Source organism: Dreissena polymorpha, chromosome 14 (assembly GCF_020536995.1).
Source record: "Dreissena polymorpha isolate Duluth1 chromosome 14, UMN_Dpol_1.0, whole genome shotgun sequence".
NCBI lineage: Eukaryota > Metazoa > Mollusca > Bivalvia > Myida > Dreissenidae > Dreissena > Dreissena polymorpha.
In genome coordinates this window covers 55,580,721-55,652,809 of record NC_068368.1, presented here as the reverse complement: position 1 = coordinate 55,652,809, position 72,089 = coordinate 55,580,721, and the positions used below count along the sequence as shown (strand labels likewise).

The 72,089-nt window shown below is 35.0% G+C and overlaps 3 protein-coding genes across 10 annotated transcripts in view; 2 read left to right on the top strand and 1 right to left on the bottom strand.

The window, feature by feature from the left end:
* LOC127857873 (cysteine-rich motor neuron 1 protein-like) overlaps nt 1-5,418 on the top strand; it is a 33,775-nt gene extending 28,357 nt beyond the window's left edge. For 4 of the 6 annotated variants that reach the window (XM_052394587.1, XM_052394588.1, XM_052394586.1 and 1 more), the window contains 4 exons: nt 1,342-1,464; nt 1,859-1,999; nt 3,403-3,447; nt 4,995-5,418. In XM_052394587.1, the coding sequence (XP_052250547.1) occupies nt 1,342-1,464; nt 1,859-1,999; nt 3,403-3,447; nt 4,995-5,131 (446 nt within the window). In that variant the 3' untranslated portion in view covers nt 5,132-5,418. The remainder of the gene's footprint in view (nt 1-1,341; nt 1,465-1,858; nt 2,000-3,402; nt 3,448-4,994) is intronic. The other 2 variants (XM_052394589.1, XM_052394585.1) reach the window with 1 other exon arrangement.
* Nucleotides 5,419-22,992: 17,574 nt separating this feature from the next.
* Nucleotides 22,993-37,668, bottom strand: LOC127857953 (UDP-galactose transporter senju-like). 2 transcript variants are annotated; one of them, XM_052394734.1, is made up of 6 exons: nt 37,496-37,668; nt 33,986-34,103; nt 33,725-33,771; nt 32,263-32,402; nt 29,650-29,838; nt 22,993-27,676 (listed from the first exon to the last, which is right to left on the bottom strand). In XM_052394734.1, the coding sequence occupies exons 1-6, from the start codon at nt 37,578-37,580 to the stop codon at nt 27,176-27,178; spliced, it is 1,080 nt and encodes a 359-aa protein (XP_052250694.1). In that variant the 5' UTR covers nt 37,581-37,668; the 3' UTR covers nt 22,993-27,175. The 2 variants fall into 2 exon arrangements, with proteins under 2 accessions (XP_052250694.1, XP_052250695.1); XM_052394735.1 differs by lacking the exon at nt 37,496-37,668 and adding an exon at nt 37,391-37,415.
* Nucleotides 37,669-39,427: 1,759 nt separating this feature from the next.
* On the top strand, nt 39,428-46,542 carry LOC127858823 (uncharacterized). 2 transcript variants are annotated; one of them, XM_052396113.1, is made up of 5 exons: nt 39,428-39,520; nt 41,440-41,619; nt 42,844-43,394; nt 44,499-44,532; nt 46,088-46,537. In XM_052396113.1, the coding sequence occupies exons 3-5, from the start codon at nt 42,853-42,855 to the stop codon at nt 46,235-46,237; spliced, it is 726 nt and encodes a 241-aa protein (XP_052252073.1). In that variant the 5' UTR covers nt 39,428-39,520; nt 41,440-41,619; nt 42,844-42,852; the 3' UTR covers nt 46,238-46,537. The 2 variants fall into 2 exon arrangements, with proteins under 2 accessions (XP_052252073.1, XP_052252074.1); XM_052396114.1 differs by lacking the exon at nt 39,428-39,520 and having other exon boundaries at nt 41,247-41,619; nt 44,502-44,532; nt 46,088-46,542.
* Nucleotides 46,543-72,089: the final 25,547 nt, after the last annotated feature.

The following is a 72,089-nucleotide window of genomic DNA, read 5'->3' as shown; positions in this document are numbered from 1 at the left end:
GAAGGATGGGAGAGTCCCCAGGCATTAATGGGTTAACTGTACCGTAATTACTCTATGTTTTCGGACACTTAAAAATAATATATTTTTTTTCGTGTCCGAAAACTTAGATACGAAAAATATTTACAAAATACAGGTGTCCGAAAACTTAGAGTCGAAAATTAAAGTGTCCGAAAATAGCGTCAATTGTATCAACGACTACCGGTAATAGCACGCGCTTGTAAAATACCATGCCGTATAGTATAAATTACAGTTAACTATGTTTGCACTGCATTTTGAATAATGTTAAATGCTTAATTTATTTGACAGAAAGTTTCTACATGGTTGTACTTTGACCAACGAGTTCAAAGATAAGCATATGATGTACCGATACTCGCTAGTACGAACATGTAATTAATGCAATAAAAATGCAAATTAAGAATTCTGTGTTTGTTCATTTCCGATAGTTGTTACACCTTCCATTGTTCGTAAAACTTGCAATAGGGTGCATCACACTTTGAAGCGTTTAGCATTTGTCATAGTTATTTTACTGAGAAGGGGTAGTACATTTCGGTAGATAAAAGAAGCAAATTAATAATTATGTGTTTGTTCATTTCCGATAGTTAGTGTTACACCTTATTTGTTCGTAAAACTTGCAATAGGGTGCATCACACTTTGAAGCGTTTAGTTTTTGTCATAATTATTTTACTGAGAAGGGGTAGTACCATTCCGGTAGATAATTGAACTTCTAATTAGCACTACCCCTGGTAATTGTCATAACGCTTATGCTATCGGGCCAAACCATTGTCTAATACATGTTTACAAGGTTATTTTCCCAATAACGCAAATGTAATGGTCCTTTGCCCCTGCCATGGTTTATGATGTTAATCTGGTTGTAAAACCCCATGATCGAAGTGTCATTAGATATCGAAAACAGGACCGAAATTTGGTGAAATAGCGCTGAAAATATACTGTCCGAAAACTTATAGACATTAATTATGGACTAAAACTCGTGTGTCCGAAAATTAAGAGTCACGAAAAATAATTATTTTTGCTAAAAAAGGGGTGTCCGAAAACTTAGAGTGTCCGAAATAATAGAGTAATTACGGTATGTCTTTATAGAGATAACTATAATGCTGTATCATATCGAAAAGAAAAGCGCCTTTTTTATGATATTTAAATTATGTTCACAGTATTTAGGACGATCATACAACTTGTAAATTGGCTAGTCGATATAAACAGACTCCCAGAGACTTTGATCATTTTTGCTGTAACCGCTCCCAGCAACCCTTTGGATAATAAAGCTGAGAGTTGAGCAACTAGTGTATAGGCCTGGCTAAGCATATATTTCCTTCTACATTTCAGGGATTGGTCACAGCGTACCCAGTGAATCTGGCGTCCTTGTTATACACAAGCCTGGTCTTCTGCACAGCAGTCAACTTGTAAGCACACATAGCAGCAGCAACAGCAACGAAAACGGCCCAGAGGGTGTGTATACGCTGTAATTACGGTTTATGTACGACACGTTTTAAAAGGACAGTAGTTTTCAATAGCATGGCACCTATAATCACGCTCACTAAGGTAATACACACAAAAAAACAACAGAAAAGAATACAATCATCAACACCGTAAACATAATGCACTTCACAGTTGCACTACACTACACAAACATCTGCCAACAAATTAAATCAGGACTTTTTGAATGAATAATCCCTATTGATAATGCCAATAAAACCTCATCATACCCTGAAAAATTACTGTGAGTTATAGTTACAGGTTGGTTAAAGAACGAAGATAGAAAAATCTACAACATCTACAATTGTGAACACTTGAAATATATCTCGCTGTATATCTAAAAAATACCTTCGTATATTACCGCCAGCAGCGACCCAAGCCGCCAATGTACAGAGCGTAATGGACGCCTGTCCGGACACTGTGAAGTGCATGTCCGAGTGTGTTGGAGAGTACAAACTGACTCCTCTACCCGGGCAGACATGTCCGCAATGCTCGTGTACCCAAACAGGTAGTGTTGATGTGGTTGAAGATCTGTGCACGCCCATATTATTCTGTATTGTGATTTTAATGTATCGTTGTATGATAATATCTAATACTAGTATCTGTAGACTACATGTGTATGCCCTCCGCTATTCACTGAGTGATAACATGTACTCAGCAGTATGCCTTTCACTGATAACATGTTGTATGATAAGCTCTTCCAGTGCTGGAACCGAATTTTGAAGGCCTTTGCAAACAATTTGGATCCAGATGAGACGCCACATAACGTGGCGTCTCATCAGGATCCAAACTGTTTGCTATTTTGATAGTTTTCTTTGGAAAAAAAAATGAAGAAAATGCTAATTTTAGAAATTCAGCAGACGACATTTTAGCAGGCGACAAATTTCCCAGCATGCAAAGGGTTAGATTATACGTGCACTGTCCAGTATGCCTTTCCCTTATAACATGTTTTATGAGTAGATTATACGTACACCGAGGAGTTTTCCAATCATTAATTCATTAACAGTGCATGCGTATATGTGATTGTGTAACCTATGTTTGAATAGTTCAAAACATAAAAAAATAACTTAATACAATAATTTGAATGACAAATATGATTTATAAGACACGTTTGCGTTGTTCCGGGTACGTTTAAAAACGCGACCAAAACATAAAACACGCACGCTGCTCACTGCATTTTAGAAATTCAGCAGACGACATTTTAGCAGGCGTCAAATTTCCCAGCATGCAAAGGGTTAGATTATACGTGCACTGTCCAGTATGCCTTTCCCTTATAACATGTTTTATGAGTAGATTATACGTACACCGAGGAGTTTTCCAATCATTAATTAATTAACAGTGCATGCGTATATGTGATTGTGTAACCTATGTTTGAATAGTTCAAAACATAAAAAATTAACTTAATACAATAATTTGAATGACAAATATGATTTATAAGACACGTTTGCGTTGTTCCGGGTACGTTTGAAAACGAGACCAAAACATAAAACACGCACGCTGCTCACTTCGTTATCTTATGAACATTACAATATAACATGTTATTTGGGCCATGGTAATCTTAGTAGATCAGCAAGTTCCTCCAGAATTCGTAAAATGAACCATACAAGTGTCTTCAACACAGCTTACAAGCGTCTGTAAAGTTCTGTAACCGCACCATGGCGATAGTAGGTTCCAAAGTAAAGATCGGGAGGTCACGGGTTCGATCCCCACTGTGGGAGCGTTCTTTAGATCTCCCCCATAGACACCAATGAAACGGACTCGAGAGCGTTTCATATAAGCTTAGGCTTGTTACGCAATCGAGCTTAAATAAATAGGTTTAAAAAAAAAGAAAAAAAAAGTAAAGGTGTTTAAGAAAAAAAGTTTTGTTTCCAATGAGAAAAAATTATGTCAATTCGCTTCTCTTCCTTTTAGCTCACTCCTGCATTGGACCATCCTGTTCTGCGCCCAGCTCCCACAGTAAGTGACCGTAGTTGGGAAAAACAGAGTTTGGATTAATGTATTTTCGTAATGTGTCATCCCAGATAGCCGTGCAGTCCGCACAGGGTTATCAGGGACGACACTTTCCGCTTTTATGTTTTGTTTTTCGTTTAAAGGAAGTGTATTTTTAACGAAAAAATAGCTAAGGTGGAAGTTTTGTCCTCGACGACACTTACGCAGATGCATTAAGACATTTTTTTCAAAAATAGGCCCATTTAGTAATACCTATAGTGCATATTTTGTTTCAATGTTTTAACTAAGAATGAAAGGAGCAATCTAGATTTGTTGGTATTACACAGCCATATAATAATAATATCGGAATGTATGTTATATTATAACGACCAGTATGGATCCCAAGATTAAACGGATACTTGTGATCTCTGAAAGCTTAAATAACAGGCTTTGTTTGTACCATACATCCTTACTTGGTTTGTTTTTGTTTAACGGGATCAATGAAAGCAACAAAGTAATTGACGGAGATTATAAGATTTGTTTTAAGCGCTTCAAATACGCAATTCATAGTAAATAACTGTGATATTGTAATTTATTTCGCGATTCCAATACGTTACTCATAGTAAATTACTGTGGTATTCTCATTTGTTTGATGCGATTCTAATATGTAAGCCAAATAAATTTACTGGGATTTTGTAATTGGTTTTACGCCACCCATAGTAAATAACTTGGTATTGTAGTTTCGAGCGATTCCAATACGTAACCCATAATAATTTACCCGGATATTGTAATTTGTATTACCCGATTCCAAGTGTTGTATTGCCGACTGCATGTGTGCTTAAATAATACAGTGCAATTTATAACATATTCGTGGTACACAAACCTTTGATACTATCATAAACACTAGAGACCAAACGAAACTGCAAGCTAGGCAAGTTATTGGCTTTTTGGTTCTTGGACTGCCACTTGTATGAACGGAACGTTTCCACATGATTAACAGCTGTGATGTTGTTAACTCAGCTACAGAGCACGATGAGCGCAGGGTTTGGTTAGGGCGAGGGGAGGAGTGGGGCGAGTGTTCTGGACAGTCACCGATCACGTTGTCGTTAACAATTTCAAAAGTCCAATATTTTTTAAATACTTTGTGAAATGAAATTGAGCGAAAAATTGGTAGGATTTTTCCTAAAGTGGTTCTTTTTCAATATGCTTCAAATTATATTGAAGCCTCTTGAACTCTCATTCCTTATGTAAATATACGTTTTCAAAATCACTTTGCTGTCAGAAACCACTGGAGTTTTGGGGGTATTATTTTACAAGATGGGTGTACGACTTTTCCTCTACCAAAATACTTAAAAATCAATTTGTTTAAACATGACCCGCGGGACCCTTTTCAACACATGGTACTATTGAAAAATTTAAAATTACATAAACCTATCAAGGCTTTCCTAATTATAAGCAGTGTCTGTTTTTTTTTAATATGACAAATGACACAGTCATTTGGCTAAATCTTGTTGATAATTTGATATGTATATGAGTCATATCTGATGATTATGTTAGCTAGTCTACTTTTTCAGACCAAATGACAATTGAAAGTACACCATCTCCGGGCCAGTGCGTCGCTATCTTGCATTGTGTTATGACGTGTACAGGTGGATATGACGTAGGCGAATATGGAAAAGATGGCTGTCCTTCATGTACTTGTATTGATTAAATGGGGGAAAACTCTTTCCAGCATTAAAGTCAGGACGTATTTTATTAATGTTAGCTACGAGGCTTTAATGCATTTTTGATAGTCCGTTTCGAAAAAAAAGTGTGTGTTTGACTTCATGAAATGTATTGATTTTAAATGTAAATAAATTGCTTTATATATACTATGAAGTAAAATATCGCCCAGTAAAACTCATATTTGAATATAATTGAAATATTGTTCGAAACAAAAACACGTTTTTAGTATTACATATGTATAATAAATGCCGCAAAGTATAAATATTGAAATTTTGAATTGTTGTTGTAACTTTTATTTGTGTCGTAACATAGAAACAAATCGTAAAAGCAAAACAGTTTTCGATCCGTAGTCAGAACAACATGATATTAATTAATGTATGTCTTTCAATCGCTTACTATAGCACCAAATATATTTGTAATATGTTTGCTTTACTCTTAGACCTAGCAGCTACAATTAGGCTAATTTTGAAATTATCAACACAAATTATGCAAAAGATGGGAAAATACACGAGGCCAATAGAGCGCAAAAATGGTTTCGCTAAAACTATTTTATAATCAACGCGCTGAAGGCACTTCAGTTGTTCGCTCTTTGAACGTACTTAAAGGGATCTTTTCACGCTTTGGTAAATTGACAAAATTGAAAAAAGTTGTTTCAGATTCGCAAATTTTCGTTTTAGTTATGATATTTGTGAGGAAACAGTAATACTGAACATTTACCATGGTCTAATATAGCCATTATATGCATCTTTTGACGATTTTAAAACCTAAAAATTATAAAGCGTTGCAACGCGAAACGATTGAATAATTTGGAGAGTTCTGTTTTTGTCGTTAAATTTTGTGAAACTACGAAGATTGCTTATATAAGGTTTAAAATACTTCATGTATATGTACTCGGCGGAATAGCTCAGTAGGCTAAAGCGTTTTTACTTCAGGACTCTGGCAGGACTCCATGGGTCACTGGTTCGAAACCTGGTCCGGGCAATATTCTTTTCCTTTTTTTAATTTTATTCTTGATTTTATACTGGAGCTTTTACAATCCAATGTTTACATTTATCGATATAAAGCATTTAATGAATAAGTTAAAAAATGCCAACATCTGTGAAAAGGCCCCTTTAATATTACTTACAGCCACAGTGCATTAAGTTCGACTTTTTAACATAGGCTAATCGACCGGCAAAACACCCATGTAATTGACATTTAATTAACTACAGTGGTGAGATTTTGAAAAAAAAAACAAATCAAGGAGGAAAATGCCATTGATTAACCATATCCGTACATTTTATACAGGGTTCACACAAACTCCATTTATGATTACCAAGATGAAACAAAATTCAACGTATATCTAAATTGGCGCTAAAGAAAAGTCAGTGAGTCTAACAACGAATGAACCACAACAAAATTCTAATGATACATGTACAATAATAAATGTATTGGTATCAACATGCCTTTTTTTTAATTCGCAATCAAAGCACATTAAAATTTTGATATTATTCGCCTGAAATTAAATACTTCATTTAATGTATTTCCATTTCATTGTTTATTCATTTTCATGTACTGACATTAACGTGTAACTCCTCTACTCTCCCACCCGTCACACGTATTTTTATGAACGTACCATGCATCCACTGCAATGTTTAAGTCGTAAATTAACTCTTTTTGAAGTTTAAATGTGCCAATACTTTCTCATCGTATGCATTTATTCCGGTTTACATTTTTTATAATAAAATACTACACGTACTTAATTGCACGTCTATATTTAGTTATAGCACCTGGTCTGTAGCAACACGCACGTTTTTCATGCGAGGAACTTGACAGACAATAGTAACTATGGCGCACTCTGATAAAAACAAGCGGTTTTTTAGATGCGTATACGTAGGGACTTTAATCAGCAAATATAAACATATGGCTATAGAAAATCGAAATATACATGTACTGAAATTAAATTGCTAGCGCGTAGATTCTGTAAAGGTTGTTGTTTTCACAACTTACTCGCCATAAGGATTCAATTGCTCACAATTTGCTTTTAACTGTTCATAAGTAATTACAGTTAAAAGGTGTGAGGATGATGCCCGATATTGTCTTTAATGTACTGTATTAATTACCGTTTTATATTACGTAAATGGTATAACTGTAATAATTTTTTTTAACAATCTGAGTGTTAACGCCTTTTTTAATGACCGACGTCAATACAAAATAATAGTCGCCAGATAACCCCGCCCTCATAAGCATTCTCGGAACCGATTGGACGGCGAACATTACAATTTTGCGACCAGAAAGTAACTAGATAACAACAATACAACTAACACCACCACCATCAGCATCACAATCATCACAACCGTCACCAAATGGGTACCATCACAATCACCACCACTTGTATCACCACCACCACCACAATCCCCGCCAACACCACCATTTCCATCACCACCTCTACAACAATAATCACCACCATCACCAGCACCACTACCATCCAAACAATCACCACAACCATCAACACAACCATCAAAATATCCATCAGAACTACCATTACGACCACCACCACCACCACAATGACCATCATCAACATCACTATAACTAACACTTCCACCATCAGCATCACAATAATCACAACCGTCATCAAAGCACCACCATCACCATCAATATCACCAACACCATCACCTCCACCATTGTAATCACCTACACCGTCACTAACCCACCACCATCACCACGAATATCACCATCGCCAATATCATCACCAATATCACCACCATCACCACCTCACAACCACTGCTACCATCAAAACGACCACAATCATTACCACCACCAACACCACCATCTACGTCACCAATACCATCACCACCACCAAAACCACCACCGTCACCACCACCATCAATACAACAACCACCATCACCATCATCACCAAAACAACCACCACCATCACTACCATTAAAACGATCACAATCATCACCATCATCACAACCACCATCGATACCACCATCACAACAACCATAACCACTACCATCCCCACCACCATAATCGCCACCATCACTACCACAATGACCATCATCAACATCACTATAGCTAACACCACCACAATCAGCATCACAACCGTCACCAAATCATCACAACCACCACCACAATCACCATTAAACCGCCATCACGACCACCACCATCACCACAAATATCACCATCACAACCATCATTGCCACCATCATCACCTCCATCATCACCACTATCTGCATTATCACCATAATTACCACCACCACTTTCACGAGGAACATCTTCACCAATACCACCACCACCACCAATATCACCATCACCATAACCATCATCACCACCATCAACAAACTCACTATCACCACCACCATTACCACCACTTTCACCATTATCACCATCATAATCTCAATCACCACCACCACCACGATTTCAATCACAATCAATACCACCACCCAGTCATCAACAACATAATAAACACCACCATCACCACCAACATTACCAACACCATCATCGCCATCGCCACCACCACCGCCACTAAAATCACAAGCACCACCACCACAAGCACCACCACCACCAGCATCACCAACAACACCATCACGATTGTCACCACCATCACCACCAACCCAACGTCCATCACCATCACCACCATCACCACTTTTACCATCACCATCACCAATACCACAACTACAAAGGCCATCACCACCGTATCCCCAGCACCATCGCATTCAACACCACCATCACCATCCGACAAGCTCTATCACCACCACCATCACTTCCACAACCACAATCACCAACACAACCATCACCACCATCACCACTACCATAAATGTCATCACCATCCCCACCACCATCACAACCAACACCACCATCACCATCACCGTAAACACCACCATCACCATCACAAGTACCACCAACACCACCATAACAACCATCATTTCCATCACCATCATCGTCGTCATCGCCCACACCATCACCACCACCATTCCAATCTCCATCACCACCATCACAACCAGTATCACCCAAAAAACTTCCAGCACCACCACCAACACCATCACGACCATCACAACCTATATGTCCATCAACTCCACCCGTCAACACAACTAATTCCATCCTCACCACCACCACCACCACCAGACCCATCCCAACAATCAGCAACAACATCACAAATAACCACCACCATCACCAGCACCGTAACCACCACCGTCACAAGAACCACCACCAAAAACACCATTACCATCATCACCACCACTATAACCCCTCACCACTTTCATCACCATCACCACATCCATCGCCCCCTTTACCACCATCACAAGCATTACCATCATTATCACGACCACAATCAATTTTACCATCACTACCATCACCACCACCATTATCATCACGAACACTATCATCATCATCACCACCACCACCACAATCACCATTACCACCATCACCACCGCTATCACCGTCACCACCAACATCACAATCATCATCACCACCACCCTCGTTATCACAAAAACCATCATAACCATCATCACCACCGTAACCACCACCATCACCTTCACCATCACCACCATCATCACCAACATCACCCCCACTACCATTAACATCATTAGCACCATAATCCCCACCACCACCATTACCACAACCGTAACCGCTATCACCACCACCATCACAACGATCCCCACCACCGTCACAACTATTACCACAACCATCACCACCACCATCATAAACAGTATCAACACCATCATCACCGCCAACATCACATTCACCACCATCATTAACGCCATCACAACACCATAATCACAACCATCACAACCATCACCACCACTACAATAACCACAATCACCATTTCCACAACCACTATCACCAACATCATCATCTTGCAAATCATCATTTTTTTCCTTGTTAATATAACAAAATGTATTTGTTTTTAAAAGTAATTATACATGGCCAAATTAGGCATGTGTGTTAGTATTTAACGGGTTTCATATACAATATTTTATATTAAAAATAGTATTTTTAGGAAAAGGTTCTGGTTATTTCAAAATTAACAATTCAGTTCTTTAGACACCGAATATCAAATCAGAATAAAAAAAATGTATAGATGACATAACATCCTCAAACGAAAATTGCAATCCAAATACAATGTCGGAGCTGATAAAAAGTAATATTTGCAATGAAACAATAAGCTATTGTTCATCAAAAAATAAAACAACAAAAAAGAACGTAGAAATATTAATTTCATAAATCAAACATTTAGAAGAGGGTTTAATGAAAACTAACTCTTCTGACTTGACTGATGAAATCAAAACAAAAAAAGAAGAATTAGAACAACTTTATGAAAAAAAGTTAATGGATATATTTTAAGATCGAAAGCTATAAAAATAGAAGGAAATGAAAAGAATTCTAAATATTTTGCCAACTTATAAAAAAGGAAGGCTGAGAAAAAAACGATTCATAAATTAATTGTTAATGAAAAACTATTAAAAGAAAAAGATAAAATACTAGAAGCAGAAGCAGCTTATAATGAATCACTTTATAAAAAAACAAATGAACGAGACGACAATTCTGATTTCTTTCAGGTGCCAATAACTAAACTCAGTGAAGAACATAAATCTCAATGTGAAGGAAAATTAAATGATTATGAGTGTGGATGTGCTTTATTAGAAATGGCTAACAATGAAAGTCCAGGCTCTGACGGACTGACTGTTGAATTCTATAAAATATTTTGGTCCACCTTGAAAGAACACTACATTAAATCAATAAATTACTCTTTTGAACATGGTGAACTTACTGCCTTACAAAATCAAGGTATTATAAATCTTATTCCTAAATCAGATAAAAACCTTGATTATATTTCAAATTGACGACCAATAAGTTTGTTGAATATAGATTACAAAATCGCAACTAAAGCAAGTGCAAACCTTATAAAAAAGGTTCTACCACTTATAATAAGTTTTGATTAAACAGGTTTAATGAAAAACAGATATATTGGTGAAAACGTTAGGTTAATTTTCGATGTTATTAAATATCTAGAAAATCATAATAAACCTGGACTTCTATTTTTTGCAGACTTTGAGAAGGCATTCGATAGTTTGAACCATCTCTTTGTAATAAAATGTCTTAATTACCTAAATTTCGGGCCACACATAGTTCAGTGGATTAAGGTATTTTATAATGATATAATTAGTGTCATTATTAATAATGGCCTTATTTCTATGAATTTTAAAATAGAAAAAGGTGTTCGTCAAGGTTGTCCTCTGTCTTCGTCGCTCTTTATTATAGGTTTAGAATTACTGTCAAACTACATAAATAAAAACAATAATATTAAAGGGATAAAGATACATGGGGCCGAAATAAAACAGACCTTCTTTGCAGATGATGCAACTTTTTTTAATGATTGTTCGCCTAATTCATTTGAAATATTAGTTCAAAATCTTTAAAATTTCAGAAAAATATCCGGACTAAACATCAACGCATCAAAATCTACAGTCATGAGAATCGGATCACTAAAAAACTCAAACATCAAATACAGCACAGAAAACAAATTTATTTCGACATCTGATAGGGCAAAAACGTTAGGTATAACATTTTATAATCAACATAAATTAAACATAGACAACAATTTAATGCCAAAAATTAAAGAATTTGAATGGTGTTTAAAACAATGGCAACATAGGAAACTCACTCTTATGGGGAAGGTCACAGTAATAAAAACGTTTGCGCTACCAAAAAATAATTTACCCCTTTTCTGTTCTCCCTAACCCAACTAAAAAATAAATAGAAGGATTAAAAACAGCAATATTTGAATTCATATGGGACAATAAGCCAGACAAAATTAAAAAGAAACGTCTTACACAAAATTATGAAAATGGTGGCATTAAACTTACAGATATTGATTGTTTTCTAAATGCCATTAAAGCGAGCTGGGTAAAACGATATCTGGATAAAAATAATAAAGGTAAATGGAAAACTCTATTGGAAAAAAACAAAAACAATTCGGTAACTGTCTTATATTTGAAAGCAATCTAGATGATTCTATAATACAAAATGTAAGTAAAAATAATGTGTTCTTAAAAGATGTACTTACATCCTGGCAAAGTATAAAGAACCAATATATTGTTTCAAAAAGTTCTCCCATATGTAAACATGTAATATGGAATAATAAATGTATAAAGGTAAATAACAATTCTTTCTTTTTTACAAACTGGTATAACAATGGTATAAAAACTATCGGTCAGTTGTACAGCTATCGAAAAGATACTTATTATACATTTGATGAATTAAAATATTTATACAACATTGACTCTCATGAATTTTTTAACTTTTACTCACTAATATCTGCTATACCAAAAGAATATAAATCAATGTTGTATACGCAAGGAATTAATGAATTAACTATATCAGAGAAAACTGTTGTTGATATTATAGAAAACTCAAAACAGGTAAACAAAACTCTCTACAATATACAGTTACAATCACAAAGTAATGTCGACAACAGTATAGAAAGGAAATGGAATTCATGCCTTAATTTAAATGAAAACCTAAACTAGAGAACAATATACACTTCGATTTAAGTCAACAATAGATACTTACTTACGTAACTTTCAATTCAGATTCTTATCAAGAATCATTCTAACAAATAAGTTTCTTATGAAATGTAAACTAACAAATAGCAGCCTGTGTGATTTTTGTCAAGAAAGCGTTGAAACAATCGATCATTTGTTTTGGGAATGTTCATATAGCCAAATTCTTTGGACAGAACTGCAAACGTTCCTTGAACGAGTGAAAATTAACATTGAAATAAATAAAACATCTGCTTTCCTTGGAAATACGGAAATAAAATTACACACTGAAGTTCTCAATTTTATTATGGTTTTGATGAAAGTATTCATATTCAATATGAAAACAAAGAAATGTATTCCAAAATTTAACATATTCTTAATTTATCTGAAGTTAAGGATACAGACAGAAGAAGAAATTGCCCTTTTAAAAAACAAAATTGAAACACACAAACAAAATGGATCCACATCAACAATATTTTTTAAATTGAGCTTAATATTCATATACAGTTTTTATATAACAATGCCCATAAAAATTACTTCAATATCGTTGTCTTATTTGTTCGCCTTTTTGTTTTGTTCTTGAAGCATGAAAGAAATTACTACTGTTATATTTATCCATAATACAAACTGTTAAATATGTCATAGAATACATGTTGAGTGTGTGCGAGTGTGCGAGGTGTGTGCGCGCGCGTGCGTGCTTGCGTGCGTGCGTGCGTGTGTGTGTGTGTGTGTGTGTGTGTGTGTGTGTGCGTGCGTGCGTGCGTACGTGCGTGTGTGTGTGTAATTGTGTGTGCTTTATGATCATATGTGAGAAAGGAAGTATACTTATCACAAGAGAAATGTTAAATTCTACTTCTATGTTCTTATCTTTTTTAATTGTGTTATTTACTGTCATATGCTATTTTTTCTTGTCTGTATATGTGTGCAAGTTTATGTATGTGTTTTTTTAATATGTGTGTGCATGTGTGAGGTGAAGAGAGTTGGTACTTTATGAAAATGTAAAACCACTCATGTTTGTACATTTCTACTTTGTATAATTGATGACTTCATAAGAGTGCATTAATAAATGAGGAAAAAAATAGTATTCAGTCGCTCCAATTTCTTTAATATGCAATGATGTTCAGCCTCCACGGAATGGCTGAATTGAGGAATCTTCATGGCATCCGTAAACGTTGCGCCATACTTCTACTGCAGTGGAACCGGATCGTCTCATCTGACACGAACTGGAAACTGACCTAAAATAAATTAAACGCTACTTTATTGAAAAACAATTAGCGCCTTTTCTCCTTCTCCATATCTAACCCCCGCCGAATAAACACATTGAAAAGCAGATCAATGTATTAAAACCGCTAATAAATGCAAAAACTAGAAACGCGTGCATTTTACGCGCAAAATCATTTCAGTGCCCCAGATAAGCTGCGTACCTGCGTCTTTCACCCTATTAAAATGTTAAAAAACGCAAAGAAATACAATATCATGCGTATTGAAAACGCAACCGTTTTGACTTTTACGCAAATTCGTCAAATTTGATGCGTACAATACAATAGCTTCAATCGAAAATGCTTTGCTCAATTTCGGTATTTTCTCTTTGGAATTATTATGATAATGCGGCGACGCTTTCATTCAGCAAGCGCCTCGATGATGGAGCAGGAAAACAGTCAAAGTTATCCAAACACTCTGCGGACTATATTTCATTGTTAAACAAGCAAATTCGTTGAATTTATATCCCCAACCAATATGCTTCTGGACACAAAAGTGTTATATTTGACACTCAAAGCATTTTTTTCAAGATACAAAGGGCCATAACTCCGTAATTAACAGATGGTGTACAATGCCATTTGGCGTGCATCATCCTCTTATCCATATGTATACTCATACTAAGTTTAAATGAAATCCGCCAAAGCACTTCCAAGATATGGCCCCGGACACAAAAAAAGCATTTTTTCAATATACAAAGGGCCATAACTCCGTTATTAACAAATGGTGTACAATGCCATTTGGCGTGCAGTATCCTCTTATCCATATACATACTCATATCAAGTTTCAATGAAATCCGCCAAAGCACTTCCAAGATATGGCTTCGGACACAAAAGTGCCGGACGGACGGAAAGACGGACAGAAGGACGGACGGAAAGACGGACAGACGGACAACGCCAAAACAATATCCCTCCGCCTATGGCGGGGGATAATAAACAGTCTGACGATGCGAAATAAAAAGTCTAAGAGAGGTCGAAAGACGTCCGCGATTGTTGCGCAAAAATATCAGTCGATTGCAAACGTTTTTGAACCAAGAAAGCAAAAGCCAATAAGTGCCGAATCATAAGTGTTATTTTTTTTTGTTAAGTTTAAAGTTTAGAATCTATATTATGGACAGTTTCAAGGATTAGAGATGTTATGAAACATCAGTTTATTAAAGTTAATGATGATAGTTTACAGTTTTATTGAATCAATAAAAGTGTGCAGCTTCAACAGAAGTAAAGCGGCAATCATTTTAAAGTATTCATTTTTATATCTCAGTTCACCCTATTTCAAGAATGAATTCACCCTATTTTTCAAAATCAATGGGTGAAACCCCTATTTCCCAAATAATTATCTGGGGCACTGTCATTTATGTCTTTTCTCTATTTAATCCATGAACAATACCAACAATATATTTCCCACTTCCACAACGTGTCAGTGTGAACGAAGTTTAACCATTACCAAAGTAAATATGTTTTCTAATTAATATAAAACGAGATATATGATTTAATTAATTACTTAAGATAAATGCCAACTAAAAGATCATTGGAAAACATGATACTGCATTTGCGGTCAATATTAAAGCATAAGGTCCTGTATTTCATTACGCATTTGATGACTTGTTTACGGTAGATTTTTTTTAAAGATTTTGTCAATGCAATATTAGGATAAATCTTTTATTTTAAACACGTTTTTTTCATAATGATGCACATGTATAAATGACATATATACATATCACATGCAGCTTTATATCGAATCCTCTCATCTTAGAAAAAGGTAGGATTTAAAGTTCTCCCAACATTATTTGTGGTCTTAAAGTGTTTTGATTATTTACATGCTTCAGGCGATGAAAAGGTTACGTCAAGTGTACAGCTAAACAAAACCATACATGAGTAACAAATACAAGAAGAAAACATATAAATACAATAAACACGTATTAGCATATATAGAACAATTTGGATACGTCCATTTGCAACAAAATGTCAGAGTTTACGTCATACTGCAGCACTGAAAAAAGAGATAAGATGATGCAAGACCTTACTCACTGCCTTTGGTAAACAGTATTGCTGTTGGAAAACGGAACGAAAACGCTATCGATTAGACTTGATTTTCTGAGCTAAGGCGTTTTAATACTGTTAACGCTGACTCGTACTCGCTTTCGCACCATCGACCCACGTCAGTGTGGTGTTTACGCTTGCGGGCAAAAAAGTGTGTCCCTCGCTGTAAACTGAGGAGCCTTGTCCATGTTTGAGCGTCAACGATGTTAAAACGTCCTAGCTCTATAAATCAAGTCGAATAAACAGTGTTGTCTGTCTGAATACTAACAGCAGTAATGCTTACAAAAGGAAGTAAACAACAATCGTACATCACAATTATCTCTTTAAGCATACCTGTCTGACGACTAACGTCATCTTTGACTTTTAAAAATGATATCACTTATCTTTGTATTCACAGCAATGGCAGAGATGACGGCCCATACTTTAGTCTGTTATAGGTGACCTTCATCGGTTGACCATGGTGTATCGGAGCCCATGAAGGGTTCCTGCCCTTAGCCCAATACCCGGACAGCTGTTGAACAAACATATGTTAGAGATACCAAAACGACGTATATTGGATACAGACGAAAATTACGTCGCCGATATTTTTGCCCAAATATATTGATTACATTGTAAAGTGTTCCAAATGACCATGTGTTATATATTGTTTTCCAAATTAGTTGCGGATAAATAACATAAACACGTTTTAGCATATATAATTAAGTTACAATACGTCCATTTGCAACAAAAAGTAAGATTTTTTGTTATACTGCTGCACTGAAAAAAATAGATGATACAATACCTTACTTAATTATGGCCTTTAGTAAACAATATTGCTGTTGGAAAACAGAACGAACGCGCTATCGATTAGACTTGATTTTCAGAGCTAAGGCGTTTTAACACTGTTTACGCTGACTCGGACTCGCTTTCGCACCATCGACCCACGTCAGTGTGTTTACGCTTACGTATTTTGACGCATGTGTAGTCCCATAGAAAATTAAATAAAATTAAAGACCTTTGGTTTTAACTAATTTATTACGACATAGTAACATATTCACAAGTTACATGATATTGACATAGGATTGGGCTGAAAGGCGAACTTTATTGGTGACCTCTCCCGATAAATAATATATTTACGCATGACATTATGTCATGACGTCGTAGTAAATTGACAATACAAAATGCAAAATGCAACTTACAAGTCCATAAAACATAATACAGAATGCAACATATATACATGTGTACAAGTCCACTAACATTGATGAAAAGAAACATAAGCAATTTTTACAGGGAAAAAGAAATAGAAACTGAGGGGGGGGGGGGAAACATAAATAGAACAATAGTATTGATTTCGAGGTAGTAAGAGGTAATGTAGACATTTATGGAGAAGAAGAGTGGCAGAGAGAAGAAAGTGGATGGCGGCTAGAATCTCTTGGTTGATTTTATGAAGCGCTGAACATGGTTAAATATGATACAATTTTCATCGACAAAAAGCGAAGGATTGCAAAACAGAAACACATATAATGATGGGGAGCATATCTGCGATACACTATTTATAAGCTGAGCTCGTTCTACACTGAACTTAGCCCAATGAAAGAAAAGGGGTTGCAGTCTTCAATTTCGTCAGAAGAAATGCAGTTAGGCGAGTCAATAATGTTTTTGCTAAAAAGATGGGCAGCAAGAGGACTACCATTGGTGCGAAGACGTGTATGTAAAATTTGAAGATTTCGCGGCCCATGGTAAAAATGTTTTGAACTACTGGAATATTCAGTGTTAGTATTTAACATATTTTTTAATGCGGCAATGGATTGGGCATTTTGAATATGACTTGGCTATTATTTTTTTAAGGAATTAAAACTGGCAATGGTTGATGGTACAAATGTGTTCTTACAGAATGATGTTTGGAAGTTGACGTTTTGAATTTCGCTACTATTTCTTAAAGAGTACGGGACAGACTGACCTACTGTGAGCGGGACAAGGTTAGCAAGGTAATCAGGAACATGCAAATTTTTCATTTTGTAAAACATAATGAGTTTGTGTTTATTTTGCCTAGATTCTAAACATTCTCAACCGATTTCTGATTGAAGTATTTCAATAGATATTAATTTTATTGTGCCAGTAGAAATTCTTGCTGCTTTGCGTTGAATTTTTTCGAGCTCATATTTTTCGGCCTGTGTGCAATTATCGAATAGGATGTCACCGTATTCGAGAATTGGGCGAATAAACGAGATGTAAATAGTTTCAAGGGATTGTCTATCTAGTTTAAATTTTAGTTTTCTCATTACGTTTATTCGTTTCCAACACTTTTCTTTTATATAATTAATGTGGTTTGACCAATTTAAATTTTCTGTCAGAATTACACATAAGTGTGTGTGGGAAGAAACCTTAATTAAAGACCTTAATTAAAGAATTAAAGACCTTTCTTAGTACATTAAAATTTAAAGGCTTCGTTTCAACCCTTAGATACTGATGAGCAGCAAACAGCATAAAACCTTAACATACTGTGAGTTACTCTCTGGTTTTATGCGATTTGCACATATGCATTTTTATTTACCCCTGAGTAGGAAAGGGTAAATCGGTTGTAGGTTTTATACGGTTAAAACATCGTCCGATTTCGAATAAGATCGTGTTTGCATCTAGCGAATAAGATCGTGTTGGCATCTAGTTCCAGGAAAGTCACTGAGCAATGTTCAGTTATCATCTAGGTATCGGGCAAAGCCTGTGCAGACATCGGACGGCCACGTGTACAGAAATCAGAATTTAAATGCGGCGGCATAGACTCGATTCTTCTTTCAGCGAATTCACTTTGCAATAATCTACAATCCTGCATGAGAAAGATCCTCTAGGTTAAAATCAAATCACAGGAGAGCCATCCAGACCTAGTTTGGTTCCCGCCGGTCTGAACTCTCCTTGTTTTCGAGGTAAGTCATCACCAACCGTTCAATGCCCACTTAAATTTGATCGAGCAAAAGATATATACGTATAAAGCATAGCGGTTGTTCGAATAAACTACCAATGCTTATATAAAACGAGATGTGTGTGCACTGTTATCCCCATATTTATGTTATAAAGATAACTTAGACAAAATAACAACAACATGTCTCTTTTTTTTGACGTCCTGAAGCATAAAAAATATTATGAAAATGGTATAATGAGAACCAGTTAATATAAAATAAAATTTGCAATCGCCATCATATTAAATGAATAGTGTTGGAATATCGAATACCTATCCTACTATAAATATGATTATATGATGAAAATTCCCTTTACGAAACTTGTTTGGACACCATATACAATTCATAATATACAATAAGACAATTGATTAAAATAAATAATACCCGGCGGTAAATCTGCGAGCAGTAGTTTTTACACACGAAATAAGTAGTAAAGAAAGAACTGTTTACCCTTACTTTGTTGTTGATGTATTACGTGTTACCCTAGTATAGTTCACACGGTGTCAACCAGTCCCTTACCTTAACATCGGTATTAAACACTCGTGCGCCTTTTCGGCATAGCTGTTTTACCCAGCTTTTCACCTTAAACGACCTCTACATAACGCCAGCAGGCACGAATTAATACATTCGAATATTTTGAAGGCTGATTCGAGAGAAATCCTCTGAAATTTAGCTGCATCACTGTGTCTGTGCGCAGCGTAACGGATGTAACAATGTTCATTGAACGGAATTCGGGACTACTCTCTGCATGTTCAAATAACACATAGACACAAATTGTTGCCCTGTTACAATTACGCATAAAAATCAATCTCGCAAAATTTCAGGGTCTGTACTCAGTCACTAAATCGTCAGGGAAAGACATAATAGACTATCGATTAACAAAGTTTTTCTTTAAAGATTAGAAAAAACAAACATTATCCGAAATAGTATAATGTCACGTCAAAAGATATCATTTAATTATCTTACCACAAATGTCTGCGTACTCGGTCAGCACGTCTGGAACTCGTTCCTGAACGCCTGAATATGCTACTCTGGTTTGCAAGTTTGCTGTATTTGCATTTTTGAAATCAATTTTATTTCAAAATACATTGTGCTAAAATATGCCATTTACAACTCGCAATGAGATTTGAAAAGACTTGTGTCAAGCGAAAATCGGTCTCATGCCGTAAGCGCCAATCAAAGCTATAGCTCACCCTGCCTGCGCATCTCTCAGTCTGGTCAGGAGATACATAATGAGACCATAAAACAATAAATGATTTTATACCGGACAGCACCGCCTCTGACTAGACTACACAAATGCACAGGTTGGGCTTGAGTTCCGCTGGCCGAAAAGCCATAAGACCCATATTCGCATGACGCGGCTTTAAATGTGTGATTTGAATGTTTAGAAAGAAAACTGCGTGTTAAACATTAACATACGATATACTTTGATGGTGTAGAAATAAACTCATAATAAGCCATATGAGGACACATATGATGTGAACTCCCGTTATAAAATTTGTGTCTACTAACACTAATGTGTGGTTTAACTATTATAACACACATTTCATGCGGTGAATATGCGACTTACAAGTCAAAACACACACACACAATAATTAAACTTTTGTTTTCAATTTAATTATTTTGAAACACAATTTCAAACTTTATTTCAAAGTCAGCATTTTCGCAACTCATGTTCAACGTGTTATAAATTGAGAACTGTGAATATAAACAAGCTTAACCTTATACTATTGTATTGTTATCCCCCGTGCAATTGAGAATACATGTGATATTGCCGTTACCTGTTGAGAACAAAAGAACGTTTACCAGACATATCAAATTTAACCCCGCTGTAGCAGCAAGCACTAGGTTACGAAACGGACGCGTGATAGTGTATTGCACTCTCGATATGACACTATACTTTTTTATCAGCAGTAGTTTTATTATGAATGACCTGTGCTGAGCAAAAATACCACGTGATTAAGACGCAGCAGATAGTGGACTATTTAAATCATTCATAAACATTCACTTTCGCGACACGTATATTTCTAGCATATTAATTGATTCTTTTCTATATACGCTCCGTTCAAAAATATTCCATTTAACACGGTATTCACATTATGTTTCCATTTTTTTAATGAATATAGTTGAAGAACTCAAACCTCTGGCATAAATTATACAACCCATTTACGGCGCGAATGCGGCAGTTATCAGGTTTATCATAGTTATGAAAACTGGCTTGAAAGGTATTAACCTTAGTTGTTCGCAAGCGAACAACTAAAAACTGCCACGCTCCCCTGGCGGCCGTGTTTTTCAACGGAACGGGACCATTGTCAATCTCGGCCGAGATGTTATTAGAAGAAATGTTCCTAGCAAATGTTAACGAGAATATTCATTCAGAGTAAAATAATATGCAAAATTCTGCTATTTTAAATTGCATGTCAGAGTTATGGAACTTGGTCAGTGAACTCACTCCACAATGACCCCAAATAATGGTTCAATTGAATACCTGTAGTAGAAGCAGTGATACGGAGATGTTTCACATTGACCTTTGCAAAAACGTGCAGTAAAAAAGGGGCATAATTTTTCTTAAGTGCAGGTCACAGCTTTGGAACTTGGTCAGGGACGCTCAATTGGTCATTGTCAGCTCGTGTACTTATTAAATGTACCTTGCGAACGCTTAAGCATACTTAAAAGTACCCTGGATACAGAAAATATATTAGAACGTACCCGCGAATTCCGACCCTCAATATGTCACTGGCTGCTATATTTTTCAAATTATTTATGTTCCTTTCTTGTCAATATTTTGTAAAATGACCTATATATAATCGAAACTCCTACTCGAAAAGCATGTTGAGGAAGGTTTTGATCAAATAAAATTTTGTTTCGTATTCAGTATCCCGTTTTACGACATCGGATTTTGGGCAAGAATAAAACTCGGGTACAGCTGACTTTTCCGTATACGTTTTGGTATGTTGTCCGTACCCGGTATACTTAATAGTACACGGGGTACATCTAAGTGGTACCCGAGCAAACAATGACTAATCGAGCTTCAGTAACCTCACACGAAGACCTCAAACACATGCGTAGAGTTTTCTAAATAGGTAAGGTAAAAGTGACATTCAGATGTTAATAGTTGAAATAAAAAAATGCATTATAAATGATGCAGTTTTAAGGCTGAAGAATCTGTTTTATGACAACATTTTAACTTTGAACTAAAAGTGTGACCTGGACCTGAAATGGGTGTTACATATTAATTTTACTTTATATTGTGTGCAATCAGTTGTTGGTAAAGTTATAAAATTGCATGATTGTAAGTTACAAGTGTGGTTTTAGCCCCCTGAGTGAGAGAGATGCTACCTGTACACGTTCCGCGCCATCTGCTGTTTGAAGTAATTTGAGATATTATTTTAAACAAGAGCTGTCACCATAGGATGACTTATGCCCCCTTTAAACGCTTGATAGAAGTTATGATCTTTTATTGAAAACTAAACGTGGACCCTAAGTTCAAGGTCACAGGGGTCAATGTGTGCGTATGGAAAGGCCTTGTCCATATACACATGCATGACAAATATGAAATTGCTATCTGAAGCGCCATAGGAGTTATGAGCATTTTTCGAAACCTAAACGCAAAGTGTGACGGACAGACGGACGGACAGTCCGATCACCATATACCCTCCTTTGGAGGCATAAAAAGCATGATGAGTAACAAAGTTAATTTTCAAACAAGATGTTGTATGGGTAAATTTGAAATTTTATCTCTAAAAGAAACATTGGCCTTTGAGGTAGAAAGACTCAAGATAGTTAACATTTGTATTAAGTTGTTTGAAAATTGAAAGACGAATTACCAAGTAGTGGTCAGGATATTCTTAGTCCAGAGACATGCACTAACACCTGCACCCTCCTACTCTTGACCATTGTGACCTATGACCTTCTTAGTCCAGAGACATGCACTAACACCTGCACCCTCCTACTCTTGACCATTGTGACCTATGACATTCTTAGTCCAGAGACATGCACTAACACCTGCACCCTCCTACTCTTGACCATTGTGACCTATGACCTTCTAAGTTTGCTTTGACAGGCTTTCTGAAAGCAGACTCGACACTGAAAATATTCCATGTATAATGCAGTTTAATTTCGTTTTATTTCTAAATACAAAGTGTAAAAAGGAAATGCACAAATGATATTGAAAACAAAGGCATGCTCATGACACCACAGTACAGTTTGTCAATCGGTAACAAGGAAGAAGTAAAACAATGAATCAATAATGAGAAAAAAAATAATGTAATTGGCAGAAGCAAAATTTGCATACAAAATATATCATACGTGTACTGGATAGCAACACACATACATGACATGTGACAACGTTAATCAACAATACTGGATTATCAGACCGAATATTATAACATGACAACAGAAATGCATATGCTATTATTTACTTAATAACATGTCTGAATATTTTTCGAGAAAAATGATTGTGCAAGACAAATACTTTTATACACTCAGTGTTATCACAAAAGTAAACTTTAATAGTGAAAAATATGATACACAGACAGTACAGTCGAGTGACATACAAAAGCTGAAAAGACTGGAGATTGGCAACCTATGCGGACACACATAGATAGATTCAACATGGATTTACCAACAAAACTATTAAGACGAAATAAAATAGGTTAATAGAAATGTGTAATGTTTATGCATCCCAAGATAAACTGTCAAAGCAATGTGTCCTCGATAAAATGTCTCAATATATGAACACTTGTTAATTTAATGAACATAATGGTCAAACCTTTTAACTTGAACAAGACAATCCACATGTCCTAATTTACTTTCTACAATGTAGTGTTATTTGGTAAAGATGAGTCACAAGTAAAAGGTAACAAACTTGTTAAACTATTCATGTACTATTTTATCTCTCATCATTGTCCTAAATGAAAATCCCATACATGTATATCCACCCCTGTACACTTATATTATATCATTTAATGGTAGATACAAATGCATGCTCCGTTTAGGGCAATATTTACCCTGTGTCTGAAACAGCAAATAGAATTTATACCCGGTAAGATTCGCCTATTCGCTGATAATCGTTAAATGTTACAAAACTGAGTTTTAAACTCAATCACCATGGCATAGGTGCTTGATTTGAACAATAAACTAAGTTGTCAACTATGACTAGATTAGTTTTTGAAAAACTTGTACAGCAGATATTTGTTTGTTGAAATAACATCAACATGTAATAAATGTACATCTTTCAGGGTACAATACATTAAATATAGCCTGGCTTGAAGAGTAATGTGAACAAATGGTAAGAACAACTCTTCCCATGGTGAAATAATGTACTTTTTTTTTTACGAGCAATATTTGACAGTACATGTACAAATAATAACAAGAAACCATCGGAGACGGGTGATGCTCCCCAAAGGTTTTTTTGTCACAATATTGCACAGTAGTTTTGGGGACAAGAATTCAATTAATGGAAAATTTCAAAGGGCCATAACTCTGTGAAAAATCATCCGACCAGAACCGGCTGATAATATGAACATCTCCTCTTTATAGTGAAGCTTCCCATAAAGTTTCATTGAATTCCGGTCATTAGTTGCTGAGAAATAGCCCGGACAAGAATTGCACTATATGTACATTTAATGGAAAATTTCAAAGGGCCTTAACTCTGTGAAAAATAATCCGACCAGAACAGACTGATATTTTGCACATCACCTCTTGGTAGTGAAGCTTCCCATAAAGTTTCATTGAGTTCCGGTCATTAGTGGCTGAGAAATAGCCCTGACAAAAATTGTGCACAGACGGACAGGCACACGCACGGACAGACGAAGCGGCGACTATATGCTCCCCTCCAAAATGTTTGGGAGAGCATAAAAAGACAGCAACAAGAATAAGTTCTTTGTACATCTAAAAATATGCTTTTTTGGTAAAATACTGAAGTGACACTCATTTCAGTGAACAAACAATATAAATAACATACACAAACATAATAAAACATACAAACTCATGAGCAAAAAAACTACAAAAAATTAAATTAAATGAAACTAAAGTAGTTGTAGATGTAAGTCTTTTTGTTGGGGAAAAAATGAGTATCAAGCATGAGAAAAAACAAATAACATACACATACATAATAAAACACACAAACTCATGAGGAAAAAAAAACAGCAGAAAATTTAATTAGATTAAACTAAAGCAGTTGTAGATGTTAGTCTATGATATTGTTGGTGAAAAAATGAATATCAAGCTTGAGACCATAATGACTGCTAGCAAAAACACATTCTTAACGACAAAGCTGCTGTCTGTTTATTTAAGACTGTCAACAAAAATTGAAATAAGTCTTTAATTTAAAGATTGTTTTAAAATGTATTAAAATCTTATCCATTATATGGTTTTAAATATCAGAGTGATGTCCAAAACGGGAACACTTACAAGATTGAGGATTAAAGGGTAAAATTAACAAATATACAATCAAATAGATGGGGTAAAACTAATGTATTTTCCTTTATTTTCCCTCATTGCAAGAAGCCCAAGAATATGTACATGTAGGTTGTTTTCCTATAATCTTATTTGTAAATTTTAAATACTGCAAAACAGATATCGTGTCCGTCTAGCGATCAGGATGTGACAGGTTTGATCGCCATGTGGGAGCTTTCTTTAGATTTCCACAATAGACGCCAAGTACTGGTTTTTGTGCCAGGAAACAGACTCAAGAGCGTTTCAAATAAGTCTGAGGTTTTCTATGCATTAATCCAGCTAAAATAAATAGGTTTAAACTTAATACAGCAAAACATATACCGGGAGTTTCCCCCCCCCCCCCCCATCCCCTGGACTTCATGATTGTATTGTGGAACTGCCTTAAAGCAAAGAAAAAAAGACAGTTAATACTGTAGAAAAAATATGTGATTTTAAAAAAAGTACAATCAGTGTATTGTATAACACATTTGGATTTGGACATTTACTGGTATACAACTAAACAAAAGAACACACAACAATTTTACAACTGTCACTATTTCATCAGATGATATAAAACAGTTTTGTTCTACAGTTATTTAAAAATAGTATATAAATAAAAAAATAAAAAGTGTGCAAAACACAACGTTATAAAAAAATCTTAACACTAAACTACTACTGAACATGGCATTTAAAAAAAATCATATAACAGTTGCTTTCATATCAAAACGTAAAACATAAACACACACAATTATAGTATTCAAAATAAAAATGTTGTGCTATAGATCTTAGGGAAAAACTGATAATAAATATGAAATTGTTTCTAAAGCATGTGATCTATGTGACCCTCCATCCAATCAACCATAGCCACCAAAATTTTTGCCTGAGGAAAAAAACATTCAAAAATTTGCATATTCCCCCATAGTGCCCTCTATCCACCGCATAAGTACTCTTTTTGGTATTGAAGTATCAAGTTTTTAAAAAGTTTTCAATTATTTCAGTAACCGTAGTAATCAGATTATGTGCCCACAAAAAAGAATTAACATGCATATTATAAGATGCATAATTATTCCCTATACTACCCTCTATATAGATTACATATCAAAGTTTTATTTACCAAGCTAAAGTAGTTATCATAGGATCCAGATCGTGACTGACTGACCCGTTGTATACCTTAATATACTAAATAGATATACAAATGAAACTTTAACACATGCATTAATGTTCAAAAATAAATGTTTACCTGCAAACATTACCATTTCAAATGTGTTACGGAACTGCTAACAAAGTAATACTATAGGAATACACATTACTAGCAAATTAATCATCAGGTTTAATGTTGAAAGGCAAAACGAGGCTATTTTCAATGAAATTGTAGTGACTAAGCTAAAGCAGAATGGCAGGAGGGACCCCCTTCCATGTTTATGCCCCACCTTATTAAATGTGTAGCACCTGTTCAATGTTCATGTCTCACACTTCTGTGGCCTTTTACATATGTCAATGATATACTTACACAGCCAACTTGTTTTATTGGCTTTTGCCGATTTCATAGATTAACAAAGTAAACTTGATATTAGCATGCCATAATTCTCAATAAAGAATATACGTCATAGAATATGTACTGAGTGGATGACTTAGTATAAGTGCTTTGATGGAAACAGTGCATGAAGTCACATACAATGTTCAAAGTTTATCATCAATTGATTGTCCATCACCACCCCTCCTTTCCTTATTCAGCCCCTCTCCCCCCCCCCCGCTGACATTTATTAGTTTTGCTTAATCCCTAGCAAAAGGCTTAGTCTAGCAAAAATATGTAATGCTTATCAATGAAACTTCTCAGATATCAGACAGACTGGACAGGTTTTACTTTGCCATCACTCTTTTCCCCGTCTTGGTGAGCATGACCTACCTCATTCTTGGTTTGATTTACAACAGGGTGCTGGGCATACAAGAAAGTGGCCGCAGAAACAATAAGGATGGCTATAATGGTGTACACATCAATCGGTATGCCAAAAATCATCCAACATAGGACTGCAGTGAACATCAGTTCTAAGGCACTCGCAAAGGTCTTCAAAATTGAATTCAGCGAGCGCAAGAACAGGCTTACTACAATTCCTATGGCTGCATTGTTTACGATAATGCATATAACGTTCACTTGAAATATGGATGAAAGACTAGAAGAAGTAAACGCGTCGGAAAGATGTCCCTGGAAGCCAAGAATGATGACGTTGCAGACGATGGAGTCGACGTACATGAACACGTTCTGCATCATAATGTGGATGTCCGCGCCTCGGCCTTTTAGGAGATACTCGTTGTATACACCAGCGAAGCAGGAGCAAAAGACCTGAGGTGGAACAAAGTGATAGGAGTTCTATTAATTCGTATAATCATACATAACAATAATAGTACTTTGTGAATGAGATAAACTGCAAAATGTTCGTATGAAATACAAACAAATTGAAATTAATTGAACAAATCAAGAAGATTTTAGTGATTATGTATTAGAAACAGGAATTGTGCTCTAGATTACTTGTTAGATTGGTGCTATCCTCAAACCAGATCTCTTGATTAACACAAGTAGGTATGTTCTAAATCCAATAGGGATGAGATTTTGAAAAAAAAAGACAAAAGTCACAAGCTTGAATTGCATTGTCTTGGAAATTTCCAAAAGAACAATTTCAAAATGCAATTATATTTATGCACCACATGAAGTTTTTAAATTTGAGTAATTTTCTACACATGCAATATGAATCTAAACTATGACACAACACAGAAAAGGGACAAAATTGTCACAAAACCAGGTTTTCAATAAAAAAATGTCTGATAAAGGGAGACAACTGCAACTCCAAATGTGCATTGCTCCTGATTGTTCATCACAATTACCCCCCTTGTTTCAAAATCAATCTGTTTTTTCAACCCAGTGACCTAGTTTTTGACCCCGCATGACCCATATTCGATCTTGACCTAGATATTGTCTAGATACAACTTCTGACCAAATTTCGTAAAGATCGGATGGAAACTATTTGAATTAGAGAGCGGGCAAGCTTGTTCCGCCCACCAGCCAGCCCCATTTTCCAATCTAATAACCGGTTCCTTTATAAGTCTCAATTGTCAATGATACACATTTTGTCAAAAGAACATGTGCAAAATAGCCAAAAGTCATTAACAGGGTGCAGGATCACATGACTTTGTTGGGTTCCCTATTAAACATTGATGGTTGAAACACACCGGTAAGTGGAGCTTTTTTCAAATAATTTTTTAAAACAAATTTTCTTAGGAATTTCAACTAGTGCATAAAAGTCAGAATTTTATGCTGCTTATGGCAATGTAAAAAACATAGGATTTACATATTTGATAAGCCAGTGTTCTTGTTCAAATATTCGTTTTTTACTACACGAATATGCTGCACGCAACGTAAAATTTTGTCACCGATTTCAGACGTATTTAAGAATTTATTCTCATGCCTTAAGATATCGGCACAAACTTTTATGCCTGAAAGATTTTTGCAAATGTATTTCAATAACTTGTGATATTTGAAAAATAAAGCTCCTAACGGTATGTTTCTGTCCAGCCCGTGTGTAACCCCATGAAAACCTCGTTTATTCTGCACCCTGATTAAGCCCTGATATATCAATAAGATTTGGCTCCAGCTTGACATGCTGGAGATGTTGTAGTGATGAGGTTTCACAATCAATACAATCAGTGTTTTTAAGTTCATACGTAAAATTGCAGGATTTACAGTGAATTTGCACTGAATGGCAATGATTTCAGCAAATTTAGCGATGAAATTTTGACTGGGTAACCTTATAATCACGATGACTGATGGCACACAATTAAAATAGCTCAATCTGATCTAGTGCCACAAGCAAAATGACTTTGTACTTTAAAGGGACCTTTTCACAGATTTTGGCCAGTATTAAAGTTTGTCATTGAATGTTTTATATAGATACATGTAAACTTGGATATAAAGCTCCAGTAAAAAAAGGATAAAATTAAAGAAAGAAAAAGAGTTACCCTAACTGGGCTCAAACCACTGACCCCTGGAGTAAGAGTCTATCGCTTAGACCACTCAGACATCCGTGCTCACACAATGAGTGATGCATTTTATACTTTATATAAGTAATCCTCGTAGTATCACAAAATATATCAACAACAACAGAACTCTCCAAATTTTTCAATCATATCGCGTTTCAACACTTTATAAGTTTCTGGTTTTTAAATCATCAAAAGATGCATATAATGGATATTTTAGAGCATGGTATATGTTCAGTATTACTGTTTCCTCACAAATATCATAAGTTATTTTTAGTTCCATACCTGCACCATAATCAGAAACAGATGGAAATCAAAGAAAGATTTGGTGACCAATTCCTCAGCTGGCTTGGCACTGGTGTTGGTGGTTGCCGTGGATACCATAGTTCTCCCATACTCCTTCACCACGCAGCCAAAGGTGAGAAAGATAAGGGACACCCATTGTATGCGACTGAGCTGTTTGCTGAAGACGATCTGGAAGATTGGAATTTAACAAAAATATAATATATATTACATTTTGGTCTAAACACAATAAAGATCTAATATTAACTGGGATTGCAATAATGGCTAAGCCATTATTGGTTTTCTTTCTTGAAGAGCACATTTGATGTAAATGGGTGGCACATTTTGTCATTTGTCTATTTTTCAATGTTGTACAAATAGAAGCAAATGTTGATTTTTCCCCATATATGATAGGAAATGCCAATTGGGAAACACAATTTGCTCACCCCATATACTAGTAATATTGTATATAAATGCCAGTTGTTTTAAATAAAATTTAAATAATGAACTGCAAGTATTTCATTAAAAACAAATACTGTTACAATGTGTTTCAAAATTTAAGATGAACTTGGAATTATGTATTGCTACAAGAGTGATGTTCAAATGCAGGACATATTGACATCATTAACACACAATTAGATTAAATGATCTGTCAATATCTGGAATTTAAGACGCTGTATCTCAGCCAATAAGATTGTTCCCTTCAGACAACATACATGTATGTCATTTGTCTTGAGTTACAATTTAGAAATATGAATATCAATGTTTTGAGTTATATCTTCCTTAAATACATAAGTAGTTTTCTTTTGTATGTAGATTCAAGTTTCCTACATATAGATAATAAATTGAGAAAACATGGAAAATGAGTTTTATAAGTCCACCTTTTTTAAATCATGAAAGCAAAGCTGAACAGATGAGACAGGGAATTAGTACTGGTCATTCTCAATTTCAAATTTAAAGGATTTCATTTTGATAAGAGCAAAATTAATTATAATTGAGCCACTCTATGAGAAAACATGACTTAACACAAGTGCGTAGAGGGTCGTCTCTAGTGTTTTTCCCAGGAGGGCAAAGTGGCATGGCGCATTACTTTCAAAAAGGGCATTTTAGCGCGCAGTTTAGGCAAAAAAGGGCAAAAACGTTCCCTGAATACCTGAATTACGGGGCAACATGTAATCGCATCTAAAGCAGTTGTGGAAAAATAACATATAAACAAGCACATTTAATGGTAATTGATGTATTTAACTTACTATGATTTATATTAATATATTTACCTTGCAATGTACATTTAAGTTCCATGCTGTTTCAATAAACTGTACAGCACGACAAACATAATAAAGCAATATATGCATATGAATCTGATTATACACAGATCCACTAACATATAAATGAAACCATGTTTGTCTTATCCCGTTTTGATATTCTAACAATAATCTTGCCAGATGTTTAAAATAACATTGCGAGTAAATTGATCGATAACAATATGCAAGCACTCGTTTCCGTGACATACATCCACCAAGTAGATTACAAATAAATAATTAATGTTGTTGCTATCTAAAACATTTTTATGCATCGTTAATTATCACAGACATTTCATTAATTCCTTCTTAATGTATAATCTCCATCGTGAATTGGATCGTTTACGACGTTATTTGCCATTTTTGCCGAGTGGCAATATAATTCTGTACAGTCCGCCATGTTGTTCAAATGTCAAAAGATGTAAGCGACAGGTGCGCATAGCAGCGTTAAATCGTATATGCGATTCGCATTTTGTTAAATTGGTATACGTCTCAGTAATTATTTCAATAATAAGATCTCATTATCTTAAAGACGAAAGCGATAAAGAATAAATTTGTTTGTGTTTTTAAATGTAATTATGCGTAAAAATATATGTTTTGATATAACTGAATAATGCATGCAATGCACAATTGCCACAAGAATAACATCGAGTTTTTCATCATAAGTCTCCAAAGTAACGATTTTATCGTGGAGGAGTACACATTGTCGACTGAAAAGTGCGCTTGGTATAACATAGCCTCTGGCATTATCGATTAATTATGACACGGGGTTATTCACGCATGACTAATTCACAGCTTTGGAGCAGTCTACCTATAAATCGAGCACTGTAATAGATTAAATCTGCTCAAATATAGTCGATTAGACGTTGACGTCTCTCGAGTAAATCAAGCACAGTCGGAGCGTCACAGACAATCAAGGACGCTGATTTTGCGGACCAAGTTAGATCCTAAGAAGATAAAGATGTTATCGATAAGGGCGCGTGGCGAAATTTGCCTTTGAAAAGAAGGGCGCGTGACGAAATTTGCCTTTGAAAAGGGCAGCGTGGCAATCTGGGAGGGCGGGGTGGCTTTTCGCCACGCTGAAATGGCCTGGGAAAAACACTAGTCCCAGAAAAGAATGTGCAGTCAGCAATGGCAAATCAGGGACAGCACTTTCAGCCTAATTGAATATTTTCTGTAAAGCAATTCACTTTTTAACAAAAATGCATGCTTAGCGCGCTGTTTTTTCCCTGATTAGCCTGTGCAGACTTTATGCACAGCTCAATTTAAGTTCTAACATTTCTAGTTGGTTGCCCAACTATAACTACTGAAGCATTACCTGGAACACGACCCCGGTAACGACAACCCGGAGCTGCAGTAAGAGATAGTATGTGGTTGGGTCGTAGTTCGCAAGGTTCTCAAACTGCAGGTTGTTATACAGGCAGTAGAGACCGGCTGGTACAAAGTAGTAGAGCAAAGCTGCAATATTTTAACAACCAACATAATAAACTTGGTTTAGAAAGAGGAATGAATATTTGTGGCAGGAACCACGTATATCGAAATTTTAACTTGCTTAATAAAAGGAAAGAACAAGGAATATGACACAAACAACTACTAAGTGTAAAAAAAAGTGCTTTCAAACCTGAAAAATGTTAAGACGATATCATATTGAGATTTTCCTCAACTATGCCCACATACTACTTCAATCTTTTGAGAGTTACCTCAGCCATTGAGCTAGAATGGTCTTGTGCTCCGCCACATGGTGATTATTGGTGGCAAGTTATCTTAATATCTTAAAATTGCATGAACTATGATCAAATTCAATTAACACAATGTTAAATGTTTATAGGTCCCCGTGATGTAATGGTTATGGTGTCCACCTAGTGACCCGGAGATCTAGAGTTCAATCCCCACTGTCGGAGCATTCTTTAAATCTCCCCGAAAGACACTAAGTACTGGTTCTAGGTCCAGGAAACAGACTCGAGAGCATTTCAATAAGCCTGAGGCTTTGGATGCAATTGAGCAAAAATAAATAGGTTTAAACTAACACAATGTTCAATTGTATATTAAATTGTATATTGTCCAAGTTTGACCATTTATCTTCAAGCGTGACCATGGCATTGGAGCTATGGACACATCTTAGGGGTGTGAAAGCAGTCTCCACATGTATCATTTTGTGCCCAAAAATATACATTTTTTAGTTTAATGATAAATGATGCAGTTACAGTCCTGACAGGAGTAATCATGAACAAATTAGACATTTGACCACTTAGAAGTGTGATTTGACCTTTGAGATGTGTACAAAGGTGTTTGGGAACTTGGGAAGACATAAATCTCTTCAATTGTAGTCATTCATTTAAAAAGATGAAGTTGGAGTTTGGAAAAGATTGGGCAGATGCACAATGAACCACCATTGTCACACTGAGCTGTCACAACAAAATTTGTGCTCACTAAAACTTCATGAAACAATTCTAATCCTGAGAACTACATGCACGTATTTGAGTTATGATTAATAGCTTCCTGAACTTTACTAAGGCACACATGGGTAAAAGATCTGACTCATGCTACAGTGGGTCTTATGTCATATGCTGCCAGTGTAGCTCCACACCAGTCTGCCCAGTCATGCTGGCTGGTCTGGAGCTACCCTGGCTGCTTCAAAGTTATGCAAGGTTTTGTTTTCTCATTAGCACACTTGATGGGGTCACAGTGGCTCCTGACCAGACTGGGTGAATAGCAGTTTGTTTAACTTGTGTGTATGTGTTCTTAACAAGCATTTTTCAAAGAAAAAAGTACCAACTTACTGCTTTTGTTTGCCTTAAATTCTTCAATAAATGCAGACACAGGCTTCCTGTAAAAAGAATAAAAAACATAACAAAAATCAACATGAAATATGACCCTTTAACTTAAAGATACCTTACATGGCTCCTAGGTTAAAATACTCTTTACTTTTTAATGGATGGAAGTAAATTAAGGCCTATTATAAGAAATATTGCAGCTGAAAAGCAGAAAGTGAAAGATTCAAAGAATGACACATTTGAAGTGATCTAGTTTATTGTTCATACTCTTTCAGGTAAACGGCAACTGCGATCACAAGTTTCAGGCATTCAGTCAGCAGCACAACGGTCACTGTATTGTAGCTGTAGGTTTTGCTTCCATTTTTCGACAGAGTAACCAAGATCCCTTAAGATAATAAATAAAGGAAATGTATTGGTCAGAATACAAGATTTACACAAATTGATTTTATTTCATAACTGTTTAAAACATGAGGCAGCAAATTTTTTTCCTGTTTATAAAGTTCCCGAAAAAGGCCCCTTACCCAATCGTAAAAACCTATAGATTTCCAAATTTCTGTCATAAAATAACTCAATTGGAAATCTCCCCTCAAAATTTTTTTTGTTAAATAAAATGAAACATTTAGTTAGTTTCCCTGTGCACCACTATGTCTTGAACCTAACTTAACTATACATTGATAACTTGACAATACTAAGTTAAAAAATTTAAAGTATTTGTGATCAAAAACAAAATACACCAATTTTCCAATGAGCAAACTTCCCGACCCGAATTTTCCAAATTTCAGCGTTAAATTTAATAAAAATGCTATGTAAATTGTTTCCCCATCGGTTATTACAGTTGCCAATGTATTTTACTATTGGCATATTGCTTTGTAATAATCATAGCATCAATCTAGATGATAATTTTCCCATCAAAAACTAGAAAACATGTCAATGATCATGACAATTATTGTAACAGCAAATGAATCAAAACTCCTAAGAATTGCAAAACATGACCTGTTGTGCATTTAGAGAAGTGGACTCGTTAAGAGGCTACACTTGTTTTGTATCCCTAAGTGGTCAGATGCACTGTCTCTCTCTATATTTGTCTTGTTCTAAGAAAACTGGGCATAATGCATGTGCGTAAAGTGTCGTCCCAGTCCGAACAGGCTAATCAGGGACGACACTGTACGCTTAAACTAGATTTTCAGTAAAAAGGGACTTCCTTTAAATGAAAAATACCATTAAAGCGTAAAGTGTTGTCCCTGATAAGCCTGTGCGGACTGCACAGGCTAATATGGGACGACACTTTACGCACATGCATTTTGCCCAATTTTCACAGAAAAAGACTCCACAGGAGAAATTCTATCAATATAGCTAATCTAATGGCTAAATAAACAAATTTTATACCCCTATATAGTATAAAGACTACAGGAATGCAACGCAGCAGACCCTGGACCCGCCCATTTTCCAGTAAACAAGGGAAATTACTGGAAAAACAGGGTACCCTACATCGACCCATGGTATAATAATCAAAAGGCCGGTGAAAGAAACTACGAACACTGCTTACCGTGAACTACCTTCCTCTTAATTCACAATTTTTCAACACTTTCCGTTCATCGTCGGATCCATTGCGTGTTGTTGTTGTTTTTAGGCTAGATTGCACTCTACCGGTACGCAGTTGTTTACCACCATCGACAAAGCTGGGGTTTGGGGGCGGTAGCTCCCGATACTAAGGAAATATATAGAATAAAAAGGATTTTTAGGTGTTGCGTTAGGTGTTAGGTATTGGGCGCTTAGCAACGATACAATTTTACGCTTTTCCATTCTTTTTTACGTACCGGTAACGTGCAATCGTCCCGTTTTTTATTCCCATTGTAATATTTATACATATATCACAGTGTGTCGTCATACATGTTTAGGGGGTGGTCTATTTTTATTATTTAGCCATTACATTAACTTTATGAATAGAATTTCAAACTCCTGCATCAATATACATGTACTGTTTAGTGGCTATAAACGCTTTGTTAGACAGGATATACTCTATATGTTGATGATGCATTATGTACACGAATACGAGTACTAGTATGTTCGCAAAGTATTTGTGTGTATAGTAATCATTAAAGCTGTGGTGATATTTACTAAGGGTGTTCGTTATTATTTACTTAAAAATAACTATATCATTTCCCAGTCACTAATCATCAAATTCGTGACATATCATAGGGTAAGTTAATACAGTCAAGTTAGATGTGCCAAGCCGGAGTGGTCTATGAAGACATCCATGTGACTAGTGGCGGAAGGTCGGTGGTTCTAGTAGACTACCAAGGTCGCAGCCAGTCCGAGTCCAAAAGTTGGGCCATTTATATGGTATGCCAAATGTGAAAATCAGGCACCCATATAAGAAAATGAGGCCTCTCTTGTCTAAAAAGGAAGCTATTCATATTCTTGGAAGCGCTAAAAAAGGTGGCTATTCTCGCCCCCCCCCTCCTCCCCGGAATTGAGTCATAGAGTGTGATCCAATTATGGCATATCTTTGTGTTTCACACAGAAGTGGTCAGTTTTACACCTAACTTGACATAAAACACTTAGAAAACATACCATATCGCTATGCTCAGATGACTGGCCATGATAAAATACCACTCGCTAGGAAATTTTCCAATTTTCAAATTTCCCGCTTCATGATCATTGGGTTACGTGTCTTTTGTTTACGTCAATACATCAACAACAATATCTTCAAATAAAATAAACATTTTAATTAACTGACAAATAAAAACAACACATTCTATTAATTTATAGGAATATTTATTATAATATATAAAATTAAGAATATATTTCTTGTTGTTTTTGTTATCGAAGTGAAAGTACATGGCAGATTCGCAGTGAATAAAAAACGGGACGATTGCATGTTACCGGTACGTAAAAAAGAATGGAAAAGCGTATAATTGTATCGTTGCTAAGCGCCCAATACCTAACACCTAACACAATACCAAATAATCCTTTTTATCCTATATATTTCCTTAGTATCGGGAGCTACCGCCCCCAAACCCCCGCTTTGTTGATAGTTGTAAACGACTGCGTACCGGTAGAGTGCAATCTAGCCTAAAAAACAACAACACGCAATGGATCCGACCATGAGCGGAAAGTGTTGAATAATTGTGAATTATGAGAAAGGTAGTTCACGGTAAACAGTGTTCCTAGTTTATTTCACCGGTCTTTTGATTATTATACCATGAGTCGATGTAGGGTACCCTGTTTTTCCAGTAATTTCCCTTGTTTACTGGAAAATGGGCAGGCCCGGGGTCTGCTGCGTTGCATTCCTGTAGTCTTTATACTATATTGGGGTATATTTTTTTTATTTAGCCATTAGATTAGCTATATTGATAGAATTTCAAACTCCTGTGAAGACACATATAGTTCATTTCCTCTCCTGTAATATCAATCACAAATATGCATCTTATGGTTATTTCCTATATCCTGCGTGTGTCCACATAAATTTGGTGCATTTATCTGCCAAATAAGTTGAACAATGAAGTTCTAAGGAGGTTTATTATGGTACTGGGCTTTTGTCAATATTTCGTCGCAAAAACCCTATTTTGAGTGTCGAGTTGCATTTTCTTATGAGTTGCTTGATATATCTTTTTAAATACAATTATGGGAGAATATTTTTTAAATCTTAATTAAGCTGTTGTTACCTACCCATACATGCTCAAAGCATTCAACAACAACTAGGGGCGTGATTATTAAGTTGGACATTGATGACACTTTGACAGATCGCGAAAATATGTGACACACGATACCGACCTTGATTAATAAAAAGTCCCATGTACGAAATGAAATAAACAAAACTCAGTTTTGTTGGAAATAAATCCTTAGAACACCAGGCCATTTTTTGTGGATGTTTGATTTCAAAAACGAAGAAATTAAAGCATTTGTTTGGAGTGAGAACGTTACAGAGATTAATGGTAACATACAGCTGTCGTTGTCGGCAAGGCGAAACGCCACTAAGTTTTTGTTTAATCACATGTTTGTTTTAACTAGATGAACTGATTTCAATTAATTGAAACAATTTTACTTATTTGAAACTATTTGACTTGTACTTTGTTATGTAGCAAAAGATAGACATACACAACTTAGCTGTGAAAATTGGCTTTTTAAAACCTTACTGCGTGTGCACAGGTGGTTAGCGTGTGGCTATATTATTAATTAGTGAAAACATCATTTTGAATGATAAATAATCATATTATAACGAAAAATTAACTTTTCTGAAAAAAAATATTTCACTATCAAATATATATATAACAAGGTATGCAACTCAAAATCAGCCCAAAACGGGGTGCATCGCTTTGAACAGCAATATCTCCATCAATTTTGCAGCGATTTTCACGATTTCGGTCTTATTCAACGCAGAAATGAATTTCCTTTCTGGAAATGTATATGTCTTGCAATATTTTTACAAATGCTGGTTCAACTTTTAAGAAATAACACGATACACAACACGCATGACCCAGTTGACAGTGATCATGCTGTCTTTAAGACTGAAATCTTCACGGAGTAAAGGGCAACTTCCCTATAAAGTTCATGTAGTTCGATACCATAATTCAATAAAACGTATGAAAAAACATTATTACCGTTCTTGTCGTTACATTCTGCATCAAGACTAACTGTCCAGCGCCGTTTGAAACCTTTGTTTACATACATTTCAACTAACTGACATTTTAAACATACGAGTGATTTCATTGGTCCAATGCGGAGGTGTGTCTTTACAACTGGAGATTTCATTCATAAAGAATACATGATCACTGTCAACTGGGTCATGCGTGTTGTGTATCGTGTTATTTCTTAAAAGTTGACCCAGCATTTGTAAAAATATTGCAAGACATATACATTTCCAGAAAGGAAATTCATTTCTGCGTTGAATAAGACCAAGATCGTGAAAATCGCTGCAAAATTGATGAAGATATGGCTGTTCAAAGCGATGCACCCCGTTTTGGGCTGATTTTGAGTTGCATACCTTGTTATATATATATTTGATAGTGAAATATTTTTTTTCAGAAAAGTTAATTTTTCGTTATTATATGATTATTTATCATTCAAAATGATGTTTTCACTAATTAATAGCATAGCCACACGCTAACCACCTGTGTGCGTGTGCGGCTTCTAACTTCATTGCACGCGATGAAACAAAGGGTTATAAACGTCCTTTGATGATCTAAATGTAAAAATTGTAAGACGCTTTGTTTCTAAAATTCCTTGATAAAGACGAGATTTTCTTGACAATCGCCTTGGTTTCATTTCATCGTGCCTTAGAAAGTTACGGCTTTTGCGGTGTAGAGATAAGATAAGATAAGATTTATTTTGAGTCGGCAAGAGTTAAACAACAAACATAAGCTCAGACAGCTTGTACAACCTATACAATCGATAGAACTACGTGAACAGGTTTTTCCTTTTTTCTTTTTAATTTGAAATGTTATAAGGTTATTTTTATGTACGCATTTATTTTTATTGAATACATTTGGGCCATGTCTGAGGTTTGGAGCTCCTAACCCGATTACCCGCCCCCCCCCTCGCACTCCCGCACCTTAACCCGGTTACCCCCCCCCCCCCTCCCACTCCTAAACCCGGTTACCCCCCCCCCCCTCCCACTCCTGCAACAGTTTTTCGCAATTGATCGTTCCAACGCTGATAACCCAGTTTTGTAAATGTATATGCGTTTGTTGTGTGTGAGTGAATATTCTCTAGTGCATTTAGTGTTACTTTTGACAATCGGCTCCTGCAATAATTCAAGGACCGCATCGTATATAGGGATTCCTCTTCTGCTGACGAAGGGTAATTAACTTTCACTTTATTTCTATTAGCTTCGGATTGATATGCGAAATTTGTAATTCGATCCACATCAAATCTTTGCATATTTCAAACACTTTACTTCAATTCATTGTACAAATAACCTTGGGCTAACATATTGAGCAAACTATGACCGATCATTTTTACATTGCAATATTGAAGCATATACATGTACAACTTATATTGTGTTGTACGTATAATGTTCTATCTATTCGTATTGTTTAGTTATTGAATGGGACGTATGTTATTGTCTCACAGATGGAAACTTCTCTTAAGACATCCAACCGTACTCAAGACTGATCAAGGGCAAAGGGTTACTGTTTGTGAGTGAGATAGCACAATGATCCTGTGTTCAATATTTGTACATGCCAAACTAGTATACAATTTTAAAATTCGTGTTTGGTTCCGGACAGTCCATATTGTTCTTAGGCAAGCCGAAGTTATGTCATTTTTAATCAAAGCGCTGAAGGTACTGACTTTGTTCGCTGTTGTATAATCTTAGACGCAACTCAGTTGTCAAAATTATGTTATAGCTTTTTATATCGCAAGTTTGAAATGACCACAACCAATTGAAATTTATAAACAGTGTGTCTTAAAGCACAGGTCGAGATGGGTTCTTTCCAAATCATTGATACAGCTAATCAGTGTGCACAGGCTAATCTTATTTGACATGCATTAAGCCCCGTTTTCCCTGAAAGCAGCCAATATGTACAGATTTCAATGATAAACACTAGACTGGCCAACGTTTGTCTTACAAGCTGTTAAATACTTTTGAATACATACACACTATGTAGTGTATCAGTGGGAACTATAAACAGGCAGATGCGGTGGTTAGAGCAGACGCTTTTAGCATTCGTCGTCTGCTTAATTTTACTGCAGTTATCCACACAGGCAGTCACGGGTTACGGTTCCTAGCGTAGTTAAGCCCATACTGATTTGCAAAATTGCCTCTACATTATTTGTGAGCTAACGCTTACAAATAAAAACAGTGCTCGATTGTCTCATTTAATTGTCTCCTTCATCCATCGACTGATTCTCAGAATACAAATAAAATAAACTATTTTACACATCTACACGCATCTGATGAAACATTAAGAACTACAATATTTCCATCAATCTGTCTAAAGCCAGCGAAGCACATGTTTTCACTCGGGTGTTGTGCATCAAATTTTAATGAATTTCCTAGAAGCTTAATTTTAGAGAATTTTATTTACATGCATGATTCCTATATCAGTGATTATGTCAACATTTTATACCAAAGTGTCGTGAATATCCCCACAAGCTAGTTTTTATTTAAAGCTGAAAATATGAACTTACGCGATTTGATTAATTAAACTTAAATAACATATTGTATTTTTAGTGGAGGTTTCGTTATTTTGTCATTTCGCTGCGTCATGTTAAGTGTTAGTTATTTTTGGAATCTGTGAAGAAATGTAGAATATTGTCAATCGACAATATGTGAACAAGTGCCTTTAACAACTTGCATATATTATAATGATAATGTAAACTTTAAAGTACAAGAATATTTAATGTCATGCACGGGGCATGTCTTATGCTATTTATGTGCGAAAGGGAGTTATATACTTTGCAATATTTGATGCAGAGGAAATTTTTTGATTTAATTGCTTTGCCGCAGACTGATAAGCGCATTCGATTCCGTAAGCTGCTGTGAAGAAGGATGTCTAAAAATACAACACATCGATATTGTTATTTTGTATGAATTAAGACAATAATATATTGTGTAGAAATATAAACACTGTCGATGCCTTATTAAATAGTAGCATAATATCTTTAATCATAAATAATCAGCACGGTGATAATGTTTATAAGCAATGTAACTACACGATAAGGGATAGCATAAGAGTTCGCCTGCATTGAATGATGCTGTACTGAAGTGTTTTCAGTAAATCTCCTCCCACTTTGGATTGATCTCAGATGGCTTAGAAGAAACGAAGTAAGGGTAACTTCGCAAATGCTGCATAATAAATGATGCTGCGTTCCATGGAATATACTTTGGAGGAAGACGCTAACTTAGTGTGTTTTAAACTAGATTATTGATTGCATTTGATGCCACATCGTTCAAGGTAACATTTATATATCGTCTAAATATTGTAACCTGTGTTTACATGTAAACATATTTTGTTTACTGTACTTGTATTTAGCTGTTAAATAATATATCTTTACACACACACACGCACGCACGCACGCACGCACGCACGCACGCACGCACGCACGCACGCACGCACGCACGCACGCACGCACGCACGCACGCACGCACACACACACAACACACACACACACACACACACACACACACACACACACACACACACACACACACACACACACACACACACACACACACACACACACACACACACACACACACACACACACACACACACACACACACACACACACACACACACACACACACACACACACACACACACACACACACACACACACACACACACACACACACACACACACACACACACACACACACACACACACACACACACACACACACACACACACACATATATATATTCCACTTGGAATGAATTGTTTATCATTATTTCGAAAAACAAGATCGACGGAGATTACTTGTTTCTTGATCATATACAAAATGCATGGTGACTTATCTCCGATTTGGTACGCACATACTAATACTACTCGCACGAATATATTATAAGCTTATTGCATGTTTATGTCGGAGTAATTGGTAAATAAATGTGGGATTTTATCTACGCCGTGTAGTCTGGTTTGAAGTATGGGGAATGTTTCAGATGGTGAATCATCTGCTATTGGTAAACAGCTGGTTTTTCATTAAAGCGCGTGCAAAAGACTTGCGTTAAAATCCGTTTACAGTTTACCTTTCAATTTAGCAATTTATATTTTCGAAAAAAGGGTAAATAGGTGGGCCAAAGTGTTTATGGATGTTTAATGACACATATATCTATTCAATTAGTCTATACAAATGTATCTATAATATGCGATAACTATAAGAGCCAATTAAATTTATGAATCATAATTCTAAACAATCTGTTTAACCAACGAAAAAAACAACAACAACAGTTTTCCCAATTATTTATTCATTTTTTTTAAGTTGACAAAAACGAATAGATGTAATTAGATGGAACTGAGCACACATATTTGAAAATCTTACAAATTTGACATAATAATGACACGAATTTGACCGAAAAAGGAAACCAAAAGGAAGACATAACTGTTCTTATTAAGAGTCATATACGTGAAGAACAGATATCGAGAAACGTTAATTATGTTTCGATACCTTTTTTCAGGGAATCACAATGGCGATGCTAACCAATCTAATGACATGTATGTCATATTTTACGTCCAATGACATCTTCAACCAAACACGAATGAGGTGTGATAACATGGTGGCAGTAACAAATTGGTTTAAAAGCCACGTGCCATGTCCGCCCTTTTTCATGCCTTTAACGGAAATAAAGGCACATGTATCCCGTTTAGACCTGCCTATTGATGTTCAAAATTATATGTTGACTGTTTGGCTCACCGGAGTCGCATGGACATCTCAAGATCTTTCAACGTCAACTCAATCGAACCACACGTCTTTTGCAAACACCACGCCTCTAGCATCATCCCCATTTGCGACATCGCCTGCACTTAATAGGACAGACATAAAATGCAACAGTTCTTCCACAATTGGTTATGAAATGTCCACAGAAGAAACTGTTACGATGGTCAATACTTCGTTTCAAAATCCAGAAGACACGATGTACGTCGATAGTCTGGACAATCAGGCAGGAACGATAGCGGGCGTATTGTTTGGCATCCTGTGCCTTGTGATAATTGTGCTAGCTTATAAAATGTAAGTATTCCTGGTTCAGTCAATATATTTGAGATATATTGCATTTCTATTTTTATTGATAAAAATATTAATATAAGGTTTCTAACCATGGTGTATCGTTGTACAACGTTCGAGTAAAAGTGTTGCTCAGAGTTAATTTTGGCGTAGCTGTCTTAAATAAGTTTTTGTCTAAATTCGTCATACTAATAGTAGGCAGCGGGAACGTTGAATTCAAATGTAAAGCGAAAATATTCATGCAAAAGTGAATGTAAACTAATCAACACAGTTATATAGTATAACTTTTTAAATTGGCATATTTGTTTAAATAAGATTATAAAGATAAAATATGGTATAGTCATATATATTCTAGATATGAACATGATTGTGAACGATTTTAATGAGTATATGTTATGATCGAACTATTATATGTATTCACAGAGGCAAATAACTATTTTATTTAGCCCATACAAACACAGCACATCGCGTTAATAAGAAGGAAGCGAAAATCAATTATCTGAAAAACCACGGTTCCAATCAGCATTGCCCCGCTGTTGTATATTTATGACATTAATTAAAATGCCGAATGCCTATTTAATGGCATAACTCCTTCGTCTTACACAATATTTTAAATTACGTTTATTTACACAGAATTTATTTAAACGTATGTTGCTACTATCGTTTATGGCAAGTATGAGTTGTACCCAAACATATTTTTTTCAGAATTTGCATATTTCTACTATTAGATTTATAATAATTGTCTTCTGAATAGACGAGTTGATAAATATGCTATTTGTTTCGTCAAACTAGATTCCGCACTTCCATGTACTTTCAAAGTCATGATTGCATAATAATATTACATTTATAATGAATGTTTACTCATTAGACGAGTTCATTAATTAATGCATTTTTTCGTCAAACTAGATTCCGCACTTCCATGTACTTTCGAACCATGCATGCGTAAACCGTTAACAATGACATATTATGAGATACTATCCAAGAGGTTGTGTTTTCATAGCAAATATTAGCTCAGTATAAATGCCTGCAAGTGCTTTTCAAGCATTTAGGTAACAGTTATAAAATAATGCTTACCATAAACGTATTAATTGCTATGTATTTTTGTTTTAGAAGAAATGGACACACACGAAACCGACACCAACAGGCAAGTTTTTATATAAATCTGCTTATTTATACCTCGAAGTACCGGTAATTCAATTTACCCATTTATGCATAGCGTCTAGAAAAAAAGCCTTGGCAAACAGCGAAGACCCAGATGAGACGCCGCATGATGTGCTGTTTGCTTAAAGGGATTTCTGTAAGAAATATTCTAAATATAAAAATAAATATACTAGACATCCCTAATTTTTGGAAATAAATTGAATTAAAATATAGAAGGATGGGCGAGTCCACTAGGCATAAATGGGATAATTATTACAACGATCGTCACACAACTTTTATCAAACATGAGCTCGGAGAGCTACTGTGGTCACTCTATTTCCGGCATCCGTATGCGTCCGTCGTCTGTCGTCAGTATTAAGCTAGCTCGTAACTACTCTAGAGATCGTATTTGTCATTTCAAGTTCACGAAAATTGATCAGAATTTTTTCCTTCACAATAGGCTAAATTTGGATCTGAGTTTCCTGCGTGTAAAAACTAGGTTACACATTTTAACCATAGAAACATATTGTTACCACTCTAGTTACCGCATGTGTGACTCATTCTCCATACAACTTCGTCAGAATGTTTAAATTGTCAATATCGAGAGACTGCGTTCGAATGTGGGTTACGTGTGGTGTGTCTTTAAGTTAAATCGGGTTTAATCCTAGGAGAACCATGTAATTCTTTTCGAAACTTGATTTTAACTAGATCTCAATGAAACTTGGTCAGGGCGTTAACCTTGATAATATCTAGGCCAAGTGCATATCTTTGTCAAAGGCGCCCAAATATTGATCACCAGGTCTTTGTTTATAAAAATATAATTACCAATACAGGAACTAAATTTATTATTTTATCTCGCTGAAACTTGGTCATCATGTTCATTTTGACAATATCTATGACAGTTGTGATTGTTGATCAGGTGTTATTGAAAACAGTGTCACCATTTAAGACAAAACTTGTACATTGAACTCAGGCTACCGATGAAGGACCAAACTGGCTCTTTTGATTTTAATCGACCGAATACTGTTTTCAGTTGCAGACGCATTCTATTTTGAAAGGGCTGCATTCCACTAAATCACTGTGTATACCTTCGTTGTATATTCCAAAGAAATGTCTATTTTTAAAGAGTTCTTGTTCTTTCGTGGCGCAAACGCAATTTAGCTATTGCACGGTGCCACCCATGTCTGTTGTGGTTATTCAATATACCCTATGCGCATCTGCAACATTTCGGTGCATATCGTTGGGAATACGTTGATAGATGAACGTTTTGAGGCGCGTTGTTTGAGGCACTGTGCTTCTATTTAAATTGAACTTCAGAATCACAATACTATATCAAGGTACCCGCATTAAGGCAAATATTGTTATTCAGATGTAGCATGATGTACCTTCTATTACAAATTTGCAAAAGAAAATATATTTATTTTAATATTGAAGCTAGGCTAGTACAATCTGATGTATAGAGAATGCAAGAAAGGACATTGAAAGTTGACCGTTTCATAGTTAGACCCTATGGGCATCATATGTAAACTAACCTTACATAGTTGATTTTCTACATACAGGATAGCCATTTTACCGACCTACGCATGCGTGGTGGCATCGATCTTCCTCAGTACGGCACACTCGAGGATACGTATACGGGTGTGCATTTAAAAGACGTTGTAGGAGATGAAAGAGATAAAACTTCTTCAGGAAAAGATATCCCACTTTAACTTTTCATCAATAAAACGATAAATTCGCATGTGGCAACAGGACTCGAACAGAGCTGGGCTTGTCGTTTGCATTTGGGAACGTTATATACATATGTATATGAAACAACGTATTTATAATTAATTCATCAAATGCGGCTTATTATTTTATTACAAAGTTTTTATACACTAGTTTTTACTTCACAACTGTTTGTTTAGTCAAATAATTTATCTCAGAGCTATGCATTTCACCTCTGTGCATCAATACGAAGTTTCGTACACAACCGTTGTATTTTTTTTAACCATAATATACTACGGACGCGAGAAAATAGTGTAGGTGCAAAGCGCTGTTGTGTTGGCGTACTAACATCGTTTTTTCCTATAGTTTGAAAAAGACTCAGTTATGGAAGAAAATAATGAGAGTTGAATATTGTGTGTTTTGTCCTCAGACTAAAGCAATGAGTGTTACGAATCCTCAGAAAATCTCCTCAAATTTCGAAAATGAACCAAAATACTTTGGTGGCATGATGATGATTATGCTTGTGAAGTTTCATAATTCTAGCAACAGTTGTTATTGAGTGACGCGTGTCACACCTTGAACTATGCATTTTTTAAAGAAAGGCTTTTATAACATTGAAGCAAAAAATCCGAATCGCAATATTGATAAATATGTTTGTAGAATTTCATTACCAATACCTTGTGGAGCTACGTTCGACACACGTGCGAAGTTAAAAAGGTATCTGTAAGGACCGTCTGTAATGAGTTACGCGTGGCAATTTAAAATTTAACCAATTTATTTTGTTTTCCTTAAATGAACCACAACAATGGTAAGTTTGAAAGCATTAGAACCAAAATATGGAGGTTTTCATGTTGAATATATATGTATATAGTTTTCATCATACCATCAACAAGCATTCGGCATTAGTTGCTCCGCTGCTACCCCCTCCCAAAACCCTCAAAATTGTCCATCTGTTATACAAAATATCAAAACAACAAAAGTAAGTCGATTTTTGTACTTCCTTCTTCTTCCTATATTAAAGTATAAGTAAACATATATTTTTTCGATTAACATTTTTGTTTCGATATTTATATAACTAATGGACCATTTTGAGTTTTTTTGGAGGGGGGGGGGTAGCAGCTGTTGGGGGGAAGCAACTTATGCCGAGTGCATGTGATTCCATCGGCAACACTCCTGAAGATACGCGCGAACAATGCACCGACGTGCACTTCTATATGCCCACTCCCATGGGTGTGGACACAACATTAATTAATTTTCTAGTTGATAACGATACATTATTAATACGCGACAGTAATTTGGATGTTTAAACCCGGATGTTGACAAAATGCTAGCGGTGTTAGGACACATTACCCGTAGCATGTATTAAACAGAGGGACGTTGTGGATGGATGTGTAAGAGCCACAAAGCAGTTTTTTATTAACCCCACGCTTTTCGGAGAAAAAGTGGGGGTTATTTGGTTATCTCCGCCGCCCGTCCGTCCGTCCGTACTGGCCACTATCTCCTCCTACACTATTAGCACTAGAAACTTGAAACTTACACACATGGTAGCTATCAGCATATGTGCGACGGTGCACTATTTGGAATTTTGATCTGACCCCTGGGTCAAAAGATATGGGGGTTGGGGCCGGGTCAGAGATTTTCACTAATTTGTTTTAGGTTATTTTACATTAACTTCTTCATTTCTACACTAATTTACTTCGAATTGATACTGAACATATCTTATGACAATACGGTCAATCTCAACTATGCATGGCCCCATGACCAACTCTGGGGCGCCCCTGGGTCAAACATGCGGCGTGGCGATACGTGTCGGCCTCTGTCGCGCCATTTCTAGTTTAGTTTTGCTTCAACCACGAGTTGTTTCCCACTTTTATTTTAGTTGTTATGTAATGTGCTTTTTATTGGAAACAACACAGTTTTCTGTACAATCCGCAGTTTAACAATCTATACATGAATACAAAATACACTCCAAAACAAGGAAAATATGTTTATATAGAGTAATTAAGCAAAACTTCTTGTTAATAATGGCGTTCACCCAGTGGTTTTGTCCAGTTAATATAAACTGACAATATCAAGAGTAGATTGTATTCACTAGCCAAATAATACGATGTATATTCACTTAAGGATTGTTGCATGGACAAGAAATTCTGCAGTCAGGAATTGACATGTTCACGAGACTTGTTCAGTTCTATAAAAAGGTATAAGAAATCCAGGGTTTCTATACTGATCAGAATAAGTAAACGACCCTATCAACATTCGTTGGTAACAACCTTCGTTTGTTTTGTTTTTGTCGTGGTTGCAAAAAGACAGGTTTTTGAATAAGGAAAACAAGAAAACCTTAAAATAGGCATAGGGCTTTGATATTAATTAATGTTTGGTGCGAAAACAACTAATTAATTATTGCAAATTGGCAAAGTTTTGATGCATTCTGATGGGACTGTATTGACACTAAATGATATAACGAAGTAACTGTCTGGATACTAAAGGATACAACGATGGAACTGTATGAAAACTAAAGGATACAACCGTTCTTGACACAGATATTGGTTTCCTTTGATATTTCCATGAGGATGAAGCACTTTCACTCGGATGTTCTATAACAAGTACATACATCAAAAAGTTTGAATATTTTATGCTATTAAACTTGAACATGAAAAAGCACACACGCATAGAAACTCCTGCAATACAGTTGAAAGATATGATTGCATGTAAATAAATATTATACCAGTAGCAAATCCCTGTATATGATATAGTGTTTGTTTATCAGCGACCTTTGTAAATGCCAGTACGTATTATATTATCTTCCTTATGATTGTTTTAAATGTAAATCTCTGAAACTGACAAAATCATACACGCACAAAAACTTAAAATTACAAAACATATACTTTTAAAATGAACCCTGTCAGTTTCTTTGATTTGGTTGATAATAAGATTAGCTATGTTAGCCATACCCTTAAATGGAGACAACAGTCAATTGGGATTCTTGTTAATGAGGAAGAACACAATTATAACTGTTTAATCGCAGTAATTATGGTTTATAAGAAGGGAACATACACAGGAATTTAAATGCACATTAGAGTACCTAACCATGTTTTTATTATGAATACTCGTTTTCAATTTTACAAGTGATTTTTTTTTTATTCTGCTTCTTTTTTGTTTTTGCGGGAAGCGTTTAACAATTTTAGCCACGTATAGGATACTCGTTATTGATGGCGAATACAAATTATGTTCATAACATTATTCCAATTCAAAATTTAAATACACGTTATTCTCCTTTTTTCTTCCCTCTGTATCTGTATACATGTTGTTTCCTAGTAAATAAGATAAAATGTAGGAAACCTGTTTAAGTAAATGCACAATCAATAACTATATATCCCACATTTCTTTTATTATAACTCTTCACACGTGTTTTATTTCGACTCGATGTTAGTTATTCTGAATTGTTTGTATTTTCTACCGTACGAAAGTGCCCACTTTTGTATTTCTCTTGTGTGGACCAGTCGTTTTGTTGTTGTTGTTTTTGCCTTTTCAATTTACATTGTATTTGGTTATTTCAATGGAATTCGTAAACCCATATTTTGTTTTCTTTATTGTCTTATGGTGTAGACATCTTTTCAGTAGAATGACCATGCTTACTTATATTACAATTAAAGGCATGGGATTTAATTTTGCATTATTTAACCTATTTTTACCAAATGACTAAATGGGCAATTAAAGATGCTAAACGTTTTTAATAACCTAAAAGATTAAAATGCTTATATATACTGTTTGCAAGAGACACATTTAACGCATGATATTTATAAAACCATGTATTCAGAATGGGGATATGTTTATACATCTAACATAATGTCAAACCCCTTTTGGGTAGAAAATATAGAAATTTTCTTCTATTGTCCATTTGTATTATCCAAGTATATTGATAGGAAACACAAGTTTTTGTTTAAGTCATGGCTCGTTGCTGGAATTCGATGTGTAGGAGATAATTTTAAATAGGAACCTTTATGTCTGTTGATGATTACATAGAATGTACAATTTGAACATAAATTTCATTAATGATACCGGATGACAAGAGCAATAGATAAATTTATGAAAAAATATTATATATTTTGTCATACCAAACACATTATAAAACCTTTTGTTCCCCCATTATTACAACTTCTTAAAGTAAAAAGGTGTACACAAACTGAATACTTTTATTAATGAAAACGAATGTAATTGCATATTGTAGCTACCCCTTTTTTAATATCCAACTATGTGCAGTGGTTCCAATACAGATTAATTCACATGATACTTGGAACAAATAGTCTTTTGCAGACAATAAAAAATACAGATCATCCATTATGTTCATTGTTCAAACACAATGAGGAAACTTTAGAACAATTATTCTGGGAATGTCAGATACCTAAAGCAATACTTGAAGAAATGTTAACAGGTTAATCTTTTCCTTTCATACATGTACACATGACAGTTTTTAGTTGGTCGCGTTAGCGGCCAGCTTAATTTACAGAGCATATTTTGCAAATCAGTATGTGCTTAGAAGCCTTAAGTACGGTAAGAACCACAACCCACTCTGCAAGGAACGATAACCGCTGCCTGTCTGTAGCAGACGACAAATGATTCTGCTCTAGCAGTGTGTGTATATACCATCTGGCAGTGAGGTTATATACCAGCTTGTAAGTCGACATTGGCCAGTCTAGTGTTTATCATTGAAATCTGTACATATTGGCTGCTTTCCGGCAAACCGGGGCTTAATGCACGTCAAATAAGATTAGCCTGTGCACACTGATTAGCCTGTGCAATGCGCACAAGCTTATCAAGGACGAAAACAGCGAACAACTGCAGTGCCTTCAGCGCTTTGAATCTACGATGAAGTTTGAAACTCGCTCCTGTCATTTGCTTTTTGGCGAAGTTATTGCCCTTGGCCTGATATAAAGTTTTGCATCTGGAAGTAACAAGCTTTAAAGGGAGAAATTTTGTATTTATCGTGTGTCAGGTACAATTATCATCTAACATGGTAGTTATATATTTTGAGTTATATTCTTTTCCAAGGTATATAATCAGCTTTTATCCATTGAAAGTAAAAGGCATAGAGATTTTAGACAAAAGTGGAATATATAAATGGTCTCTATACAAACCGTTTTCCGCATGTTTTTATGCAATGCTTTCAGATATTGAGCTGGGTTTTTTGGTATGCTAGTCTGTATATAAACGCCTTACGAATGAAGAGTGAAATTTGTTCCGGTCCATTGATTTGTGATTAATTAACGGACTTTGGATTTTTTTCTTTATAATAACCGTTTTTCCGACGGGTTTTTATGCAACGCTTTTACATATTTAGCTGCTTTTTGTGTACGCGAGTCTACCTACATGACCTACAGATGAAGCGTGAAATTCGTTCTGGTACATTGATTTTTGGCGAAGTTATGGGCATTGGACATAACTTTTTAATATAACTACTGTTTTCCGGATGTTTTTACGCAACACATTCAACATCGTCGGACACCCCCGGTCTATTCATTACGTTACGCTCCATTCCGACGATGCACATTCAGATATTGAGCTGAAATTTTTGGTATGTTAGTCTACCTTAACAGCCTACAGATGAAGTGTGAAATGTGTTCCTCTCCATTGATTTATGGCAAAGTTATGGGCCTTGGAATTATATTTTTCTATAATAACCGTTTTCCGGAGGGGTTTTTAACCAACGCTTTCAGATAATGAACTTATTTTCTGGTATGTTTGTCTACCTACATAAGCTACAGACAAAGTTTAAAATCGTTCCGGTCCATTGATTTTTGTCCTAGTTATGGGCTTTGTACTTTTTTCTGAGTTTTTATCGGCAATGCTTTCAGGTATTGAGCATATTTGGTATTTGAGCCTACGAACATGACTTACAGATGAAGGGTGATTTTCGTTCTGGTCGATTGATTTATGGCCAAGTTATGGGCCTTGTTTTCTCCAAAATATCTGCCGGGGGACTTCAAATCGCACTGGAAGCAAAAACGTAGCTCGTGTTTTTTTTGTTTTTTTTCAACACAACATCACATGCAATTGTGTTATTCTTTAAAAGAGTATCTGTGAATTTGATAACAAATTATGTACTTTAAAGTTATGTAATCTCCAACAAATAATATTCTCTTGCCTGTGGCTTGGTTTAGCAAAAGTAATAATTAAACCATTAAGAACATATCACGTACAAGAAAATTTACATGCATATGATTTTATAGAATTTTTCAAAAATCATATATCATATGAGAAACAATAATTGGGAGCGAATTTTTGCCAAATGCGTTTCCTTTAATAAACGGTTACATTGAACTGCGTGTTAAAACATCACATTGTTAGGAATTGTTTATAATCAGCTTATCTTACTTCAATCTAATATGATAAAAGTCCGGTGTCTTTTCATAATTGTCTTTTGAAGCTTATTGTTTTGGTAGATCTCTTATAGCTGTTTTTACTTATGACATATCATGCAAAATGCGTACTAGTTAAAATTGAAGAATTATCTTTGTGAAAACTTATCATAGATTAAACACAATGATATTTGAACGCATATTTATTGAAATCAGAATAAGCGTTAGCATGTATAATAACATATTTGTAAATGATCACAACAAATACGAAACTGAGATTGACATCAGAATAAGAGTTAGCATGTATAACAACATATTTGTAAATGATCACAACACATACGAAACTGAGATTGAAATCAGATTTAGAGTTAGCATGTATAATAACATATTTGTAAATGATCACAGCACATACGAAACTGACATTGAAATCAGAATAACAGTTAGCATGTATAACAACATATTTTTAAATGATCACAACACATACGACACTGAGATTGAAATCAGAATAAGAGTTAGCATGTATAACAACATATTTGTAAATGATCACAACACATACGACACTGAGATTGAAATCAGAATAAGAGTTAGCATGTATAACAACATATTTGTAAATGATCACAACACATACGAAACTGATTTTGAAATCAGAATAAGAGTTAGCATGTATAACAACATATTTGTAAATGAATAAAACACATTTTTACGATACTGAGGTAGATCATTTGTATTTATTTTTACATAGGTGTAAAATGCACGGTTAAAATAAATTAAAAAAACGTTTAAAAGCATAAATGATAAAAAATAAGCCATACCAATGTAATGTTCTGGAAAAGAAATTATACAGAGTCATACAGAGTGCGTCGTAACCTAGTATAGACCATTTACGTTTGTAACTGATAATTTCTACAGGATCCAGTGCTACCATACCTACCAATATGTTAAGAATTTTAAGATGTTCGTTGATATAATATAGGCATTGCGTCTGTGGCATTAACATGATCATATTATTTTGTTAGACATTTCATGAAGCATGACAGTAGATGAACAGCGTTACGTTAAAAGAATCAAATGAAGAGTAAACTGGCAAAGCAATTCTATTGCAACTATTAAACATTAGACAAATGAATAAAATTGAATATTGTTAACGTATTCGTAATTGTATCAAGCACATTATTCCATCCAAGTATCAACGTTCAAACCTCATTTCAACTGTTGTGTTATTTAACCCTTTCAGCGCTGGAACCGAATTTTAAAGGCCTTTGCAAACAGTTTGGAATCCAGATAAGACGGCACAGAACGTGGCGTGTCATCAGGATCCAAACTGTTTGCTATTCTGATAGTATTCTTTAAAAAAATTGAAGAAAATGCTGATTTTAGAAATTCACCAGACGACATTTTAGCAGACGACAAATTTCCCAGCATGCAAAGGGTTAAATGCTGTGTTTATCAAAGTCGCGATTACACAGGGCCAACACAATTGCCATGCCTTATAATGCTCTTATCATGTATGTGCAGCTGAACAATGTCCAGTCAGTTGTAGTAATTAAGTGCAAGGTATATCATACACGAAATTGTGAACATAAACGTGATTTGATAGGTCGCGTTTGTGGCCTTGTTATCCAAAACAGATTGTTTAAAATCTTTGAATAGTGTGTCATCCCAACACACTTTGAATGTACCTTTACCAGTGAAATCGATGGTGGTCACAAATTCCATGTCGCCAAAATACTTTGCATACTTTGCGATGTGTATCAAATATCCATCATACATTAAAATTTCATCTTCAGCAAATTCAACCAAAGGACAGAAAAATATTTTACCTATAAGCAGCATTCCATTCATCTTCATTTTCTTGTGGCTCGGTCTCAAATTGTCAATAATTACTAAGTTATACGATCTTTCTAGAAATTTGAGATCGTACTTTGTTTGTATTTCATGAAGGTGAGACAAACTTCGAACACTTTGGGACATTAGTTCTTGTTTACATAGTATCGATGTATTGTTAAATTGGACGAGCCATTTTGATTTAAGAAACTGGTTTATTTGACTCATCAATACGGATGGAGTGATGTCTCTTGATGCTTGAAATACGATAGCAAAATAGTCTATGATGACAGAATCTGATTCCGTAACAAAATTGGCGTACTTAGATACAATTTCAATGTTCATCGATGTCTCAATGTAAAATTCAATGGCCTCGAAGAATTGTTGAATATCTTCCTTGGACGTTTCATTTGGTAAACGAATCGGCTCAGCTATAATCAGTTTTACGAAAAACCCAACCGTTAGTGCGGGCCATTCTGGTAGTGCAAAAATGCACTCACCCATGAGGTTGCGTTTTTGTCCGACAGGGCAATGCATCACCCTGTTTTTGATCTTGTTCTGAAAACAAAACGGCAATTTCAACAATATATGTAAGTAGGAGTGTAGAAATGTGAACAATTTAGGAAAACCAGAAGAGTTCTCAATGAACACTTGATTTACTCTTCGTAAGTGTAATAAAACAATTAGTATTGAACTATATAAAAATCCTACGATTCGGAATTTCCTAAAGTAATTTGCTACGATGATCAACAAATTAACAGATGAAATTTTAATTTTTTAATATATATAATTTTTCATGAATTACCTTTTCTTCATTAGCTGAAAATGGCAATGCATCCACATCAGAAACGGTGTCCATCCATTTCATAAAGGTTATGAACTTTTGATTTGAATGACCTTTAGCAGGATATTTGGAATCCAAAGGACACTTTTTGTTTGGTAACTTATCATGGTTGCAGATGAAGCAGAATACGTTTTTAAAATAATAGTTAATACGCAAGATATGAACATAAACAGAATGAAACGAACTCGAACATAATTCGGCAATACTGTTTTGATCTATATTAAATTGACGAAGGTATTGCAAACTGTTGATTCCCAGAGCAGGTTTTTTCGGACATGAGTCTACCAGAGCTTTTTTATAGCATTGTAACTTTCTTAACATGTACACATCGTCGTAAGGGTATGTGAAAAACGCATGGCAGTTTGCTGCAAAAGTTCTGAATCTTAAGGCGGAGAGTATTGTATCTATATCAGACGCATTAGAATTTTGTAACACTATGTAAGAACCCCACTCTTTGCCGTCCTGAACCCCATTGCATGCTGCGCAATTCTTATTTATGTATATTTTCTGGCGACTGGGCGAAAATACTGGCAGGAGAGGACCCCAGGGATTTTGCTGAAGTTCATAACAGTTTATAGTTTTGTTGCAAGTCGTCAACATGTAAAACGCTACGTCGACTTTTATGTTAATATTTTGATTTGACAATGGATATAAACACTCTTCATTCTCATGCCGAAATGTAGAGTACACGCTTTTGTAACAGCAGTCATTGTAGAACTCACAGTCATCGTCGCAATAGCAATCTACAAAGCAATGACATTGTTTATACTATGAAGTAAGGTCAAAACGGACTTCCGGTGCTGGTAAAGCTGCGAAAGAAGCATATTATATACCTCGGTTTAAATGCAGCATAAGGCTACGAGTATAGGTTTTTTTTTGATAGACTGAAAATGTAAATAAAATGACTCGAACACAAAGTGAGCCATCAGTAGTTTAGTCGCTTTATAATCTATAAAAAAACAAGTCAATCCGCAATATTATATGTAATGTAATTGAACATTTCACGACGTGAACGTATTTTGTTAATAAAAAGATGACACAAACCATCACAGCAAGGTGTCCATTCTGAATTATTCAGAGATCTGGCTCGAGTTGATCTGTTGTTGCCACACACTTCAGTTTCAGAGCAGAATGTTTCACCATAAGAGCGAAACAGAGATATAATGCTATCTTCGGTCCAGTTTTTCCCGCTTATGGGATTTCCTTCAGTCGCAATGATTGGAGTTACTGACATAACGGTTAAGGCAACCGAAACGCAATGACACAATGTCATTTTTGTAATAAAATGAGCGTCCATTATACACTAGTTGTAATAGTATTATTTCACCATCGTCAGTCAATGAAATTAAAAGCAAATTGTTCCAGTACATAAAATTGCGTAAAGTAAAGAAAAAAGTAATCACAGCGTGATGTTCTTAAGTTGCATCATATGCAATTCCTCCTATTTCAAGAATAACACGCAAGGGCCTAAATGCGGATAACAAATATAAAGCGAGGTTACAACATATTTTCGAGGAAAGCATGTATTAACCAATTAGTATTTTAAAAATAACATACGGTAGTTGATTTAAAGCAACAATCATATACAATTTTGTATAACAATGTGTAAATTTCGTTCTAAAATATACCAGCAAAAATAAATGCATTAACATAAGATCTTTTAAAATTATATCTGAAACTTCTTTCAAGTAGTTATTTTATATTGGTTTGAAATAAATGTAAGTATGATACTATGTCGAATTATATATTATTGTTGAATATAATTTTCAGATTTTAATTTTGTTAGTGGGATTTGTTTCGTTTGCAAAACGCATTGTCCAAGAACTTGTAATATATATATATATACAATTTTGCTTAATTTAATTCAATGTATATAAATAACGATATTCAATTCAACTTTCATTCATTATTCCATATATTTTAGTAGCGAAATCGAATAAATGTGAAATTCTACTTCAGGAATAAACACGCAATTCAGTTATTAGCACATACCAAAATCTGTGTTGTCGTTCTTTACTCATTCAAGTGTGTGCTAATTATATGTAAAATATAAATACAAAATTAAAATAAAAAAAGAAAATGTGATCAATTTGTGTTTCAGAATTGATTAAGCTCAAATTGCTTTAAAGAATAATAATAGATACCTTTTTAAAATCCATCCGCTGTCGAGAGAATCGCTTCTTGTATACATATGTGTGTCCACGGTTAAATCAATTTATACTGTTATGTGCACTGACCACGCTATCGGGAAAGAAACGCCCCTTAATCATTATATCTATGATAACAGGCAGCTAGTATTGTACGCTTTTAGAGCACATACCTGACCACATTGTTTTGATCTTCAACTGTATTAATTGCTGCTGTTGTTTGTTAAATGATGTACCACATATTAACTATGTGCCCTTTTAGAAAAAAACACAATATTATGAATAAAAGTGCGTTAATGCAACAATCACCTAGAAAAAATGTTTATTTATAATACGACCGGCCTGTTAAAATAGGTTTTAATGAAAACAGTATTTTTGAAGAGAGACCAAATTATCCAGTTTCATTTGTGTGCATTATATACCGTATGATAGATATTACGTCACACAAAAATAAAGTACGCGCTTACATATGATTTTTGCGGGTGCGATTTACACGATTAGCAAAGAATTTAATAAGGGCTCATTCCATTCGTTAAGCGTATCCTTATCATTGTTCTACAAGTGCAGTTACTAAGCATATTTAGAGTCTGAGTTTGGCCCATTTCCATAATTATTATGCTTCCTCATGACAGCGATATAATGGAATAATGGTATGGTATGGATTTTCTCTTTTCAAAAACGCTCTTGTTATGGAACTTAACAGGCTCGCTCCCTCGGGAACTTTACAACTAAGCTCCCGATGCAAAAACAAACCTAACCTATGTTTCTCGTTTAGCGGCCGGTATGAGCGACTGATTTAGATATTGTTTTACGGCAAATGTATGTTCATACAATATGCAAACATACAGCACCTATACATGCCAAATAAAAAAATCATACATCAAAACATTATACAATACAGTTTTACAACATTATACGAAGTAAAGTATGCAACCACGAGGTCTGCCCGTAAGTAACTATAAATGTTGCCTCGAAATACAACTCTAAATGAGAAAAAAAGTGGGATAACTATATTATATTACTAAACCATAATTTATTGCACGCATTATAATCTAAAATCTCCATATGCAAGGCACTGTCACATTTACAGAACAAGGTATCGGTAGTATAAGGCTCGTTATTCGCAGGCAGCAATAAGAGAATGTTGTTGTTTTTTATGGTTGTCCAAACTGAAGGAGTGGACAGTCTTGTAACAAGAGTCGGATGTATTGCCCTTATTTGTTAAAGGGATCTTTTCACGGTTTGGTAAATTGACAAAATTGAAAAAAGTTGTTTCAGATTCGCAAAATTTCTGTTTAGTTATGATATTTGTGAGGAAACAGTATTACTGAACATTTGCCATGGTCTAATATAGCCACTATATGCATCTTTTGACGATTTAAAAACCTAAAAATTATAAAGCGTTGCAACGCGAAACGATTGAAAAATTTGGAGAATTCTGTTGTTGTCGTTTAAATTTGTGAAACTACGAAGGTTGCTTATATAACGTATAAAATAGCATCTTATGTATGCTTGGCAGGATAGCTCAGTTGGCTTATGCGTGTTTACTTCAGGATCCCGGGGATCATTGGTTCGAGCCCTGCTTCGGGCTACTTCTTTTTCCTTTTTAAAATTTTATTTTTGATTTTTTACTGGAGCTTTTAAAATTTAATGTTTACATTTATCAATATAAAGCATTGAATGACAAACTTCAAAACATGCCAAAATCTGTGAAAAGGCCCCTTTAACCTCTCAGAATTTAAACCAAAAATAACACACAACTTTTACACCTGTCGTAATATTGTAGTTTATCATAATGTGTGTCAGAAAAATACATTCTCCATCGGCTGCACTATTGTTCATGCAAATAACACGGCTGACCTGAACTTAATATAAAACAAGGGACAAAATTGTCACAAAACCAGATTTTCAATTTGAAAAGCAAGTCTGATTAAGGGTGACAATTCAAAATTTGCATTGTTGCTGATTGTTCCTAGTGACCCCCATTGTGTCAAATTCAATCTATTTTTATGCGTGGCGATCTTGATTTCAATTTGAAAAAAAAGTATGAAAAAGGGAGACAATACAAAATGTACATTGTTACCAATTGTTTCTATTTACTCCCCTTGTGTCATATTCAATCTATTTTTAGTCGTGGCGACCTTGACCTTAGATGTATCGACATACTCTTTCGCGCGACACACCGTCCAATGGTTGTTAACGAATTTGCCAAATGATTTTAGAATCTTACGATGAACGACATAGTTATGGCCCGGACAAGATCATGTAGTGCCATTTTTGACCTTTGAACTCAAATTGTGACCTTGACCTTGGAGATATCGACGTTATTCTTTCGCGCGACAAACCGTCCAATGATGGTGAACAAATGTGCCAAATCAATCTAAAATCTCACAATGAACGACAAAGTAATCGCCCGGAAAAGCTCGTGCCGGCCAGCCCGCCGACATTCGCCAATCTAATTACCAGTGTTTTCCTTCGGAAAACCTGGTTTAAAAGAGAGCAAAGTGATGCATAAGTTGAGTATGTACTTCTCCATTTCGAGAAGATTTTTTTTAAATTTCACTTTAACATGGTATAATGGTTATGCAATACATTTTTGGACAATTATTTTTCGGATTTAAAGAAGCTGCAGATATTTATTTGATGTAATCATTAACACCTATCAAGGAAGATGTACCTTAGTTCATGGAAAACATCATACACGTTTCGTTAGTTATGAAAAATTCAGGTAACTGCGATCGTTATACACAACCATTCCTCTCATTGGAATTTGTTGTCGATTTTATGACGATGGGACGTATGAGTTCCCATTATCAAGATCAGTGTTAAGATGCCTTAATCTCATCCCGAAATATCTAAATTTAGATTAAAAAAAACAGACAAGCAGATTGACGTCATAGATAAACACTACTTATAAGCAAGAAAGGAGCAACTGGGTTCCATTCTTATCGTTTACATACATGCATACAACGATAATATTACACTTCAGTTCATCAAAATATTACGGCACACTGTATTCCACAACAAATTAAGCTTTTAAGCAAATATCAAGACGGCAACGCCTAACATCTTCAAGAGACAAATATCTCCCAGTGAGATATCTAAACTATTTAATACCTAACCAGTTTACACTTCAAAGAATTGTAAAATAAAATGATGTATTACCTGTTCATACAAGGATACTGTAACATTGATGTACAACATTGCATTACTATGTGTAAATTTCAGTAATACACGTATTACATACAGTAGTATTTATTTTAATGATATGGTGCATTATTAAACAGTCTACATGTACTTAGTAGTAAAATGTGTAATGAATGGTATTAATAATGTTTCAAATGACTTCCTTGAAGGTGACTTAAATATTTGCGTGTGTATTTGTCAGCCAATCTCCCCCGCTGAATGCCTTATCTATGTTCTATTTGTGCACGAGAAAACGTGAACTACATGTAACATCGGAACGCAGCTAAAATTGGGAAATCAATATTAGTCTGATTCGCTTTGCTTAAACGCCGAACATTAAATTTTTCTTTCGAACTAAGCTCCTGGTCGGGGTACAATCGCAAACCAAAATCATATTATCAGTAAAGCAGTTTGTATGACCGACAGAACTAACGGCATGTTATAATAGTCTATAAATGCGAAAAACTATACGCAACAATGGGACATTACAATCACAAATATATAGAGACTTTTAACCACCAATCTATATAAAATTGACAAAGCATAACCACCTTAACCCATGTTTTCCACTACGGAAACACCACCGGCCATCATGGAATGAATATGAAGTTCGTTCATGTTTGCAATGAAATAGAATAACTTAGTATTTCGGAATACGTATTGTTATGACTACTCAATTATTCGACGGAATAGTCTATCCTATACATGGATTATTTCAGCAGTTATTGTCACTGTATAATGTGCATCATTTAATTGTTTTTGTTCTGCTCTCTTTTCTGGAAATAGTAATATTGTTGCCTGTTCAAACGGTGTTCGGGAAGTATTATTATCGTGATGGCCCTGGCCCAATTACAGAACTTGTTATAATTTTCGCCCATCCATTTTTAGTAAAACAAAAATTTGAATAGTAAAGATATGGCTCAGGTTTTGATTCTTTTAAAAGTCCATTCGTGATTCAAGAGATTCGCATTTGTAAATTGTGTGACGGTTCAATGGTACAAAAAATGGTTTGACTATCGGGAGTAAATATATTGTGACTGGTAAATGAAATCCCCAAAATGATCAGATATGGAGAATGTTTAGAGCTTGTCAAGAACAAATTGTTTTGCTTTTGCATTTTTCGGTGTCGTTAGATTATTGTGTATTTACATGTGTGTGTTTGAAATAACGGACATTATTTGCTCCAAATATTACTGGATTTTATAACAATCGTTAGCTTGATATGTACTTAACAACATAAGTGCTATGTGAGTTTTGTCATATTTCCTTGTCATTTCTGCTTTATCCGTATTCACGAGATGTTATTCCTCGTGAAAAAGAAAAAAATCTGCAATTCCGAATGTTTATTTTGTAACAAGCTCGTTATTAGACATCAAGTATAAATAAATAATTGAATTTGTCTTGATTGTTTTTGTCTTCATGAACATTTACCAAATGTTTGGGTGACAACAAACCGCTTTAAAACCAAAACTCTTTGTTTTTGCAGTAGCAAGGTGGTGACTAAATTTAGTTTTGTTTCTAGTCATTTGTCATTGATGTATTGTGTTTTATTGTGCTGTGTCGTTCCTTTTGGAATCTTTTTATCAGGTTTATAGCGCGGAAATTTCGATATTTAGCCTCCCTATACATCGAAATGTCGCTCAATTTATAGCTTCCTCGAAATGTCCTTCAAGTTCAATCGGTTTATTCCCAGGACACTAACTCAGAAATAATCTTATTTACCGATGACTTTTGATTAAATCAAGCAAACAATATTAAACAACTTCAAACGCTTAAAAAGGTGCAGAATCTAGTTGATAATGTTACGTTGTTTCGAAAGTTATGAGGAGGAAGATAGGCAAGGCTATAAAGAAATGATGAAAAAGGTTAGCATACTAATTTGGAAGTTGTGATTATGAAGTTAGGAGCTGCTAGAAGGTTATGGACAGGAAAGGAGGCGAAGCCAGAAGATAATAAGGAATCAGAAAGGCATGTAGGAGGTTCTTAGTAATACGGATAAAGGGAGACTGACCTATATGATAAAGGGAGTATGGGGTATTAGATCGTGAGGGTGAATATATTTGGAGCTAGTTAGTAATGAGGACAAAATTACAACGTAAAAGAAGGAATAGGGGTGATTCGAGGCTGGGTAAAAAGAAAGTTAATAATGTACAATGGAGATGAAGCCTAAATGTGTGCATAAAAGGTAATGCGGAAGAGGGAGTCTGATATAGAAGTAAATGAGGACGAAAGAAGGTGACGATACAAGGTAATGAGGATAAAGGGAGGTGGAGCTCGACTTAAATGAGGATGCAGGGAGGCATGGGTTAGGAGGCAATGATGATTGGGCGGAGTTAAAAGTTAATGAAGAGGATGTGATACAGAGCTAGAATGTTACGGGGATGTAGGGAGGGAGAGAAAGAAAGAAAAGAGGAGGTAGAAAGTTGATGAAGGATAATAGAAGCTGAAATTGAAGGTGATGAGGATGAAAGTATGTTAAATGATGTTGTGGTGAGAATTAATAGATATGGACCAAGACGTTAATGAGGAGCAAGTGAGCCACAGCTTAAATTTAAATGAGACGGAGATAAACGGTAATAAAGATTAGAACGAGGGTGAATTTATGAGGACATTTAAATATATTTGAGTGAAGGGAGGCGGACTTAGAATGCGAGTTATTGACTGAGAGGAAGTAAGAACAATGACGATTGAAGAAACTAAGTATTGAAAACGATATAAAGGATGGAGATTAAGCAATTGAAAATAATTAAAGGTGGTAAAGAAGGCACAAAAGAGAGAAGTGATGGAAAGATAAAAAAAAAGAACGATCAGGACCGGATTAAAAAGTAAAACAGTGGATGGCGTTGAAGTGTTTAATTGTGAATGTATGGTAATCTGTCAAAAAATAACAATGGCAAAAGTCTTGATAAAATAAAATGCCACAACTGCCTTTTATTATATGCTCTATTAATTATATTCTAGCATTTGTTTCATAATATGTTTAACTTAGTATTGCAACATTTCAGCCAAGCAAGATGTAGCCAAACAAAATAATCGGACTGGTTTCCACAGATACATACTGGCAACCACTTAAAATCTGTTTTACAAAATTAGAAGATCTATCTATCTCTGCCTGCCTGCACGCCCGTCCGCTCCCCCCCGGCCGCCCGCCCGGCCGCCCGCCCGCCCGGCCGCCCGGCCGCCCGCCCGCCCTTTCGCCTTCCCGTCCGCATGCCCGTCCGCCTACCCGTCCGCCTTCCCGTCCGCCTACCCGTCCGCCTACCCGTCCGCCTACCCGTCCGACCGACCGCCCGCCCAAAGATTGCCTTCCCGCCCGAAGACAGCCTGCCCGCCTGCCCGCCTGCCTGCCTGCCTGCCTACGGGCTAGTTCGCTCGCACGAACGCCCGCCCACCCGCCCGCCTGCCGGCCTGCCTGTCTGCCTAGTCTTAAATAAATATGTTTAAATGAAAGAAATGAACATTTTATATAAATGTTAAACGCCTGTCTGCCTGCTTGCCTTCCTGCCTCCCGCCCGTCCGCTCGCCCGCCCGACCATCCTCCCCATCCCCATCTGTATATGTATAACTTTTCAATACGTGTGATTTATTATTTACAGCGTATAAATATCGTTCACGTGAATTCATGTATTCTGTGCCTAAAATCAATTCAACAAATGTGTTTTTACTTATTTTGATAATCCTCAGTGTTCTAAAGTATACGCAATTATTTGCGGTGGTTGTAGTTATGTAAATGTGTTTATTCTCATTCTTTGAAAAATACTGCGAACGCGATGCCTTTAACGACTGTTCAACCACAAATAAATGGAAGGACTGGTAAAAATTTCGTGATATAGAGGCGACAGAACACAAATTAAGGTTTTCACAGGGACAACGACGTCGTGTGTTGAGGCGTTTAGAATCGTTAACACGGTGAGAGGAGCCGCTGTAGAGAACAATAACACCACCTCAACCAGTGCCAAGCACATTGTTGCTTTTATTGCAGTCTTTCACGTTCTGTATTTGATTAGTGTATAGCTCTTACAAAACATATTCTTTATCATCTAGATAAACGTGGGTTGGCAATAAATAAATTAATAACGTAGTGCAAAGATTTATATCGCTTCGCCTTACGGCAACAGAAATGTGTAAATTAATTTGAAGCACTTCACAGCCCTTTTGATAGCAATAACACCTAGGAACCTTTTGTTATGACATCCGTTTTGTTTCTAATTTATTTCTATAAAACTCGTGATCGGAAGTGTGATGAATGCATTCAGCTTTACGGGACACAAGTCACGTACTGTTACCAATTTTGAACTTTTATCCACTTGAGTTGTTCTGTGTGAATTAAGCAAATGAATTAATAATACCTAAATCACAGCCTTTTTGATAGCAATAACACCTAGGCGAGGTCTTACTGGATCGTTTGATCTTTAAAAAAAAACACTTGTTTACAACCTGTTTATTTTATTGTTATGCCTTCCTTTTTCTAATTTATTTATATAAAACTCGTGATCGGAAGTGTGATGAATGCATTTAAATAATGTATTTAAAATATTCCACGTAAATAAGATTCCTAAAGCTGTAGTTATTCAGACACAACCATATATAACATTCGTATTCACAAATATTTATTTCTCCAAAAATTGTTTAAATTCTTCTAATCGTATGTCTTGTGAGTAAATTAGTAAATATAAGATGTGCAGTTGCAATATTAGATGCAAATTATGTATTCCCTTCATAACTTACCATGTTAACCAGTCCACAACACTATCGGCCAATTTATATCTTTAACCATTACTTATAAATTTTATAATGCATATATAATGTAGGCTATGAGCTTATATAAGGTTTACTGCTGAATAAATGTTGTTGTTGTTATTGTTGCATTCAGCTTTACTGGACACAGGGTACGTACTGTTACAAATTTTGAACATTTATCCACTTGAGTTGTTCTGTGGGAATTTATCAAATGAATTAATAATTATCTAAATTGAGTTGTGTAATTCGGTAACAAACGTTGATAAGGTCAACTAGACGTTTTGTTTTTTATTTTGGTTTTTGGTAAATGTACACAAAATATACAAAAAAGGGAAACACAATAACGAAGGGATCAATAAGAATTAAATTTGGAAAAATTATCAAACTTGTATAAGCTTTCGTTTAGAAAAAAAGCGTACATAACTAATACAGCTTTAAAATACGCTACCGGGAAATAGAGCCAGAAAAGACGAGTGGTAACCGCGATGGAAGCACCCAAAATACTCGGATTTAAAACCCGTTTTAATCACACCTCTTTCCAGCAACGCTTTACCCTTATAACATTGGTATTGTTCCAAACAGTCAAACGTTAAAGTTAATGCATTAAATGACATGTTGTTGTTGTTGTTGTTTTAATTACAAAAGTATATGAACAAGTCCTTTTATTTATTTATATTTTACAATTTATCAGAAACCGTTGCTATCGAGGTAGTAAACAAAGAATAATTTTACATAAATATTAATAATGCAGCCGGTTTACTTTGTTTATATTTTTACTATCTCTGTTATAATATCATGATTTTGACGCATAATTATATTGTTCAATATCCGATTCATGCTAAGATGCCGAAATAAGTTTCAAAAAATATTGTGTGTATCACCGGCATCTACTAATACGTTTAATCGCTCGTTCTTCCAACCGTATGTCCGTCCGTGGTTTACCTTAAATTACATGTTTCATACGACGGCAACACTGTTTCCTGCAAAGCTTTGATTTTTGCATAGATTTGATAGATTAATACTCTCAACAAACCCACATCCGCTCATCTCATTTGACTCTCACATTGACTTACATGACAATTTACCACTGTTGAAATGTGTTGTTGTTTTAACCTGCTACATTTTGTGCGAAAATCATTGCTCTTTGACTTGTTGTGTTATGATTGGGTTGTTGATGTTGGAATAATGGAAAAAAAAAACAAGAAATAAAAAAAATGTTTCGATTATATTTTTAGATACACGGACGTGTACATTACGTGCGCAAGAATGCATATAAAGATTGCATTGTATTTGTTATGCTTACAGTATTGTTATCTTTTTTAACTTATTAACTGTAACTGTATATTACATATTGTGTTTTTTGTCAAATGATTTTATAGTCTAAATTTATCAAATCGTTGAACAAAGATTACAGCTTCATGTCCTGATTGATCTGAATAATTCGTGCTCTGCCTTGTTTGCTAATAACATATGATTTATATTGTATAATAATGGGAAATGTATTATATATGTATAGTAAATGTAGTATATAATTGTATATTATATAGTACGCTATGTTATAGGAGACGGCGCTGCAAATATAATACGAGGTAACAATTTGATAACCAAAGTGCGAGACTTGCTTCAAAATACGGGTTTTGAAGATGTATGGATGTATTCAGAGTCAGTTAATTCAAATGTATTTATCCCTTTGATAAAAACTAGGCTTATTCATATACACATAGGTTTTTGGCGCAATAGTTTAAATGTAAAAAAAGTTTATTAACATTTTACAAACAGTGGAACATCGATTTGAATGATCTTATTACCTATACCTAATGCAAACATTTAATTTAAGAAAAAAGAAATCAAAATTAAGACGTTCGTCCCATATGTTAAAACTTGAATCTGGGAGACATTTTAATATTCATTAAAACGAACGTAAATGTAGTATATGTAGCTCAGATGCTATAGAAGGCCAGTACTTGTATGTCGTCTTTATTAGAAAACTGTATATCAACAAATTCATATCAAACACAAACACATCATAACCGACCTAGTATGCATCATTTTAGACTTTTGTTAACAAATACTAACACTAAAGTTCTAACGAATCTCCCGAAATATTGTAACAATTATTTTTAAATGAGAACTGAGACATTGGAAGCAAACGTTGAGTAATATAATTTTCTTGGTGCATTTTAACACATATTATATACTTTTTTGTCACTTTCGCATTGGTATGCATGTCCTTATTGCTTATACATTGTCAGTTTTGTATTTATTACGATGAACTAGACTCGCTCAAGTTATATGAATAAACTATCTGTCCAGTGATACATTATTATGTGCTTGCCATTTAACCTTTTCACTCACTAGTATTTTCATTGATCGCCACTTAGCCAGTATTAATGTAAACTGTCATTCGTATTATATGAGTTCAGGAAAATGAAAAAGATGTATGAATTATATAGATTTAAGTTTAACATAAGTTTATTATTTTGTAGATATAAATATGCATTAAATGAAGTCTGAAAGCTTTACTTTGTATTAGTTTCATCATGGGTTAGTAAATCTTGTACATAATTTCAAATGTTCACATAAAAGATTTTCATAAGAGTCTCTGTCAGTTTGTAATACTCTAGAAACGTCTTACTTCATTTTATCATGGATATATTCTTCATTATATCATGGACATTTCATTGGCAGAGAGAGATAGAGTCAGTGGTAGTATTAGTTAACGCTCAGAAGTAAATCGAATACTGTATTTGATAGACAGTACTGTTATACAAATGACTATTATTTTTCTGTAATAATTTAATTGTCAGAGACAGACATTTTGTTCATTGGATTAAGTTATTAGTAAGTGTCTGTTTTTTTTTTTCAATTTAGGCCTTTTTTGCTCGTGCCGTCATGAAAGCTTTTACAATACATACATAAAGTGATAATATTTCGTTTCTTTTTTATTCATTCTAAGGAAAAATATTATTTGGCCGACTTATAAAAAGCGTACGAATTTTATTCACCGTTCATATTACTTCCCTTTCAGTTGAAGTATAGATGTATATGTTTTTGTACCTTGTTTTTTTAAACTGTGCTTCATCTTTTGAAACACAATGAGGTTGTGTGAATCCTGTAGAAAATTAAGAGAGATTGTAAATGGCATTTTCCTCTCTTGAGGTGTTTGTTAAAAATCAACCCTGTAGAAGCAATATCTCGACGCGGTAAACAATTTAAGTGGAATCACATTGATGTTTTTATTTTCCATGGCCGTTCGATTTGCCAACCTTAAAAGTTCGAACTTTATTTCCTGTGACTGATATTGAAAACATACCAAACATTCAGCGCTTTGATTATAAGCTACTTACGCTTTCTTGGCCTTACGCACTCCTTTTTATTTCACTTTAAAATTTCACACTTTTAAAATATGTTAAAAGCAATAAACTGTGAATAGACATTTCTTAAATATATATAAATATTTTACATTTGGTTTTCTTATAGATCTTTGATAATACAATTATGTAAAAAAAAAAAAAAATAAACAACCGGTAACAAGATTCCATTCAGAATGTTTTGTATGTCTTTGTCGTCTTTTTTAAAAATTAATTATATTCATATTTATGTCAATTTTCTGTAAAATATCCTCTATATTATCGAAACTCATACTCAAAAAGCATTTTGATGAAGTTTTTTTTAAAGAGAAGTTTGTTTAAGATAATCGGTAGCGCGTTTTACGACATCGGATTTTGGGCGGGAATACAACTCGGGTACAGTCTAATATCGACCGGGTACGATTAAGTATATTTACCGTATCCGGGGTACATGCAAGTATACTTAAGAGTACCCGGGGTACGCGTAAGTAGTACCGAGCCGACAATGACCAATCGAGCGTTAATGGGCATGTTCTTGTTGTTGTTGTTGTTGTTGTTGTTGTTGTGTTTCTAGGTTCCTCCGATGACTTTTCGAAGTACCCAAGAGGTACACATTGTAACGTAACAGCCCCGTGATGATGTAAGAAAATAATATAAATATATTTAACCATATAACATTAAATTAATGTTATATAATGCTAAATAAAATATTACAAATTTAGTTACATCAGTAGAGATAAATAAATAAATAGTTATTTATCCATATAACGTATTGTTTATTCATATGACATAAATATTATGTTATATAATATAACAATATGATAGAAATTTAGTTACAAATAATATGTATAATGTGATAGGAATTTATAAGTAAATTTAATTATCCTAATTGTATTTCAGAAATTATCAAGAGATGTTTTTATAGTATAACAAAATCATATGTGCATTTTCAGAAATTAAATAGATGTTTTAGTAATGTTAAAAAATGTTAAAAGTTTATTTACATTAATATTTATAAATGAAATAACTTTTGTAATTTATGATACATCTTATATCATAATAATAAGAGTTCTATAAAGAAAATATTTGAATGTTGGAAATTATAAAAAACATAAATGAAGCTTGGAAATTTAATAATAAATCTTTGTGATATATTGGCCATGATTATATAATTTGAAAATTATTATTATTTGTTGAAATATAAATAATATAAGAGCATACATAAAATATAACTTTAATTAAGATTTCTCGCAGGTAAAAACCAGACATACCTTTACATTCATAGACCAACAATTTGAAAGATCAAAGATGAGATACTGTGGACGAATGAATCTGTTATTCATCGATGTGTATTTATCAAGATGTCCAAGTTGATAAAATGGTCAAAAGAACTGCCGCGGGAATTCTAATCTTATTAAATTATATCTTACATCCATTAAACTGTGCGAGTACGACGATTACAATATCTTATTATCACCAGAAGTGCAATCTGGGTTGGCAATCAAACAAACATCCGCGGAAATTGTCACGCGAGTCAAATCAGATGTCTAAAAGGAATATACGGTAAATGGATAAACGCGTGAATAATTTGGTCACACGATTTCCGGAGAGTGTCATTTTGGAACAATACTTTAGCGGTCAGCCAATCGGCAGTTAACAAGTAGTAAGGAAACTCTTTGACCGAGCCAATTAGAAATTAACGAGTATTCAGTATAACGCTTTGACCAATCAAATATGTTATAAGGAATATTATTATTTTATGTTTATATGTATTTCGATATAAAACGAGATGTTTTGTGTAGAGAGGACACTCTGCGCTTAGATTTGGAGGTGAACGGATCGAGAAAGGTCCAATCATGTAGTTGTCAGACTGTATTTATATATTTGAAAATATGAAATATATTAGATATTAAGGGGGCTTTTTCACAGATTTTGGCATATTTTGAAGTTTGTCATTAAATGCTTTATATTGATAAATGTAAACATTAGATCTTAAAACCTCCAGTAAAAAATCAAGAATAAAATTAAAAATCGGAAAAAAGTACTGGGTTACAGGGCTCGAACCAGTGACACCCCGGAGTCCTGGAATTAGCCTGAAGTAAAAACGCATTAGCCCTCTCGGCTATTCCGCCGGGTATACACTCTTTAAGTATTGTATACCTTATATAAGCAATCTTCGTAGTTTCGTAAATTTAAACGACAACAACAGAACTCTCCAAATTATTCAATCGTTTCGCGTTGCAACGCTTTATAATTTTTAGGTTTTCAAATCGTCAAAAGATACATATAATGGCTATATTGGACTATGGTTAATGTTCAGTAATACTGTTTCTTAACAAATATCATAACTAAAACGAAAATTTGCGCATCTGAAACAACTTTTTTCAATTTTGTCAATTTACCAAACCGTGAAAAGATCCCTTTTAATTGGACTGAAATTCACATATGGCGTTGTTGTTGAGTATTTCATTACACGTTGTTATACGGATAAATTGACATTAATGGAAAGGGACGGACCTGCCCTATTCGCAATAAGGCAAATTGTAGCCAAGGCGAGTCACGCCATTATGGCAATACGCGCATGACGTGAAATTGAACGATTATGTGACACACTATTAAATGAGGAGAAATGAACTTTGTGACAACATCATGACACTTCCCAGGCTTAACACAAGCAGGTTTGATGTATTTAAGAGAATGTTTGTTTTGGAAATCATGTTTCCAGTGGTCTTTAATGTGTTCATTAATGTACATGTGATTAATAAACATGGCTTTCCATGAGGCTTTATTTGGGGCATTTTCCAGGTGTGAGTAAGCATTTGGCAGACCGTATTGTAGGGGAGCTCTGGAGAAGAAGCTATTTTTCTTGAGCGGTCTAACTGCGAGTTGTCTTATGGCTACCTCATGTTCCACAGAATCTACATTCACTTTGATATTATAGAACAGGTCGAGAACGTTTCAACATAGTTGAGCTGACGTAAGAATAACTCCAAGCAGTGCGCAGGATTTCTTGTTTGATGTTATATCTGATAGATGTTGAATGTGTTTTAAGGTTTTTGTTAGGTAACTGTTCAGCTTATCGAGATCACTATGTTTGAGAGGTGGTACAATTAGGCAAGTATTTTTTTAATAAAATGATTTTCGGACCCGCCGATCTAATTTTTGACGAAATATAACAAAACGAATCTCGAATTTTTCGGATGCCAAAAGCTGGCTTTTAGACACGAAACGGGTGCCGGGTTTTAGAAAACTTTCATATTTATTTATTCATCAGATAAAACCTCGGAATAACGAGATAATTTGAAATCAGAATAAAATAATGTTCGGAGCAACAATTAGAACGATGTACATGTATGATCCAAATTTCAGTGGACTTTACAAGTTGAAAAGCCATCCAAATACTTTTGCAG

Coding starts and splice junctions, on each gene's coding strand:
- LOC127857953 (XM_052394734.1), bottom strand. CDS start 37,580: ATGGCCTGGTGTTCTAAGGATTTATTTCCAACAAAACTGAGTTTTGTT. Junction 34,104..37,495: donor GGGACTTTTTATTAATCAAG/GTCGGTATCGTG, acceptor TATTATCTTAAG/GGATCTTGGTTACTCTGTCG. Junction 33,772..33,985: donor GTTGCCGTTTACCTGAAAGA/GTATGAACAATA, acceptor TTCTTTTTACAG/GAAGCCTGTGTCTGCATTTA.
- LOC127858823 (XM_052396113.1), top strand. CDS start 42,853: ATGGCGATGCTAACCAATCTAATGACATGTATGTCATATTTTACGTCC. Junction 43,395..44,498: donor ATTGTGCTAGCTTATAAAAT/GTAAGTATTCCT, acceptor TTTTTGTTTTAG/AAGAAATGGACACACACGAA. Junction 44,533..46,087: donor CACGAAACCGACACCAACAG/GCAAGTTTTTAT, acceptor TTCTACATACAG/GATAGCCATTTTACCGACCT.